A 60,948-nucleotide genomic window follows, 5' to 3' on the forward strand; every position below is an offset into this window, starting at 1 on the left:
TTTCTGTCCACTCCTTCTACAGCTTCCTCTCTCCTGCCTCAGACCTCCCAACATTCAGAGAAGACTTCCCACTACCTAGATAGGTCCACATAGTTAATGGCTCAGTGGGCATGGCTCCCTAGGAATGCTGCCTGGGTCTCTGCTCCCACTCATCCCCGTTCATGGGTAGAAAGAGTTCTACAGGTTCATGGGTAGGACAAGGTGGGAATTGCCGTATGACCCCTCAAGTTACATGAGGTTTGTCCCCAAACCTCAGGGCCACCAAGTTCCGTAGCCATCCTCCCACTCTAGGAAACCTCTGGGGAAGGCGAGTATATGGGGGGACAGGAAGAAGGTGAAGACCAAAGCCGGGGCACAAAGCCATGTGTGAGCGGTTATGCAGGTGGCAGTGGAAACAGGAGAGTAGGCCGTGGTGAAAGGGTCAGGGTCAGGGTCACCGCTGGGTTGCAAGGCGAGGCCTAATCTGAGCTTTGGTTGGCTCAGACGTCTTCTCTGTGCTTGAGCAGTCAGTGGTGGAGATGCTGAAAGAGGTCTTCTTGAGGCTGGATTTTTGAGACAGAGATAACAAGAACAGTGGGAGAAACATCAAAGCGGCTTGTGGGTTCGGGTGCTTTTGCTGAGCTGGCGGAAAAGGAGGAGGAACAGGCTTGGTGCGGGTGGAAGAATCTCGGGCAGAAGGTGGGTGTCTTAGGACTGCTGCTGCTGCAATAAACCACCATGACCAAAGCAACTCGGGGAGGAAAGGGTGTCTTGGATTTATACGTCCACATCACTGATCATCATCGAAGGAAGTCAGGATAGAAACCCAAAGAAGGGCTGGAGGGATGACTCAGAAGTTAAGAGCAGTGGCTGCTCTTTCAGAGGACCCTGGTTCAGTTCCCATCACCCAATGATAGCTCACAATTGTCTATAACTCTAGTTCCATGGGATTGAGCAACCTCACACAGATATATGTGCAGGCAAAACACAAATGCATGTAAAATTAAAACAAATAAATTATTGTTTTAAGAAAGAAACTCAAACAGGGAAGGAATCTGGAGTCAGGAGTTGATGCAGTAGCCATGGAAGGGTGCTACTTATTGACTTGCTCAGCCTGCTTTCTTATAGAACATAGAACCACCAGCTAGGGATGGCACCACCTACCAGGGGCTGGGCCCTCCTCCATCAATCACTAATTAAGGAAATGTCTTCCAGCCTGTTCTTATGGAGGCCTCTTCTCAATGAGGTTCCCTCCCTTCAAGTGACTCCAGCTCGTGTCAGGTTGACCCAAAACTAGCCACAGCAGGCTTCGGTGGGTGGGATTTTGGAATTGATCTTAGCCATAGACACTTCCCCAAATCTGGGGAAAGGTGGGAGGCTTGGGCATGTCTGCACGGTTGGGACATCCTGTCTGTCCCTCAGTCCTGCCTTTCTAGATGACACCAGTCAGGCTCATTGCCTCTTCCCCTTCGGTGCCCTTTGGAGGTCAGAGAAGTGATCATGTCTCAGTGCCAGTGTGCAGCACCGACCACTGAACATGCTGGCAGCACCTGCAGTGCAGCCCTGGGGAGGACTGCTGACCACACAGGGAAGAGTCTCACACGCTGACCGCACACGGAAGAGTCTCACGCTGACCGCACATGGAAGAGTCTCACACGCTGACCGCACACGGAAGAGTCTCACGCTGACCGCACATGGAAGAGTCTCACACGCTGACCGCACACGGAAGAGTCTCACGCTGACCGCACATGGAAGAGTCTCACACGCTGACCGCACAGGGAAGAGTCTCACGCTGACCGCACATGGAAGAGTCTCACATGCTGACCGCACATGGAAGAGTCTCACACGCTGACCGCACACGGAAGAGTCTCACGCTGACCACACATGGAAGAGTCTCACGCTGACCGCACATGGAAGAGTCTCACACGCTGACCGCACATGGAAGAGTCTCACACGCTGACCGCACATGGAAGAGTCTCACACGCTGACCGCACACGGAAGAGTCTTGTGCACTGCTCCTTGCCTCTTTCTCACTGTGAGCCCACTTGAGAAAATGCTCACTGTGAGACCAGTTAGACCACCAGATAATCTGCAGGCACAGCACAGAGAGCCCCTTTGCAGCTACCACCTAACTCCCCTCAAAGCGGCCTCTCCCTGCAGGGTATGGGGGGGGGGTCTATAAGAAGACCGTTTCTGCTGCCATGGCCTAGGAAGTAGGGGATTGATTTGTTCTGACCATGTGCCCTCCAGGGTCCCACTCTGTCCAAGATCAAACCAGGCTTCCATCCAGGCTTCCCGGGCCCTGTGTCATGACCTTGGCCCTCCCTTGCCTGTTGAATACCCATGCTCTGGCAACTGTCCTCTGTGCAGAGTCTCCTGACACTTTCTCAGATTGACATCTTGCACTTTCAGCAGGTCTGAGGCAATGTTCTTGCTCATAGTGTCATATCAGCGGGTACATGACGTCATCAAGCCTTGAACCAGAGATATCATCCTTGATCTCTCAGCGAGGGTGGGGCCAGGCCAGGAGTTGTTGCCATAAGCTTACTTCATAATTATCAAACATTTAGGGGTGACTCTGGGACCCTACTGTGATTCCCCTGCTTATGCTTGTACCCGCTAACATTTCTGGGCACCCCTTCCCTGCAGCTACGAATCTGTAGTCTTCTGGTGGACAGCTTGTTTTCTTCATCCCTTCCATATTTATTAATGGGAGCTTCTCAGTGGGCAAGAGTTAAACGTCAATAATTAAGCCACACACCAGCCAGCAGCGCACGGAGGCAGAGCAAAGGCTGCCCAGTCACTGTTTAACCGTTACCTCTCTCTGCCTGTGACCTGACCCTTGGTTCCCTTTGCCCTTGCTGGCTCTGCCCCATCTCTGCTGCTGAGGTCAGCAGCCTGGCTTAGGTCTTGCAGGACCTTCGGTGCAGCTTCTCCTGAGCAACATCCAATTCCTCTCCTTCTAGGCCTCTCAGCTCTTCATCCTGCCAAAGAGGAACCCTCATCTCAGAATTCCCTTTCCAGCATCAAGGCTCCTGCTGTCCCCCAAAACATACCACAGATTCACACATGCGCACGTACTTGTTTACAGATACACATTCATGCATATATACAAACATGCAGAGATACACATGCATCCATTCATAGCTAGATACACATACATATATATACATACTCACACACATATGTATTTATGCATATATAAGTAGCCATATACAAACTTACACATACATATGCTATAGAAACATGTTGACATATGCACACACATATGGATTCATTCATTGCCACATGCATGTACACATACATGTATGCTTTTAGGTATACATAGACATACATCCACAGACACATACTTACACAGCTGAGTCTCAGATGTTGGCTTCTTGTGTTAAAAGCTGACAGTGACACCCTGGTCCTATGCACTCACTTGGTGCTCAGTGCAGCTGGAAGGACAGGCACTGCTGTTGGCTTGGTCTCCCCTCCTGCTCCCTTAGATGTGCATCCAGGGGGTGGCATGTCTGTCTGGAGCCCTTGGTCTATTCACTGCACTACAAATGCCAAAGGGTTTGTCCTTCCCTCCATCCAGCTGCTGCCTCCTCCAGCGAAGTGAGGCTGCATGTGCCCTAATAGTTTCTGTCTGGCTAAGTTTTAGTGGGATTCTGAGCTGTCTCCAAGACCCATCTGTGCACTTGTAAAATACAGCTTTAGCAAGATGGTCAGTTTACCAAGAACGCCGCCCTCTGTGTCTGTTCGCCCTCAGTAATGTGTTACGTGGTCCTTCCTCCTCCACCTCCAGGTGATGTCTGACAGCCTGGCCAGGCTGTGGCACAGTCAGCACTCCTGAATGGCTGAAGTCTTCTTGTGATTTTCTATCTGCTGAATCTAACTTGTGCCTTCAGAGTGGAGACCAGTGTCTCTTCCCCTTGTGTGTCTCCTGCCCCTTTTGCAGTGTCCTTGTAATAGGCTTGGCAGAAATGAAGATATTCTAAAGAGATACCTGTATCTCTTAATCTGACTATTGAAACAATGGGCTCCCCTAAAATGGGAATTTCCGCCAGAATCTCATATTGGGAGAAGAAAAGGGACCCAGACAGAGGGGACCTTGCCTGCCAGGAAAACGATTTCACAGATAGTTCTTTTCTTATCTTTTCTTTTTTTATTGAGCTCTACATTTTTCTCTGCTCCCCCGCTCCTCTCCCCTCCCCCAAAGTCCCCATGCTCCCAATTTACTCAGGAGATCTTGCCTTTTTCTTCTTCCCATGTAGATTAGATCTATGTAAGTCTCTCTTAGTGTTCTCATTGTTGTCTAAATTCTCTGGGATTGTGGTTTGTAGGCTGGTTTTCTTTGCTTTATGTTTAAAAACCACTTATGAGTGAGTACATGTGATAATTGTCTTTCTGTGTCTCAGTTACCTCACTCAAAATGATGTTTTCTAGCTCCATCCATTTGCCTGCAAAATTCAAGCTGTTGTGATTTTTTTCCTGCTGTGTAGTACTCCACTGTGTAAATGCACCACATTTTCCTTATCCATTCTTCGGTCAAGGGACATCGAGGTTGGTTCCAGGTTCTGGCTATGACAAACAATGCTGCTATGAACATAGTTGAGCACATGTCCTTGTGGCACGATTGAGCATCCTTTGGATCTATACCCAAAAGTAGTATTACTGGGTCTTGAGGAAGGTTGCTTCCTAATTTTCTGAGAAATTGTCATACTGACATCCAAAGGGGCTGTACCAGCTTGCATTCCCACCAGCAATGCAGAAGTGTTCCCTTTTCCCCACAACCTCTCCAGCATAAGTTGTCATCAGTGTTTTTGATCTTGGCCATTCTTGTCATTACCTTACAGGATGAGACCAAAGCCTAGACAGTGATCAGTCAATGGTGGACAGGACCACAGCTGCTTACAAGCGCACATCCTTGGCCCTCTGAACTCTGATCTCACTTCAGGACTTGCAAGGTGAACTAGAGAAGGTTTCTATGCTGATCTGCACTCTCCTTCTAACAGGACCACATTTTTTAAAAAATCACCTTTTCCAGATTTCCACTTTTATTTATGTTTTTGATTTTTTTCCAAGACAGGGTTTCTTTGTGTAGCCTTGACTGTCCTGGAACTCACTTTGTAGATCAGGCTGGCCTTGAACTCACAGAGGTTCACCTGTCTTTGCCTTCCGAGTGCTGGGATTAAAAGTGAGGGCTGCCATCACCACCACCCAGCCTGGTTTCTACTTTTAATTTGGCTCCTTTAATGGGCTTATTGAGGATGAGCAGGAGTATCTGACACGAGGCACAGGTTGTGACCTACTGAAGCTTTCTGATGGTGTCTTGACGGATTAACTGTGTCATTTTCAACACACCACAGACCACGGCATGGCGCTGCTTTTGTGCTGTGGTTCCCAGCTTTAGTATGTGCAAATGCTCAGCGCTCTGCTTCCTGTGTGTTAAGCTTGCGTGCATTTACTTTTATTTTGTGATAAATATTTAAGTCACATTTTAAAACAACATTTGTGTCTGTCCCTGCCTTTATGAGAAGCCTGCAGCTCAGGAGCTGGTGCCCAGCTGTTGGGATGCCAGGCATGACCTTGGAACTTTGATTACATTCTCTTTTGTAGTTTGGATGCTGCACTCCACATCAAAAGCCCACGTTTTAAAGGCTTGGCTCCATCTTGGTGGCGTGATTAGGAGATGGTAGAGACTAAGAGACATAGCCTAGTGGCAAGTCTGAAGGACACTCAGAGAGAGTCCTCAAAGTGAACCAAGGGACCTTGGTCTCTTCCCCTCTTTCGTTTCCTGGCAAAGGTCAAACCCTTTACCCTGTAGCCAGCCTTTGTCATGATGAGCTGTTTTGCAATGAGACCAACTGATCATGACCTGAAACCTCTGAAATCAAGAGCCAAGATAAACCTGTTATCAGTTAACTATCTAGGGTGTATCGGAAGTCAACAGACTCTATGGCCTCATCTGAAGAGACTGAAAACTGTCCATGAAGGCAGATGCCTCCACCAAGCCAGGTGATGGATTCTGTCTCCTCAGCTGATATCAGTATGTTTCAGGTTTTTAAAAAAAATCCTTTTGGTTCAAGGCAATCTACAGATTCAATGCAATGCCCATCAAAATCCCAGCAAAATTCTTCAAAGATCTCAAAAGAACAATACTCAACTTCATATGGGAAAGCAAAAAACACAGGATAGCCAAAACAATCCTGTACAATAAAAGAACTTCTGGAGGCATCACAATCCCTGACTTCAAACTCTACTACAGAGCTACAGTACTGAAAACAGCCTGGTATTGGCATAAGAACCAAATGGAACCGAAGAGAAGACCTGAATATCAATCCACACATCTTCGAACTCCTGATTTTTGACAAGGAGGCAAAATATACCAAATGGAAAAAAGAAAGCATATTTAACAAGTGGTGCTGGCATAACTGGATATCAACATGTAGAAGAATGAAAATAGATCCATATTTATCACCATGCACAAAACTCAAGTCCAAATGAATCAGAGACCTCAACATAAAGCCAGCCACACTGAACCTTATAGAAGAGAAAGTGGGAAGTACACTTGAACACATTGGCACAGGGAACCACTTCCTAAATATAACCCTAACAGCACAGACACTGAGAGAAACAATTAATAAATGGGACCTCCTGAAACTGAAAAGCTTCTGTAAAGCAAAGGACACGGTCAACAAGATAAAATGACAGCCTACAGAATGGAAAAAGATCTTCACTAACCCCTCATCAGACAGAGGTCTTATCTTCAAAATATACAAAGAACTCAAGAAATTGGACACCAGAAGAACACATAATCCAATAAAAAAATGAAGTACAGACCTAAACAGAGAACTCTCAACAGAGGAATCTAAAATGGCAGAAAGACACTTAAGGAAATGTTCAGCATCCTTAGTCATCAGAGAAATGCATATCAAAACAACTCTGAGATTCCATCTTACACCTGAAAGAATAGTCAAGATCAAAAACACTGATGACAACTTATGCTGGAGAGGTTGTGGGGGGAAAAGGGAACACTTCTGCATTGCTGGTGGGAATGCAAGCTGGTACAGTAATACCACTTTTGGGTATATATCCAAAGGATGCTCAATCGTGCCACAAGGACATGTGCTCAACTATGTTCATAGCAGCATTGTTTGTCATAGCCAGAACCTGGAAACAACCTAAATGCCCCTCGACTGAAGAATGGATAAGGAAAACGTGGCACATTTACACAGTGGAGTACTACACAGCAGGAAAAAATCACAACAGCTTGAATTTTGCAGGCAAATGGATGGAGCTAGAAAACATCATTTTGAGTGAGGTAACTGAGACACAGAAAGACAATTATCACACGTACTCACTCATAAGTAGTTTTTAAACATAAAGCAAAGAAAACCAGCCTACAAACCACAATCCCAGAGAATTTAGAAAACAATGAGAACACTAAGAGAGACTTACATAGATCTATTCTACATGGGAAGTAGAAAAAGGCAAGATCTCCTGAGTAAAATGGGATCATGGGGACTTTGGGGGAGGGGAGAGGCAGGGAGGGAGCAGAGAAAAATGTGGAGCTCAATAATTATAATAAAAAAATTCCTTTTGGTTCAACTTTGCTGTATTGAATATGTTCAGAATTTTATCTATTTCTTCTAAATTTTATAATTCATTAGCATACAGTTTTCTAAAAATTGTCACTAATAACCATTGGGATTTCTGTAAAGTCTCCCAACACAGAAAAGTCCAGACTTGGATGATACTATCACTGGATTTCAGAGACAAGTTGATGTGGGATTCCATTGGCTAATAAAGAAACTGGTTTGGCCTGATAGGGTAGATAGGCAGGGAAAACTAAACTGAATGCTGGAGAAAGGAGACAGAGTGGAGATGTCATGGAGCCGCTGCTGGAGACAGACATGCTGAAACTTTGCTGGTAGGCCATGACCTCGTGGTGATGCACAGATTAATGGAGATGGTTTAAATTAATATGTAAGAGTTATCAAATAAGAAGCTAGAGCTAATGGGCCAAGCAGTGATTTAAATAATATGGTTCCTGTGCGATTATTTCAGGAATCTGGGCTGCTGGGAAATGAACAAGTGGCCTCTTTACAACAACAAGCTACCAATAATACTTCTAAAATGATTCTGCAGAGTTAGCCTTTTTTCTACAAGGCTGTATTTTCCCTGTAACCAAACCCTGACAAGGGCATAAAAAACCAAGAAAACTACAGACTTGTATATATGGCACTGCGGACACTGGCCACCCACGTGCTCAAGACTTAAATTGACTCCCTATTTCTCAGCCTAAGCAAACATAAACTCAAAATGGAACAAAGACATTAATATGAGACCCCAGGGTCTAAAACTACCATGGAAAAACAGAGGGGAAAGACATCAAAATATTGGCACAACAACAATTTTTCTGAGAAGGGCTTCAAAAGCACAGAAAACAAAAACGAGAGCTGACAAATCTGATTACGGCAATTAAGCAGCTTCTTCAAGTCTGATGAAATTATCAACAAAAAGACAGTCCATTTAAAGAGAGCAGATCTTTACCAGATACTCATAGGTAGAACATTAATTTCCAGAACCACAAAAAGTCAACATGAACAAAACAGATAAGTCAGTCAAAAATGGGCAAACTGCCAGGCGTGGTGTAATCCCAGCTCAGGAGGGTGGGGCAAGGAGAATGTGAGTGAGTCCTGGGCCAGCCTGAGCTACAGAGTGAAACTGTGTCACGCACATACACACCGACAGAAGCACATACACAGAGAGGGGGTTCTGAAAACATGAAATCCAGGAAGCCAATATATGCAGCATACTCAGTATTACTAGCCATCGGGAAAACACAAATCCAAATTGCAATGGGATTCTAGACCAAGAGGAGTCTTTCCTTACATCGTTGGCAGGCATGTAAATCAGAACATAGTTATTATAGAAAATCATATGTAAAATTCTCAAAAGACTAAAAATAAAGCCATCATATAATTTGGCTCTCCCGCTTCTGGATATTTATCCGGAGGAAATGAAGTCAACACACAAAAGCAATGTCTTCGCATCCATGTGTACTGCCGCTCTACTCACATGGCTAAGATGAGCAAGCAGGACCACCTGCACACAGATGAACAGAAGGGCAAGTGTGGCTTTGTCCTGGGGTTTCTACTGCTGTGAAGTGGCCACGGCAACTCTTATAAAGGAAAACATCTCATTGGGGCTGGTTTGCAGTTTCAGAGGTTTAGTCCATTATCATCACGGTGAGAAGCACGGCAGCATGCAGGCCAGCATGGTGCTGAGGCAGAAGCTGAGAGTTCTGTATCTTGACCTGAAGGCAACAGGAAGTGAACTCAGTTTGCCATACCGGGCACAGCTCGAGATCTCAAAGCCCACCTCCACACTGAGACACTTCCTCCAAGGTCACACCCTCCCCAGCAAGGTCATATCTCCTAATAGTGCTGCTCCCTATGGATCAAGCATTCAAACACAAGAGTCGATGGGGACCATACCTATTCAGACCACCAGAGGTCTATTTAGACAACGGAGTATTGTCCAGTGCTGAGGTCTGAAGATTGTCTTAGTTTGCTTTCTGTGACTGAAAACTGACCCCAAGCAACTCAGAGATGAGCGAGTTTGTTTCACTCCAGTTCAGGCAGCAGTTCATTGAGGACCTTGGGAAATCAAAGCAGGATCCTGAAGGCTTGCTCAACCTGTTTAGCATACCCAGGACCACCTGTCCAGAGATGGTACTGCCCACAGTGGGCTGGACCCTCCCACATCAGTCAGCAATTAAAAAAAAAAAAGCCCCACACCTGCTTGCAGGCATGTCTTCAGGGGGGCATTTTCAGTCCAGATTCTCTCTCTTCCCAGTCAACCTGACAAACAAACAAACCTGATGTGAAATATCAGGACAAATATGATCTCCATAGGATCGTGTGTTAAGCACTTGATTTCCAGCTGGTGGCCCTTTCTTGAGAGGTTGTAAGAACTCTGGGACCTGACTAGAGGAACTGGGCCACTCGAGTATGTCTTGGAAGGTCACACCGCACCTTCCATTCCTTCCTCTGCTTCCTGTCTGCCGTGACTTGGGCTGCTCTGCCACACCTTCCCCTCCACGACGGATAGAAACTCTGCCGCTCTGAGCCCAAAAGAAGCTTTCATCATTAATTTCCTCTCTTTAGCATTATGGCCACTGAGGAGCAACCAGTGCATTCCGCAATAAGAAAAGAATAGCATATTCACGTGTAGGGAAAGCATGGAACTGGAAAGAACATATTAAACAAAATAAGCCAGATACAGAGACAAGTTTGGTGTGTTTCCTCTAGCGTGTGGAAACTTGTTCATGATCAGAATTACTAGGAACCGGGGTGGGGGCCCAGCTGGAGAGGAGGTAGATGAACATGATCAATGTAGGACATTGTATGGGACCATCACAGCAAATCCTTCCCCCGAAGAAGAATAGTCAAGACTATTAAAAGACAACCCAGAGAGTGGGGGAAACACCACAATTCATGTATCTAGCAAGGGGTTATAGAAACATCTTCCATTGGGCCTGGAGAGACGGCTTTGTGGTTAAGATGGCTAAGAACCCATACTGCTCTCAGCGAGGATCTGAGCTTGGCTCCCAACACCCTCACTGGGTGGCTAAATCACTGGCAGGTGATCTGATGGCTCCTCTGGCACCAAATGTGTACAGTGGGCATACATAAACGTAGCCATGCTCATTTAAAAAAAACTGCTGATGTCTACACTTGTAAAAGTAGTTTACACAATAAATGTTATGTTTTTGGCTATTAGGTCAAAATTTGAAGAAACACACGCACACACACCCCAAATGATCAACAACCAGTTGTTTCCAGAACTGATTTCCTACCAACCCTTCATGTAAACATTAACCTTGTTCCCCAAAGCTGATTTCCCAAACCCCAGCACAAAACCAGGCTAAGATTCCAACAGCCCTTGACTCAACAAGGGCAAGTAAGGTGTAGGTAAGAGAGAAGCCCTGTGGAGGTGACCACTCTGACCCCCAGAGACTGCTCACCCAGGCATTTCATGCTGCTATCCTAGGTCCTTTCCGGAATAATCATAGATCCTTCAGGGCAGTGAAAGGCCTGGGCTCCCTCTCCATGTCCTCCTGGCTTCCTCGGGTGTAGGCTCTGGGTTGCACACACAGAAGCCAAAGGAGGCAGGTGGAGGGTGGGTGGGCTCCTCCAGGAGCTTACTTAGGTGCACAGGTGATGGGTGTGGCCATGAACAGGGCACAGGCAAACTGCAGCCCACAGGGACCTTAGGTAAGCACCCCTGGACCCCAGGATGAACTGAGAGCCGCCTGTGCTGGCTGCAAGGTGATTTGGGGTTCACAGTGGATATTGGATATTGGCATTATATGCCATGGTCAAAATTAACTACTTGACATTATTTTCTTCTGTGAACCTCAGTGTTGCTAAAAGTACAGGTCCCAGGCTGAAGAGATGGTTCAGCAGTTAAGAGCAGCCATTTTGGTACTGCTGTGGTAGTTACCTGTTAGAACAAAACCTGAGGGGGTCATTGGTGGTTCTCTATTCCCACACATCCTTCTACAGAGTACAGATGGGTTCTTGGGGAAAGAGGATGATGAACAGGGATGCTGTGTCCTAAGACGCTCACTGAAACATGCCCCTTAGCCCCATACTCCTCCTTCCAGTGGGAGGCAGGGTGGGTTTGTCATCACTTCTTTCAAACTTGGGTGAAGCCTAATAGCCAGAATACAGTGGAAGAACCTGACCCTGTCTGTTAGAGCTGTACTGGGTCACCACTGTGCACGTCTCCCTCAGGTGGCTAGCCACCCTTGGGGTTGGAATGCAGCAACAAGAAGCCATGTTAATCCGTGCTGTGCACCATGTGGTAAGGTCCCATGGAGGTGTCGTGGTCCTCACGCCAGCTGCTGGAAGTGAATGAAGACATGTCTGCTCACAAGGTTCCTATGGTCTTCAGTCTTTCAGGATACTCAGGCACTGATGGGCACATGACTGCCCCTCAGCTGTAGCAGACACGGCCAGCCAGCTTCCTGTGATGTAAGTGGCCCGTTGGGTGTTCTTGAGAGGATCTGATGGGTAGCAGGGGTCACAGAGGCCACCTTTGGTGTACATTTGGGTTGAAGTATAGACTGAGACTGACCACAACACTTCAGAATTTTAGTTAGACTCTTTACAGAGGCCACTGGTAGGGGTTGGAGGGACACCTGATGCCCAGCTTCCTGCCCACTATAGGACCCTCTGACATTGAAGTTCGAGCCCCCAGAACAAAGAGCAGACTGCTGGCAGCTGTCCATGTGCAGCAGCTGCCCAGAAACAAACGCTCAGCTATGGGGAAGCTCCGGCTTTTGACAGCCCCAGCCTCAAGTTTGACCAAGCCTGAAAAGGTTACCCTAGCAACATGAACAGCCAGAAACAGACCCTTTGATGGCTCCTCTCTCCTTGGCCTCATCTTTCACTCTATTTACAAACCTACACTCAGCCAATCAGGGCCCAACTGCTTCTCGATAAATTTGGTCATCCTGAGGATTCAAGCCATTTCTGCCTGGGAACACAAGGGCAAAGGAAGACTTCAGATCCTGCCTCTTGGCTTTGCCAGTCCCCTGCTGGGTTCTGCTTCAGGAGTCTTCAGAGAGGGGTTCACTGCCTTCCTACACCCGAGGCAAGGAACTCACTGGAGCCCGTCTCTGTGATTCCACTAGCAGCTGCAGACAGAGGGACTCATTCCTGTCCTAGGAACCAGAGACTTGCTGGGGACAGGAGACCTACTTCTGCCATGCCTATCAGTGACCTGCTGGTGTGTTCTCTAAGGAATGGCTCGCAGCTGGCACCGTGAAGCCTGCCAAGAACATAGGGGTTTGTAACAACATCCGCACTCTCTCATCTAGGCACCCCAAACCCGCCCCGGGATTGGAGCTGGTACTCTCAGAATCTCAGCAGACATCCTGTTGGTACTGACGGTATTAGAACTTTTACTTTGCTGTCTGCCCACTCCATTCTTGAAGGAAGGGTGGACAATGACCCAGGTAGACATAGGAGGCAGTCTCTACCACTGACTGCTTCACCGTGAAGGTAAAACGCATGCGCCCAATCCTAAACCAGCCTGAAAGTGTTCTTAGAAGAGGGGATAAGGTTGCTCCCAGCTGTGTGTTTCATACATGCCCTGCTCCCCACTATTTGCATCTATTTCTGGTCAGGACTTTATTGCTTCCTTTCCTCAGAGTTCTTTGGATTTCATTTACTTTTCTTTTTCTACTTTCTCGAGGTGAAAGGTGTGAACACTAATTTGAGTACATTTCTCCAGTTCTAGAGTGAGCATTTAATGTTATCAAGTCCCTCTACTAACAAGCCATAAAGTTGAATATGATTTCATTTAGTTGAGTTTAAAAGACTTAAAATTTTTCCTGTTAATGTTTGGTTTGGGCCAGAGAGCTATTGGCAGTGTGTTATGGTAAGAGCACTAGCTTCTCTTGCAGAGGGCTGAGGTTCAGTTTGCAGCACCCACATGGTGATAGGCAAGGGTCCATAACTCAGGGGAATCTGATGCCCTCTTCTGGCCTCTGTGGGCACTGCACACATGTGGAGCGCAGACATACATACAAACACCCATGCACACACAAATTAAACAAAAGGGGGGGAATAAAACGTGTCATTTATTTCTCAAGTGTATGCGAATCTTTCACACACCTTAGAATTTCAGAGTTTTGCATTATCCCTGCCATGGTGAGAAAGCATACTCTCACCATGAAAAAAGTCCTTTTAAACGGACCGGGTGTGATGTCACATGCCTTTAGCCTCAGGACTTGGGAGGCAGAAACAGGTGGATCTGATGCCAGCCTGATCTACAAATAAAGTTCCAATCCTACCACCCAAGTTGAGTCTTTGGGATCCACATGATGGAAGGAGAGAACTCACTCCCATGAGTTCGCTTCCCGCTCCACACATGTACAGGGGCACACTCCCACCCATGCACACTAAAGAAGATAAGAAATGTGGCAAAATGTAGAAGAACGTGGAAGTAAAAAGAAACAAACTTACTGCCGATGACAATGGACTAAGCCCTGAAACTGTAAGGGAGCCAGGCCCAAGTAAACGTTTTCTTTATAAGAGTTGCTGTGGTCATGGTGTCTCTTCACAGCAATAGAAACCCTAACAAAGACACTCCTCTTATGCACAAGCCCAGGGACTCAAACTTAGGAGTTACCAGCTCACACCCTTGGCACCCAAAGAGGCATTGGCTTCTTCAGTTGGGGGAGGAACGTCTAAGACAGTTTTACTGTCCAATGGCACAGCAGAGAGAGGGCTCTCCTCTTAGCTCTCAGGCCCCCCCAAGGTGGGAATATCTTTTAGGCCCACCATTATCTGAAAGAGGAAAGATGACAGTAAAGGGGGGGGTGACAGTCAGCAAGAGAGGGGTGCCATCTCAGGAGCAAAGTCCCCTGCTCCCAACACGCGATGGAGTAGTCAGATGACCAGGCTCCTGTTTCGGAAAATGCAAAGACAACCCAAGGAGCCTTGTAAAGCCACTGCAGCCTCAGCCATGCTTATTTCCCTTATTGCTTGCTCCTGAATAGTAGTGATTTGTACCAAGGCTTTTGGGGTTTGGCTGTTGAGAAGTTAATGGCCTGCGAGTGATCATGGAAAGGCCTACCAGGCAGTCTGGCAGCTTTTCCAGGGACTCGCTTCTTGCAAATGCCCATTTGGGAGGACATTTAGGCTCAGTGGCTACAGAGCACCTACTTTTAATAAAACATGGACAGGGAGGGGTGCTGGACTCAGTGAGGACAGCTGTCTTGCTATACTCCTTGGAGCACAAAGGAGACCTGAAAGACTTTTCAGATAGTTATGGTAGCAGTGAAAGGAGCAGCAGCAGGCTGGTGGTGAAGCCCAGGAGGAGAGTGTCTACCTAATACGTGCTGAGCCCCAGGTCAATCCTTAGTGCCACTAACAAAACCCTGAACCTTTCACCATCTGCCAGGCATCATCCTAGCACCTCCTCTTCATCTTCTTGGTGACCTGTGAGAAATGTCCTAGCATCCTCGGCCCCTTTGGCAAGGCCCTTTTTGTACATCTGTTGATTTTAAGTAGTAGGAATCTGATGCCCCAAGAAAACTCAGAGGAGGGACAGGAAAGAAGAGCAAAAGAAGCAACTGCCTGGTAGAGAAGGCCATGGTCATATTTAGAGACTGGTGTGGGAGAATTGTCTGTATTCTGTCAATCATGTTTTAAATAAATGCTGATTGGCCAGGCAGGAAGTATAGGTATGTAAACCAGACAGGAAGTAAAACAGGAGAGTGCCAGGAAGGAGGAAGCCCAGTCCTCACCAATTCTGCCCAGACCACCAGAGAGGCAAGATGTAAGCTGCCCCACTGAAAAAGGTACTGAACTGTGTGGCTAACATAGATAAAAATAATGGGCTAACATAAGTTATAAGAGCTAATAAGTAGCCTGAGCTAATGGACCAATCAGTTTATAATCTATGGAGTCCTTTGTGTGATTTTCTTTGGGGCTCGCTGGCTTGTTGGGGTACCGGGCGGGACCCCCTTCATGTTACAAGAGACCTTTCTGAGCTAGGTTACACACGTCATGTACCACACGATGTGTTGGCCAACGACAGCCAATGACGATCCCAACAGATTATAGCACCTACTGAGTCGTCAAGGTAACTCCAGTGTGAACATTGAGTGACATTTAGCAGGATACATCCTCATTGTTAAACTGCACACAATTGCTACTCTAGTGCTTAAATTATAAGGGACAAGGCCAGAGAGTGAAGAGCACTGGCTGCTCTCTCAGAGGACTAAGGTTTGGCTCCCAGTACTGATGTGGCAGCTCGCATTTGTGACTCCAGATCTGGGGAATCCTGGCCTCGGCAGGCCCTGCATGCACATGGTGTACATATATACACTCAGTCAAAATACCTGAACACAAAATAAGACCAACCTAATTTTTCTATTAGAAATGACATCATCTGTAGAGTATATGTACATATTACTAAATTACATGTTTTATTGTAATTACATCACTATACATGTTATATATCCTATGATATATTAAAATATTTAAATTTTAGCATATGTGTTACCTTATATTACTTGTATATTATTAATTATATAAGATTTTGTATAAGCTATATTATATATACAAATATAACAACAATATATATTTCATAATATTATTTACATGTATATACCAAGTAGTATATGCCAGTAGGAGACTGACAGCGAAAACCTTCAGTGGTGCCCCCAGAGTAGTTGACTCTTCTCAGGAAGTGTATAGGTGATGGATTCTGCAGGCAACCCTGAATGACACTGTTGCCACATTTAAAACACACTTGAGGGCTGGTGATACGGCTCAGTGGTGCGGGAGAATTATCTGTATTCTGTCAATCATATTTTAATAAAACGCTGATTGGCCAGGCAGGCAGTATAGGCGGGAAAGCCAGACAGGAAGTAGGGGTGGAGCAAAGAGACTGGGAGTATTCTGGAAGCAGAAGCTCTCTCTCAGCCACTCCTGCACAGACCACCGAAGAGGCAACATGTAAGCTATCACACTGAGAAAGGTACTGAGCCCATGTGGCTAAAATAGATAAGGATAATGGGGTAATATATGTTATAAGAGCTAATAAGTAGCCTGACCAAATGGGCCAATCAGTTTATAACCTTATGGAGTCCTGTGTGTAATTTCTCTTTGGGATTTGCCGGCTGTTGGGGTACCGGGCGGGATGGAAACCCCAACAAGCCGGCCCTCATGTTACATAGAGAGTAGTTGGGTGTGGTGGTACACACCTTTAATCCCAATGCCTGGGAGGCAGAGGCATATTGACCTCTGTGACTTCAAGGGGTAGAGGTAGATTGACCTCTGTGACCTCAAGGTGTGGTAGTACACGCCTTTAATCCCAATGCCTGGGAGGCAGAGACAGATCTCTGTGAGTTCAAGGTGTGGTAGCATACATCTTTAATCCCAGCACTGGGGAGGCAGAGACAGGAGGATCTCTGTGAGTTCAAAGACAGCCTGGTCTACAGAGTTATTCCAGGACAAAGATATACAGAGAACCTGTCTCAAAAAGTAAAAGTAAAAATAAAAGAAATAAAAGTTAAAATAAAGATGGAAAATACACAGAGAATCTTGATACCGTATGTTATTATGCTCTCTTTGAATTGTTTGAATGCTGAGGAAGGAGCAACAGCTGCTAAAAGACTTTTGTTTATAAATGCTGCTGAATTAATCCAATATAGATATTTTAAAAATACCTTGGCTTCAAAACTGAAGTCAAAAGGTATGTTACTTTGGAGAAGAGATTTTGTTTTTGTTTCCACAGAAAACGAGAGGCTTTGGATTTATTCTGAGTTAAGAAAAATCCAGTATGATCAAGGAAGGCCACCTGAGAAATCTCCGACAGGAACAGATGGCCCAGATGTCTGAGTTCTTCATCCAGAACAGGTTCAAGACTGCTGCCTGAGATGATCAAGACTCACAGGATACTCCAGTCAGGACTTGATGATAATTCTAAATTTTCTTTAGGTCCCCTTAAGACTATCAGCGCCCCCAACCAGCAGGAAGTAGCCTAAAATACTACGCCCACATTCCCAACAAATGGATTATGGGTATTTTCCTTTGTTTTTAAAAAAAAAAAAGAGGGAAATGGTGCGGGAGAATTATCTGTATTCTGTCAATCATATTTTAATAAAACGCTGATTGGCCAGGCAGGCAATATAGGCGGGAAAGCCAGACAGGAAGTAGGGGTGGAGCAAAGAGACTGGGAGTATTCTGGAAGCAGAAGCTCTCTCTCAGCCACTCCTGCACAGACCACCGAAGAGGCAACATGTAAGCTATCACACTGAGAAAGGTACTGAGCCCATGTGGCTAAAATAGATAAGGATAATGGGGTAATATATGTTATAAGAGCTAATAAGTAGCCTGACCAAATGGGCCAATCAGTTTATAACCTTATGGAGTCCTGTGTGTAATTTCTCTTTGGGATTTGCCGGCTGTTGGGGTACCGGGCGGGATGGAAACCCCAACAAGCCGGCCCTCATGTTACAGCTCAGCAGGTAAGGGTGCTTGCTGCTGAGCCTGGCCACCTGAGTTCAATCCCTGGAACTCACCTGATAGGAGAGAATTGGCTCCCACAAGATGCCCTTCATTCTCCACATGTGCACGGTGTCATGTGTGTGCGCCACCCTGCCCCATATACACACAATAAGGAACAGTAAAAAAAAATAGTAAAACAATTCTAACATAGGAGCAGGAATAGGAACTCAGCTCACATGACTTTGGTGACCATGTGGGACATCCTCGGCCCACAATGTAGTGTGGGGATCGCCAGCCATTCCCCCAGACTTCCAGAAAGGCCCATTAGGTCAGGATGGCCAGGAGGGAAAAGAGAAGGGGCCTTAACATTAACCACATCATCACCCTACCATCCTCTCTTAGGGTGCTTCCAGGCAGGGGGGACCACCCACCATCCCGGTGAGTCAGAGCTGCTCTGTCAAGCATTGGGAGCTCTCTCTCTAGTCATGGCTTCTCTAGTCATGGCCGTCTCAACCACAACGTTGCTGTGGGATACAGGCAGCCTCTTTCTTCTGTCAAAGTGACATGGCTTCGGTAACCAGCACCCCCTGGGGACCTAACAACTCAGCTTTGTGCCTGTATTTTGTGTCATAGGCATTGAGCTGTGTGTCCTGGAGTCTGACTCAAGCCCCCACCTCTCCACTCGGCCCTGGCCATCCGTATCTCCTTCTTCCACTTTTCCCTCTGTGCTAGAGAATGTCTAAGCAGCTTTATTCTTGTCCCTCCCAACTGTCCTCTTCCCTTTCCCCGCCCCCACACAGCACTGTCTGCCTTCTTGCATCCCCCACCTGTCATACACCTCTCTTTTTACCTTGTGCTGGCACTGAGTGTGTCTCTTTGGGGTCTCCCAGGAAGTAGAGCCATTCCTGCCTCATTTTAGATATTATATCGTGTGTGTGTGTGTGTGTGTGTGTGTATACGTACGTACGTGCACGCGCGTGCACATGTGTGCATGCGTGCATGCTCAAGGGTGTTTGATACTGTGGAACTGGAGTTACAGTTGGTTGTGAGCCACAGTGTGTGCTAGGAAGTGAACTCTGATCTCAGAAAAAGCAACAAGTGCTGTTAATTGCTGAGCTATCTCCCCCTTCTAGCCCCTCATCCCTTCCTTATTGAAAGTGGTGAGGTCCAGACACATGCTGGATGTTGCTCACTCTGTGCATTAGAAAGGTCCCATACTGCCATCTCCACTGCGCGTGCATAGCCTCAAGTCCAATAGGACCTGCTCGCACCTGGTTCCTGAATTCAACTCTCCTTTTGACACCTGTGAAGTTCATAGTCACCCCCAGAAGATCTCCCTGCCTGTGCCTTTGATATCCTTAACCAATGTAATATACAGAAAATGAGTTTGTCCCCTCCTCCGCAGGGCCCCAGCATGGTCTTGGCTCTATCCAGGAGCATCTCATAGTGGTACAGGAGGCCTTGCTTTTGTTCACAGCAGGGATTCCTTCATCTGTGGTCTTGCCTCCTCGACCGAGGCGACTTTAGCTTGCGTGGCAAGTTCCTGCTTCTCTGGTTCCAGTTTCCCCTCCTCACAACCCACTGCTCTAGAAGTTCTACCCTTAGCCCCAGATGCCTCAGGGATGCCCCTGAATCACATTTGCAACATCCTGGGAGCCAAGCTCAATCATTGCCTCACAGAGATTATTCTGCAGACTTCTGGGAAGGCGAAGGCTGCTAGCGCTTGTAACCAGGGGGCAGGCAGGACAGGCGGGGCAGGTTGCAACTGTCTATCCAAGCCAGTAAGGGACCCTCATTTCCTAACTGAGAGCACTGGAGCAGAGGCCATGTGGCTACATTCTAGCCAATGGGGCATGCGTAGAAGTAGCAATGCCTGGAAGCTGGACAGGAGCACCAGGCCCCTTCACTTGCTTTCCTCAGCTGAGCCATCTATGATGACACACTCAGAGCACAGAGAAGCTACCGTATTAGCCCACGCAGCTTTGCTTCAGCCTGCGTATATAGTATATATGTGACCGTCTCCTTCGTTTAGGTCACAGAGTCGGAATTTTGCACTTTAGCAGGCTGCCTTGTGTGCTACCTGCTATTAGCAGTGGTCTGATTGTGTGCCTACAGGCAGATACTATCTAGGTAGGTCTCCATGGCTACATTTTGTTTTGTGATTGTTACCAATGAGCTGTGCAATAACTGATCTTGGTTGTTGATTTGATACACCTGGGAAGAAGGAGCCTTAACCGAGGAATTGTCTCTATCATATTGCCCTGTGAGCATGTCTGTCTGGGTCTATGTGTGTATGTTTGGCACGGGGTGGGGGCAGATTTCTTAATTGCTTATTGATGGAGAAGGAATTGCCCAGTCCACTGTGGACAGTACTATCCCTCTTGGATTGTATAGAATGCTAGTTGCAGAAGCAGGCTGCAAGTCAAATAAAGCAGAATGCCTTCACAGTCTCTACTTCAAGCTCCTACCCTGAATTCTCTCAGTGATGAACTGTAGCCTGTGAGAAGAAATAAATCTCTTCTCCCCAGTTTGTCTTTGGTCATGGTGTTTAGTATAGTAACAGAAGCCAAACTAGGGCAAGCGGGTTGGGAACCTTTTGTTCTACGTGGGTAGAAATTATTGAAAAGGAAGCTGGATTTGTTAGTATTCACCTTTTATTCTGGCACTTAGGAGGCTGAGGCAGGAGGATGGCAAGTTTGAAGCCAGTCTGAGTTGCAAAGCAATCTGGGGTGGGGGACTGTAGAAGCCAGAGACTCGGGGTTCCAGGTGCTCAGGCTGGAGTCTCATTGCCTTGCGCTTTAACTCCCAGCTGCCCAGCTCTGGGAAGCTGTCATAACCCTGATGGGGTCAGAGCTTTCAGGCTGGGGCCCTGCTTCCTGAAGCTTCACAGCTTCTTACCTCTCCACTGCTCTGCTTAATCGTCTCTTACAGGTCTGGACTAGCCTTTCATGGGCCTCAGCAGTAAGCGCAGCACAGCCAACTCAAGAAAGGAACTGGAAAGCTAATTTATAGCTCTAGGAAGGGGGTGTGGCAAGGCTGCCGGCACCAATCAGAAGCAGCGCTTCATGCAAATGAGTTGCGATTGCACCAACCACAGCGTAGTCTTTCATTCTGTGCCCACCAGCCTAACTGGTGTGGGTGGACATGGTTACAGGGTCATTAGGAGTTCAGAGAGGCTGGTGAAGAGCAGAAAGTCTCTTGCAAGCTGTTTGAAGCCACTGCGTGGTTGGGATGGTGCCTCAGGAGCCAGCATCATGTTTCTGAAGCCAACAGCTGATCACAGTGCAGTTCCTAAGGTATCCAGGAGGGTTCAAAGCATCCGGGTGCCATGAGGGCAATTGGCAACTGCAGGGCTGGCAGTCCAACACATAAGGCAGCCTGGCATCGGGGAAAAGTGTGACTGCTGTCAACTGGGGAGTCACACCACTCCAACTCCCAGAAACTCAGCTATTTAAAAGAAAAACATTTTTTTTTAAAAAAAGGATTGCTTATCACTAACATTAAAAACAAATTACTAGTATTTCACGGTGCTCTGCTTTTAATCAAAGACCGTGGGGGGGAGATTTGGGTCATTTTACCTGTTTCATAATCTTTCAGATTCCTCCCCTAATGCAAATAATTGCAGGGCCATAGGACTATGTCTCCTTCTACTTTCTTGGCACACAGAACAGACAAAGACTTCTCTTCTGGCCACAGAAATCACAGAAGGGCACACTTTCATCCTCTCCTGGTCCACCTCAGAGGCTTGCACCCCACTTACCAGTGACCTCATAATACCATGGACTTTCTCACCAACATGTTGTGCAAGGTCTGGTTGCAATCTGGAGCATCAGAAACCCACCCAAAAGAGCATCAATGAGAGGTTGCATGAGGGAGACTGCAATGGCCCTCTGCCCTCTGTCTTGCTGTATGCATCACCTCAGCCTCTCCTGCAGTGCAGGGTGAAAATACGGGCTCAGGTGAGGACCCCAGGAGTCCACGCCGACTTATAACCACCACTCCATTCCTCGCCCCAAGACAGCTCACAGCTCAGCTGGCTAGAATAACCCGGCTGTTGGTGATGTACTAGTGTGTGTGTGTGGGGAGGGGGAGAGCATGCCATCCATCCTTGGCCACAGTGTGCATATGGACATGGTTTATCTCCTCAGCATCACCAGCATGACCACAAAATTTGTCCCTCCAATTTCCCTTGTATCTGTGGCTGCATTGATTGTTTAGGATGAAGAGAGGTTACCCTAACACAGCTGGAAATCAATGTCTCATTTCCTCAGGGCCTGTTTGTCCTCAGAAGGTCTATGTGGTCACAGGCAAAGAGCAGAGGTCACAAGCTGGTCAGATGGGATGTCCATCTTCTAGTCAGCTGTATTGGTCGCACTCAAATGCTCAATGACTGCCAGCTTCCACTGGACAGAACAGATTGGCCGGCCTACCCCCAGCCAGCCCTCACATTCTGAGACTGCGCCACCCATATGGTATAGGAATCTCTGTGCTGGAAACCTACCTGCTAGCTGACTCCAGATCTCCGAGGGGCTCCCGGGAAACCCTCGCCCAGTCAGCACCCAGCTATTTTAGTGGAGCCAATAGGAAAAGGGCCACTTGGTTCTCGCCTTACACTGTGCACAGCTGAACCAGGAAGGTCTTCCTACTGTTCACTTTACACCAACTGAGTTGCTGAGGAGGCTAGCCCTCATCAGACCAGGCCAAGACTCCCTGGGGTCAATCTCCACAGAGCCCACAGCTTCCCCGTCATCTGCTCCCGATGATCCTAGAGCCCAGCCTGGAGAGGATGTGCGCCTGGACCCAAACCTGAGAGAAGAACCCTATGACAGAAATCTCAACCATCCCGTGGCCTGCCTGGAGAAGATTCCTAAGATGTCAAAGTCACAGTGCAGGGAGCAAACAGGTCTGCCTCCTTCCTGAGGAGGGCCGATAAAATAGATGATTGCCTCGGCACAAGGCAAATGGCAATAACCAGTGGGCATGAGACACTGCCCACAGGTGGGACCAGACATGGCTTAAGAACGGAAGGTCTACAGAGGGACCTGGGAAGAGCAGAGCCCCAGACGCACTCCCAAGTACCAGGTCAGCAGAGGAAGACAGGACCAAATGGTTGAGTTCTTTTTTTCTCTTTTTATTGGCAAAGTAAATATATTTTTATGAAGGACCAAAGAAAATATACATAATTGTAACATATATACACCGACTTTATAGAATTTTTTAATTTCAAATTTACACAAATGTCAACGTGTTATTAAAAGATATTTTATGTAGATGCGTACCTATGTACAGTTTATTTACATACATTCATAGGATGTGAAATAGACCTGTCAAAACAAACTAGTCCAATTGATACTAATATCTAGACCTGACGAGGAATGCAAATCTAAGTCAGACTGGGAGGCGCTAGCTAGTTGCTTGGCATCCACCAGGCCAGTTCTTGTCTCCTCCCACCACAACCCGGAGGATGCTAATGTCTGGAGGAGGGTGAGACAGGCTGGGTACCGATGGATATGGCTCCATTTGTCTTGCATTTAAGCACATGCATTACGGCCTAGAGCAAGGGTGGCCATTCTCCTGGACCCTCAAAGGCCTCTTGCATATGGTAGTCCTCATGCCATGGTACAGCCCTACACTTTTGACCTACTTCCTTTTTCCCAGCATGGCTCCTTCTGGGAACTATTTCGACACAACCGAAACTTCTTCCCCAGCAATAATGTTGGCTTTGGCCCAGGTAGAGAGCCCAATGGGAGAAGGGCAAGGACCCCCCCCCCCCAGCAATCCTTCCAGCTGGCAGGAAGGCACAAAGGCACAAGGGTGCAGGCCTGCCTGGGCCACCTGGGCCACCGGGGAACCAGCCCCGGGGACCTTGGGGACTCTAGGTCCTCCCCGGAAAGGCAGCCATGGCGGTTCTGGGTCACACCTCCTAAGATTCAGAAGGGGGCTGGTAACATTGTCACATCCTTCTGAAGGAGGCAATAAGTTATTGCATCTAAAAACAAAGCGTGGGGCTGGGGGAGGGTGGGGTGGCCACTGCACTCAGTTGATGGCACGGACGGCCCGACTGCTCCGTGGGAAACGATGCACCTTGATGTGTTTGGAGAGGTGGTCACTCCGCGCAAACTTCTTCTCACACACGGGACACTGGTACGGCTTCACACCCGAGTGAGATCGCCGGTGCCGTGATAACTCATCTGAGCGGGAAAACCTGTGGAACACGGCGGTCAGCCAGGCCAGCGTGGGCACTGCCACTGCAAGTGACCTCAAAGCCAGTGCCACAGCCTCCCCAGCACCAGGTGGAGGTGCAGGTGGGGGTAGGTACAGTGGGCTAGGCTAAGCCAGGCTAGAAAAAGTGATTAGACCACCTCTGTAGCTGCCCAATGAGATCCTGGCAAGCCCCAGTGCCCCTGAGACCTCCCAGAGGGCAAGAGTAAGGACAACGAGGCACAGGTTTTTTTCTCCTGGCCAGGGCCTGCTTCCCACGGCAGCTGGCTATTGCTCTGCATAGGGAAAGGTACCTAAGGCTGCTAGCCACCTGGGACTCTGAACTGGATCACTCCTATATTGTCAACAGCAGGTCAGCAGTATTTGGTCCCACATAGATACGCCTGAAGGGCCTGGGAAGACCTGGCAGAGCTGACAGACCCAACAAAGGAACCAGACTCCTCAGACCATGGGAGCGCCTGGCCGCTCTGCTTCTGCTGCAACAGGGCAGAAGGACCTGGCATTCTGCAGATCTGGACACGGGATCTTCTGAGATGCCTCCAAACATGCCTTCACAGTAGGTCTAAGCATTTAAATGGCTTCCTGGAACATGCCTCTCGGTCACTGCAAGTCTGAGAACAGAGATCCATGGAACAGGCAGGAACCAGAGCTAGGCCACAATGCCCAGGCTGTTTGGAATAACTCCAGAAACCTAAGACTCTCCATTTGGCTTTTTCTCTAGCAACAGGACCCCAGGGCCTCTCTACCCCACTATTCAGACTCTTTTTCTATCCTTGTGACAAGACACTTGCGCACTCTCCCCTCTCCTCTCTGCCCTTATCCACTCATTCCTCAGTCTAGCCCCAATGTCACTGCACACCATCTTATTATCTCTTTTGTGCGTGCTGGGGAAGCAAAGCTTGGACACACAAGAGCTCTGCCACCAAGCACCACCTCCAGTCCCAGACTAGTTTCAACATCTTGATTAGGCTCAGCTGTGCCTAGACAGTGTAAGCTCCAGGAAGGAGCGCACACTCCCTGTTCTCTGTGCCCAGGAGGTGCATTTAAATGTGTGTGTGTGTGTGTGTGTGTGTGTGTGTGTGTGTGTGTGTGCGTGTGCACGCACTCAGCAGGCACCCTGGGATGAGAAAAGATTGTCACACACTGATCACTGCACATACACACAGGAGTCCCAGGCCTGGCACCCCATTTCTAGATAGGTGCCACTAGGTGTGGCAGATGTGGCAACAGCAGAGACGTCACACTCAGTTGCTAGAGCTACGGTCACCTTAGCTCAGATTCTGCAGTAGACCACCCTGACCTCAGCCTGGGGAACAAGAATAATAGTGACATCGACAACAGGCAGGGCTCATGACACCAAGGGCCTCAAAATCCTGTGCTTCGAGCAGCGCAGGACCTGCTCAAGGCCGGCAGAGCCAGTGTGGAAGCTGCTGCCTTGCAGCCATGTCCCGGGGACCCGGCACAGGGACTTCCCTTAGAGGACCACCCAACTGGATGGAACGAAGCCTCTCCCCTGACCTGTCTGCTCCGGCCTCTCAGCTTTCTCTTCCTGGCCTGGTAGTGCTGTTACCTGGACTCTGTCATAGCCATGTGCCCTCAGCAGGCATTGGGCACAGAGCCTCACAAGGAAGAACAGGCTTGACAGTCCCCATTTCACTGGTCCTGAGCATCTGGGGTCTCCGTTTCCTCCCTCGCTTCCTGCATGCCTTCTAAGGGACAGGTTATAAGACACCCTGAGAGGGACGGGCAGCTGAGGGGCAGCCATGCCAGAGAACAAGGTGTCCCCATTCCAGAGCCTCCCCCTGCTGCCACAGCCTTTTGGTACCTGGCAGGAATGTCCTGGTAACTGAGTTGAAGATGACCCCTGACTTACTGGGTCACATTCTCTGCTAACAGTCAAAAGAGAAGCCGGAGGCAGCAACAGAGCAAGAGATACAAGATCTGAGTTGGGTAGGACACAGCCTTGGGATTGGTCTGGGCAGGTTGCCAGGTCCTGCTAAACCCTGGTATCCCTACCTTGGGACAGTAACAGTGATAGACTTATCTCAGGGGACCATTACAGACAATGGGGCTTCAGATGTGGCAACTGTTTGAGAATTGTGAGCTCTTATTGAACACAAGGAGTAGAGCACAGGACTTTCCCAGTACATGGCAAAGGCCTGGCACCTGGCGCCTGTGGGGCAGGTTCATAACTCTCGTCGTTGGGTCATAGGGCAGAAGACGCACAGGGGCCATCAGGAATGCCAGCATAAGAACTGTGTGAGACACAAGCTGCCATCTTCCAGAAAGTCACTGTCAGCAGTCAGATCTCAGAAGCTGCAGCCCCTAAGGCTGCACGTGCCGTGTGCAACCTGCAGATCGTATGTGGGGCATCTGCCAGCCACAAGGCCAGAGGACATGCCCCTGCATATGGGCAGCGGTGATGAAGGCTAAGAGAGCCGGCTTGAAACCAGACCACTAAGTCCGAATCCGGTCCCCACTTCCACCAACCCTCGGTGGCTTTGGACTCTACTGTCCCCCTCTGGGCCTCCTGTGTCCAGCATGGAAGCCGGTAGTACATGACACACTGCGGCTGACAGCTATTAATACTCACTTTAGCTATGGCCCAGCGAGATTCTTTCTGGAAGGAGCGGCTTGGCCACTCTGGAACAGGATGTTCCACTGCAGGGAACAAAGGAGGCCTGTGTCTGCAAGTGGGGAGAGGAAACTTCTAGGAAGGCGGCAAACAGCCACTTCCCAGATGGTTACACCAGAATAGGCAGGCTGGCTTGAGTCCCTCCTGCATGCAAAACCATGTCCTAACAGGGAGAGAGACAGGGAATCCTGGCCGCACAAAAGCAGAATGCAATGGGTTTTGGACTGGGGCAGGTGCCACCTCGGCTGTGGGGCAGTCCCCTGGGCTGTGGAGGAATGGGGGCAGTGGCAGGGGCTTGGGCAGATTTAGGAACTCAGGGCCCAGTGCCAGCACCAGAGCCGGATGGGAAGTATAGAACACGTTGGACCAGCCAGGCCCAGCTGCAGGTGGAGGAGGGGCCTCTCCCCTGGGAGGTGAGCAAGAGTGTGGAAAGGAAAGGAAGCAAAAGTGTGGAGAAGCACTCTGAGCCTAGGGTGGGTGAGGGAGCAAACAGCTGTTAAATTCCTGACTCTGCCACTTTTTTTTTCCTCTTTTTTTCCCTGAGACAGGGTTTCTCTGTGTGACCCTGGCTGTCCTGGAACTTACTCTGTAGACCAGGTTGGCCTTGAACTCAGAGATCATCCTGTCTCTGCCTCCTGAGCGCTGGGCAACTCTGCAGCTTAGAAGTTGTATGACCACAGAGAAAGTGCTTACCAGCTCTGTGGCTCTATTTCCTCCGTGAGGCATACCTCATAGGAACTGACATGAGTATGCTCAGATCAGTGCCTTGTCAGAGCAGTTACCACTGTGCCTGCTGCTCTCTCCTTTCCCACAGCTCAGTAGAAGAAGAACAGCCTAGGGGCTGAAGATGTGGCCCAGTTGGTAAAGTGCTTGCTGAGCAAACATGAGGACCCAAGATCAGATCCCTTCACACTTACATAAAAACTGGACACAGTAGGGTGTGCCTGTGCTATCAGTGCTGATAGGGTAGAGATCGGCTGGAGCTCACTGGCCAGCCAGCTTAGACAATCCATGAGCTCCAGGCTGTGAGAGACCCAGTCTCAAAAAATAATGTGGCGAACTACTAAGGAAGACACATGATAAGCACCTTGGGCCTTCATGTGCATGTGTACCTGACCTGAACACAGGAGTACACAGTACACACACACACACACACACACACACACACACACACACACACACACACCACAGCATATACTATGGCCACTGCCAAATCTGGCTGTACTGCTGGAGAATCAAGCGGGTGTGGCACCCATGGGGATGTACCCCAACCCCAAAACCACACATACTAGCTACATCCTTCTGACAGATGATCATTCTGTACCTTGATTTCCCTCTGTAGAATGTGGGTTACTGCATATGCTTGTAGAGTTGTTGTGAGGACTCAATAAGCTAATGTGTGTATTGGGGGTTCACAGCAAAGGCTGGGCCACCACAAGCATCCCGGGCCCGTGACGATGGTGAGGAAAACAGAGGGGAGGGTGGCGCGACTGATCTTGCTAGAGAAGGGATAAAGGCCAGAGAGCACACTGGGAAAGCAGGGGGCCACAGCAAGAAGACTGGACTGGAATTTAAACTCCAAAGTGTTCTGCATTTGAAGGCCACATCAACTTCAGGGAGTTATGAGCTCCTGCAGAAGGGCATACACAAGCGAAGGGGTTGGTGGGGACGCTCCAAAGCTTGTAATCATCCCTAAAGTGACATGCTACCACCACCATCAACATGGTCATCACAGTCCATCCTGCCTAAATCCAGAGAGTGTGAGGGATCCACCCTCCCACCTAACTGCAGCAAGGAATTGCTGCCCACTACAGTGCTTCTGAGTGGAAGACTGACCACATGCAGGGAGCTTGCAAACTTTCTAGGCACAACCCCTAGGCTTCTAATCCCAAGAATATCCTGGAAATCTCAGACACTCAAACTTCCAGCTCTTTCCTGAGGCAGATGCTGCACGGGGACCTTGACATGGACACCATGTTCCAAGTCTTGCTGAGTGGGCTCTGCCTGGGTAGTGAGGCCAGTCCAAGGCTCAGGATCAGAGCCAAGGCCCTTCCTTGGATCTCATGCTTCCTGGAGCAACACTGTGGTGGGCGATGACCTGCCTTCCAGCCCTCATCCTTGACCACGTCTAACAGCCTGTAACCCCGGCCTGGCCTCTTTCCTTCTGGAGATGTCACTCAAGCAGCAGCATCAGTCATAGTGAGCAAGCAGTCCTTCCTGGGGCAAGCAAGCCCATGGAGTGAGCACTGCTGGGCGAAGGCTATTCAGGGACCCGCCCATGAGCAGCCCCTGTGGGTGCAAACACCTGCCAGTGTCCCAGGCAGGACACCTCTGAGATTCCTCTCCATAGTCTGACTGTGGGAAAATGACCGTTAGCCTCATGAAAAGAGGGCACAGTGAGACCCCCACATTAGCTCTGAGCTCCAGAGAACAAAAAGAGATAGATAGGAGATTGCAAGTTGATAGCAACCCCAGTGGGGGGGTGGTCAGAGCCCCCTATCCAAACAGGGTCCATTGCTCCCTCTGTCCTCAGTCAACACCCCTGCCAGGTCTCTCTCTAGGCTCCTCTTGCCCTACAATTTGTCCACTCACTCACCACCCCACAGTCCTGCTCTGGGTCCACTCCTGAAAACACAGCTCAGAGAGGCGACAGCAGACCTAGGGAGTCCAGCATCTGAACAGGTACTAGAAGACAGTGACACCTCTCAGGAACCTCAGCGACGCAAAATACTAACTGAGAAAGTTCCTTTTCTGGTCAGTTTGGTGCTGGAAGGGAAATGCAGCCACTGCTACGCGCCATCCCCCATGCTCAATCTCAGCAGGCCAGCACCTGCCCTGAGGCTAGCACCACTAACTCAGAACCAAAGGCTGGCTCAGAACTCCCCCTCTGGGACTATTCCTGTGTGCCACCCTACATCAGGTACAAGATGTGCCCATACGCTGCAGACACTGATTCAGGAGGTCTAACTCTATCACGCCTGTGCATACAGATGAGCCTCACCTGACACACACACACATGACAGACAAGACGGGATGGTGCTGCTGCCACACATGCTATCCACCAAGGCCAGAGCATACTCCACCTGGCTGTAGCACCCTGAGCGGCACCCAGGGCCAAGGACAGGGCGACACCAGGACTCCATGGTCCCTGCCATCACATCTGGGCAGTCTGGATGAGGCTCCTTGCCCTGAAGGGCTGGACACCCTGTTTTGTGGAACGTCTAAAGGATCCTGCCACCTTTGGCTCCATATGATAGCCAATCTGTCCTTCCTTTTGGCTGTTCTCTATGGCTTCCCAAACACACCTCCAGGTCACCAGGGAAGAAACAAGGCAAAGGTCAGTCCAAACTTGTGAGCAATGCTCATCTCCTGGCTGGAGGGAAGTATAATTTTCTAGTTCGAGTCTCAGGGCTCACATGCCACTCACACAGTACTGTGGCATGGATGGTTCTTGACCAGACAGAGTCTCCATGTACCTGACCAGAAATGTCATCGGTGTGACGGGAGTACTTACCCCAAGGATGCTGAGAGGCCTGCACGGGTCTCTGGCCCATGGCCTGTATGCCACCGGACTCAAGCAGTTCCCTAGCTGAGCTTCCTTCTGCTTCAGCCCAGCCTGAGGGACCACAGATAGCATGAGCCCAAGCAAGACTTACCTGGTCTTTAAAGAAACCGGAGACCAGGTGGCTACCGGCTTCAGTCACCAAGAGGGACAAGGAAGTCTCCAGCAACTGTGCCAGCTCTGCACACCCCTTGCTCCTTTCCTAATCTACCTTATCTAATGGAGAAAGGGGCCTTGGGAACACACCCCAGTGAGCAGCGATGTGCCTCCTAGCTGGCTGCCCAGCCTGTCCATGCATACTGACCTCCAGCCGCAGCCCGGCCAGGTGCAGGCAAAGGGCTTCTCGCCTGTGTGCCGGCGCAGGTGGGCCTTGAGGTGGCTACTCTTGGTGTACATCTTGCTGCAGCCGGGGAAAGTGCATTTGTGCATTTTGAGAAGTTCTGCTGCTGGGTTCTTGGGGAACTTCTGACCCACAAGGAGGCCGGCAGGGCCGGGACCTAGGGATCCCGAACCAATAGGTTTGGCAGCGATGGGCACAGGCGCGATGCGCACAAACTTGGAGGGCAGGTTCAAGTTGGAGGATGGTACCACTTGAGGCAGGAGTGCAAAGGTCTGCCCCTGGATGTTAACCAGGAGCTGGGCGACCTTGACACTCTCTGGGGCCTGCCCTGGGGAGGCTGGCCCTGAACCTGCTTCCTGCTTCACAGCAACAGGCTGGATCTGCAGCAGCACGGGCATGGGGCCATCACGCGCAGGCCCCTCACCAGCACTTTGGGCACCACCCTCACCGGTGCCACCTGGTGGTGGGGTACAGCGCTCTCTCCCACCAGACTCTGGATGGAGGTGGTTCCGGTGTGACCCAGCGGAGAGCTGGCCGCAGGCTTCCAGGTCCCTGCTGCTGCTCTCTGGGGCCTCCTTGACCTCAGCCTCCATGTTCTCTTCCAAGAATTCTTCAATCTCCTCCAGGGTAGGCTGGAAGGGTCTGGAGACGTCTTCAGGGTCTCCTGACAGGAATTCGGGGAAGCAGAAATGCTCCCCTTTCACGGGCACAGAGGCTCTCCTCCATGAACCCCAGGTCACAGGGCCATTGCCATCTCCGACACCTCCACCGCCACCACCACTGCCCAGTGTGGCCTGAGACAGAAGGAAATCCAAGATGCTGTCCTGGGCCTCAGGGCCTGGAGCTGAGCCGTAGCAGGAACAGAAGGCTTGCGAGTCAGGGCTGGCACAAGAGCAGGGGCTGGAGACATCGCTGTCATCCTCAGAGATGGGAGAGGGCAACATGTGGTATGGACGCCGGCTGGCCAGCCTATCACCCAGGTACCCCACTGAGCATTTTGGTGACGAGAAAGTCTCGTCCACTGGAAGCAAGTGGTCCACCATGCTGGCTTGGCCGAGCCTGTGGTGGCTGCAGAGGGAACAAGGGAGGTCTGGTTAGAAGGACTGCATGCTCACTGGTGCCTCGCAGCCCCCACCCTCGGTTGCCTGCCCAAGGCCTCTTGTGGCCAAATGTCCAGACCCTGCTTCCATCCCAAGGGACAATGGGGCCGACGAGTGTGTTTTCAGAAATTGCATCACCCTGTTTGCAAAAGAGCCCTCTCCAGGCCCCGTTGCACAACCCAGGGCACTTCTGGTTTCAAACATTTTCCAGAATGATTCTGGAAAGGAATAAAACAAGGAATGCTCTTCTCTGTGAACAGCTGAGTCCAAGGGGGAAAGGAGGCCAGGAGGAGGAGGCCCTGCAAGTGGCAGGACCTAAACTCTGCCCTCTACCTGGAGCTAGAGAGGGGGTGAGAAGGAAGGTGGCCATTTGCACTCTGAGCCCAGGCTTCGGAGGCTTCTGAGCAAATAAAAGCACAGGCTGCTTGTTAGATGTTCACTTCAGATTTCAAAAATGAACTTCTGTGAATCCAAGCACAGTGTTCCCAGAATTGAATGGGACATGCGTGTGTCTGAGCTGCCTGTACTTTAGCCTGGTAGCTATAATGTGGAGGGGAAAAAAGGTTAGAGGCCATTAAGTGCCTGCCTGCCTTCACAGTGTTTCCCTACAAACTTCCAGCCGAGTTCCAGAACTACCTTTCTCCTCTACAACTAGGAGAGAAGACACACAGCTGAGCAAAGTGCTCCCTCCATGGCGCCTAACACTTTCCCGCCATGATGGACAAGGTCCAGCCCCTGGTGGCCATGAGGCTCCAGAAGGTCTGAGAGCCCAGTCCGTGGGTAACTTCCTGGGACCTCACAACCTTCAGGCAGGTTGAAGGGGTGACATTTGCCCTTGGCCGATGTGTGGGAGCAGAGCCTCCTGTCCTCCCCCTGCCCCACCTCTCCTGTCTGGGACACTCACCGACTTGGGGAAGCTCAGCAGATGCCCGTGTCCCCTCTTGGCAGCACACTCTGCCGTATCCCCAGCTCTCAGCACCACACAGGTACCCAAGAAGGGCTCAGAGAATGTGGACAGAAAGGAGAGGGAAAGCTGTGTCCTCCAAAGCCAAATTTCATGCTAGGTCTGGCGGCCAAGGAGAGTCAACAGTATCTGGCTGGGATGGGGCCACCTCTCTGGACCTTTGTCCCCGCCCAGTGACCACGGCTGGCTGTGTGATTATCAAGACTGGAGACGGGGAATGCGCAGAACTGTTGAGTCCATAGTCTCTGCACCCACATCCTGTCCATCATCTCCACAGGTCCACTCCACAGCCTGGCACCTGGCACTGCCCAGCAGCCAAGAGGCCAGAGTCATTTTGCTCCCCTGGGTCTCAATTTCCCCAACTTTTCTATGCCTCAGTGCTCTCTAAGTTTCTCTCTTGCTCCAGGGAATAGAAGCAAGATCTGAGCCTGAGGGTAATCCTGCCAGGAGGCCATCTGGGTTTAAACACTCAGCTGAGGATCTAAAAGCGGGAGTGTGCTTCAAAATACACGCTCTTCACTAAGGCAGGTGCTGAGCAGGAATCAAGTGCCAGACAACGCGAAGGGCAAAGGTGCGGGGCGCACACCTTGTCTGCAGCTATCAGCTGTGTGACCTCAGGCAAATGGCACAACTTCTCTGTGCACACATCTGGGTGCGGCCAGTGTGACCCGGCTCTGAGGCCGCATGTACACCCAAAGAGCTCATGTATACCGGAACACTTATTAAGATTTGGACCGTCAGGCAAACGCAGGGCCCATGGTATCCCAGGACCTGGAACAGAGCCACCTAAGATCTCCTGCAATGACATGATCACAGCTGGACACCCCACAACACCGGGCGATGACACTGTTTTCAAATGTGATGGTGGTCTCCAGTCTCCATTGTTAAAAGGATAGAAACCAGTCTGCTGTAAGTACAAACAGCGGTGCTGGTGGGCAGAGCGGCTCATACTCGGAATCTCAGCACTCAGGAGACAGCCAGGAGATCATGAGTTCAAGGGCAGCTGTGTGAGATCCTACTGAGACATGGAAGCCGGGCAGGAACAAGGTAGCGAAAGCAGGTACAAAAGGATGACCGCAAAGTGGAACTGCACAGAAGAATCTCCCTCCTGCCATAAAAATGTTTCCGATTCCTCCAGGGCCCAGGGCACCAAGCACCCTGCCCACACACGCTGCCCCTCCAGCTGCTTCAGGTCTGGCTCATCTGCACTAATAGAGCCTTGGCCATGGCACCAATAACTCATCTGTGGAAGTCCTGACTCTCTCCAAGCGTTCCAGGTGGGAGCTCATTATGTAGATATTTCAACTCAGAAGTCACTTTCCCTTGGACAAATCACCCGGGATTATATCCTTCACAGCAGGCACCACTGTGAGACCTGTCTATGCTCTGCTTCCCCACCAGAATACAAGCAGTTCTGACTCTTCCATACAGGCCAAGATCTAGAGTCAGGAAACAGTCCTTGACTGAATCCAGGAGTGGAAAGGCCCCAGTCAGTCAACAGGATCTTAAAACAGAACTGAGCAAGCAACCCCGGGACACTGAGGCATTGAAGACCCAGGGCTGAAAGTCTGAGTGTCAGCGCTCAAACCGGTCCCTGAAAAACAGCAGCACGTGGCGCAGCCAGAGGCGCAGGGGGAGGGGGCACCCGGTTCTGGGCACGGTCCCTGGCCGGCCGCTGGACTCCGCCCCCTCTCCTAGCCGGCCAGGCCTGCTGTTTATCCTCCCGGGGACACAGCGGCTGTAGGAACAACATGTAATTGATAACAAGCCGAGAGTCGGCCAAGGGCTAGCCATTGGGTCAGCGTGCAAATCACGGGGGTGGCGAATGGGGGCCGCTCTTCAAAATAAGAGTCTCCTTCTTGAGCAGTCTCTAAGGCCCCCAAAGTTACTGTCATTCTCGCACCTGTAGGGCGGTGAGGGCTCCCCACGGTCGGGGGGCGGGGGAAGCATCTGAAGGACTCAATCAAACATCTGGGATTTCACCTTTGCATACCGTAAGAGAAAACAGCCCTTGTACCCTGCTGGCGAGAGGGTTTCCAAGAAGGGTGGCCTGCCCTGCTCCGCGGCTGCTACCCTCAGCCATCTCATCGGTAATGTTTGGTCAAAGAGGCCTGGGGACTCTGCCTGGGGAATGGAGCAGAAGCGCAGGAACGCTGCGGGTGCGCGCAAATGGGTGTGAGTTTGTGTCGTGTGACTGCGTGTGCGGGGCGCAGTGCAGCCGTGCGGGTGTCCGCCAGGTGCCCGCGCGTGGGTGTCCACCCGTGGGTGTGAAGTACGCGGGGAAGGAGGTGGGCCAGATTCCTGCGCACGGCTTCGGAGAGTACCTTACCCTCTGCTCGGTGCCCCCCTCCGCGTCCCCTCTTAGGCCACCGCAGCTATGACCGACAGTAACCTCTCCGCCCCTCGGTCGCCAGGCCCCGCCGGGCGCCGCCATATGGGAGCGCAGATCCAGGAGTGCCACGGACGCGCGTGGGCTCCGCGGGCAGGAGCTGCGCACACGGGGTTAGCCCTCCGTGGGCCCCGTGCTCTCACATTGGGGGTTCCCCCATTCCCCGGACCCCGGCACGCAGCTCGAACAGCGCGCGCCACGGGACGGCCCGCGATCCCCCGGACGGACCCACGCGGCCGCGGTACCCCGCGCGTCTCCCACCTGGACTCGGCGTTGCCTGGCGCGGCCTCGCGCGTGCGGCCCGGCTCCGTATGCGGCCGCGCGTCCAGCGCTCCTGGCCGCAGCCCGCGCTCCCTGCGGCCGAGCTGGGCGCTCGCCGCTCGCCGCTCTCCGCGCTCTCCGGCCGCTCACGTGACGCCGCGGGCGCCGCGAAGGCTCGCAGGAGGCTCGGCCTCGGGCGCGCGCCCCATTGGCTAAGGCCGCGCGTCACGCGCCCCGCCCCGCCCCGGCCGCGCCCTCCGGCAGCCCACGCGCTCCCGGGCCTCTGCGTGGATTCTCACTTGGTCCTCCGGTGCGCACGGGAGTCGGGCCTAAGGACCTACGGAAAGCCCACACAAACCTGAAGTGCAGGCCACGTGGGGCCTCCTGAGCGGAATCGTCCCGCAGCCCCCTCTGCATCTCGATCAAGGCCGGATCTAGTAGGGACCGTGTCTAAAGGAACCATTTGTAAAAATATATCTGCTCTTTTCTCCAGCGGTCACGGTTACCCACGGGAATTCGCGCTCGTTGCGCTGCCCTAGGCCACTGCGACTGACTGTCCGCAGAGGCTTGTGACAGTGCAGGCGCCTCCCCCAAAGACTGCAGGGTGCTCCCGATCTGCAGAGGGAGTTCCAGACTTCAGTCCCAAGCCATCATGGGCCGCTCTTGCACCGACTTAATGAGGAAAGTGAAGCCCTAGAAAACACGTGAGCAGAGAGAGCTGGATACCCTGCTGTGCCCATTAACCTACACTATACCTGGTTCCTCAGCCAGCATGAAGAAACCCGCTGAGAGAGAGCACGGGCCTTCCTAGCCACACATAGAGGACCAGGCAAAGTCAGGTGTGTCTGCCTAGGGGGTTTCTTACAAACACCTAGGACATTTGGACAGACATTCTTCGTGGCATTTCTTACCTGGTACTGATAGGTGGCCAACCGTTCACCCTGTTCTCCCAGCGGTCCGTGCTGGAGACAGAATTTGTAGCGTCAGCGGGTCTGGACCCCCTTAATTAAGGATCTGGGGGCCCTCCAGGTCAGTGCGAACGACCCACCAGTTAAACTGAGTCTTAGCCAGAGCACTCGAGGCAGCCTGTGCTCATCACAAGCCGCTGGTCATCAACTTTCTGATCTTAGACAAGGTACCCCCTAAGGCTGGGGCATTCCGCAGCCAGGGCTAGCTAGCAAAGCAGGTGGCATTGGCTAGTCTGTAAAGTTGACTGATCCCAGCTCGTCCGCTCCGGGCAGGGTCAGGCTGGGCCCGCGCACTTCTAGCACTACCTACGCTGGGCTCAGCCTTCCTCTCACTCTGTCCAATGTCTCGCACCCCCTAGGGAGAAGTGCAGCCAAAGGTCAAAGGCTCAACAGCAAAGGTGTAGCTGAGCAGCCTTGGCCCACGGGGAAGATGCCCCAGCTGTCCAGAAACCCATGACCAGCTTAGGGCATTCTGCCTAACCCTGAGTCAGATTAGGCCCGCTTGCTTCAGAACCTTCTGGAAGCTCACTCACAGATAGTATATATAACCCAAGCTTTCTCAGTCTCTCTTGGGTCCCTTTCATTCCCCTGACCCCGTCTTCTTGCTCATGTTACTCCAGCCACATGGTCACCAACTTACCAGGCACACCTTCAGGACCTTTGCATATGCCGTTCCCTCTGCCTGGGTATGCTCTGACCCCAACACTCAACGTGGCTCTCTCCTCCAGGGTTTATAAGTGATACCTTCGAGGTGAGCCTGCATTTGCACTACCTCTTCCTTCCCCTCTTTTCCCATCCAGTTTAACAGTTCTGGATACTTATCTTCTAATTTATTAAAAAGTTTCATTTTATTCTGTGTGCTCTTGTTTCCTGCAAAGAATATAAGCTGCACAGATGAGATTTCTAGATATTCAGAAGCAGTTTGCAAGGCCAACACCATATAGAAGCCTGTAATTTTAGGACGCGGGAGCAAAGGCAGGATCCCGCGAGCAAGCTGGCTGCTGGACTGGTTGGAATTGGTGAGCTCCAGGTTCGGTCAGAGACCCTGCCTCAATGAACAAAGTGAGGAGGAGTAGAGAAAGACACCAGATGTCAGCTTCAGGCCTCTACATGCACACATAGATATGCGATGTGTGCCCGCCCCCAACATGCATACTCACACCACACACACACACACAAAAGAAATTAAACAGGGCTCCAGGAATTTACCCTAAACAGGGGACAGTTGGTCCTTGGGGAAATCAGAACAATTTTCTTGTAAGAGACCAAAACAAACAAACATGTAAACAAAAAACCTCAAGCAGAACCTTCCAGAGTGTGCCTTCATGTCTGCTGTGCTCCCTACCTTCTTCCTTCCCCAGCAGGGCCTGGCAATTCATTCCTTCTCCCGCAGCAGTCAAGTCCCATGCCAGCTTTAGCTCCCACAGCCTAGATACCTCTCCACGGGCATCACAGTGCATGGCCTGGATCGGAGTCTGAATGCAAGGCATTCCTATTGACGAGGGAATGATACCCAGGGATTCTGATCATCCAAAGGCCTCTGGGAGCTGCTGTACCCTCTTTTCCCACAATCTAGAAAGAAAAGCTCCTATATACAGAAGGAAGGACTTATTTGCTTATTTTCAGAGTTGGAGCTAGATGCTAGGGTCTCGGGCTTGCTAGGCCAGCTCTCCCTGACGCTCCATTTCCACACTCACTAGAGAGAAGGAAGAGACAACCAGGCAATAGGAACTCTCCACGAGGGACCTGGGTGGGGCAGAGCTCTCACAGCAGCAGAAACATCCCATGCACCATCGTTCAAAGAAATGTCTCATAGAAAAGGCCAGGGAGCGGGTGGTGGCGGCACACACCTTTAATCCCAGCACTGGGGAGACAGAGGCAGGCAGAACTCTGTGAGTTCAAGGCCAGCCTGGTCTACAAAGCAAGTTCCAGGACAGCCAGGACTATTACATAGAGAAACGATGTCTCAAACAATTAAAAAAAAAAGAAAAAGAAAGAAGAGGCCAGAGAGGGTGCAGAACTCCTAGTCTCTGAGAGTCTTTTAAACTTCAAGAACTATATTTTGGCAGTGGAATGACTTTTATTTCTTCAGATTTGCAGGGTTTTTGTTTTTTGTTTGTTTTTGTTTGAACCAAGGTATTGATATAGATCCCAGGCTCTCTTGGTATCCTGCTAGCTCAGCCTCATTTTTGAAAGCTTAATTAAAAAGAGGTTTACTTATATTTTCCATGTGTGAATGTTCTGTATGTGCACCACATGTACGCAGTGCCCACAGAGGCCAGAAGAGGATGAAAGATCCCTGGAACTGAAGTTACAGACAGTTGTGAACTACCATGTGGGTGCTGGGAATCAAATCCAGGTCCTCTGCGAGAATAGCCTATCCTTTTAAATTCTGGGCCATCTCCCTAGCATCATGTATTTTAATTTTAAATACCCCTTTAATAGAAAAACTTGCATTGCTTTTAAAAGGAAATAAATGGATATAAAATATGTTCTTTGAGCCAGGTGGTGGTGGCGCATACCTTTGATCCCAGTACCCGGGAGGCAGAGGCAGGCGGATCTCTGTGAGTTCAAGGCCAGCCTGGTCTACAAGAGTTAGTTCCAGGACAGGCACCAAAGCTACAGAGAAGCCTTGCCTTAAAAAACAAACAAAAAACAAAAACAAACAAAATATGTTATTGAGTATCATATGGCTTTGCCTGTAAAACCGCCTGGTCCTGAGTCCTTTGGGGGTGTTGATATTTTCCTGTTTTCTCACAAATTTTATCAAGATATGTTTGATTTTAGAGTCCTTTTTTTACTTTCTCTTTTTAATTGTTGCTTTAGAATTGCTATACTTTCCTCCCCTTAATAGTTGCTATTTAATCTGGTGCATAATGCATTTAAGGTAAGTGCTCTATCACGGAGCCCCAGACTCAGAGGTATATCCTTTTAACAGGAAAATAGAAGTCGTTTCCCTTGTCAGGCACATATTCTTCTATTGTTTCCTTCTTTCCTGAGGTATCTTTATGACCAGATCCCTCCTGTTCAGACCTCTGCTCAAATGTCACATGAGCCCATGGCTTTCTTGGTCGCCTGGTCTGAAAGAGTGTCTGCCCTGCTCTCTGCTCTCTGGCCTTGGTTCATTTCATTTCATGGTTCTGGTTTTCTAGGTTTTACTTATGTGTCATTGCCTGTCTTTCCCACAAGTCAACAAGCTCTTTAAGGTCATAGATTTGGACTGGAAATAGAGTTCTTGCCTGACTTGTGGGGCCCAGGTTTGATCTCCCGGCACAGCACACACGTGCAAGCACACCTACTCACAGACAATAAAATAAAGGACGTGTATCTTGAATTGACCTTCTCCTGGTTAGCTTAAGCTTCATTCCTTCTCCTATGCACATGTCCCCAGATCCAGCTGCACCCCCAAATCTGCAGCCCTCCCACTGACAGCTGCTGACAATGGGGACCTCATCCTACTGGCTTCTTCCTGCAGAGGCAGACCTCTGAAGCAAAGCAGGTGGGCTCAGCAAGAGTCCCGTGGGATACTGGCCAGGGCTTGTCTTGCGTGGGATGCCTGCTTCCCTGGCAGCTCACTTCGTTACAGCATGAGCAAGCATGAAACTGCAAGTCCAGGACGAGGTGTCACAGGGAAGGTTTCCCAAGACCTTCCTCCTTGGCTTGGAGACATAGCCCTCTTCTCGTCCAGTTCCTGTATGGTCTTCCCTGTGTTTGTCTGTGTCCTGATCTCTTCTCCTAAGGATTCTATCCCAGTGGCTTATTTTTAATTTAATTCCATCTTTGAAGGTCCTGTCTCCAGAACACAGGCTTTCTGAAGGACTGGAGTTAGCATCATGACATAAGCATTGGGAGAGACATTCAGCTCTTGACCCTTGAGTCCCTTGGGTAAACAGCTCTCCTAAAGCTGCCTCACCTGCAGCCATTTAAGTAACCCCAGTCCAGTTACCCAACAGAGGTTGAGGCCACACTGCACACTGCCTGCCCCCACCCTGACAGGGGTTGGCAGCCCAAGGGTCCTGCTGGCTGGGAGTTCTCAGCCAACAGCCACAAAACAAGCCCCTGTCCAAGTTACCTATTCAGTTACATCCATGTCAACAGGCCTCTTGCCCCACCTCAGGGAGGAAGTTGATATGGGTAGCAAAGCAAGGATCTGGGTGTTCCGCCTCATTTCAAGCCCTGCTCCTGAGCCTTGGGTGTACGTTTCCAGGCAAGTCGCAACCCTTCCATTCCTGTCTGAAAATGAGAATGGCCCTTAGGTGTCTGGACCACAGAGGAAACTCATTCAGAGCCCCTGTGCAGAGGCCTATGGGAATATTGTCTATCAGAGCCTGAGGAGACGCACCTTTGGAACCCACACGGTCTCTCCTAGCGTCCCAGCTGGGAACAGAACTTGGGTGCTGCCTGGCTGTTCCCGCTGGGTGCAGGGATCCCACACGCCTGATGGAACTGTGATGCTGGGGCTCCTTGCCCAGTACTCTCCAGGCCACGCTACCGTTGGAGGCTTCCTGTCTATCAGCCCTGCATCCTGGCTGGTGCTGTTCTGCTAGTTAACTCCTCTTTCCTGAGTCTCCCAGACATTGCCCCTATAGATCCCCACAGGTCCTTCCCCTGGGCATCTGCTTCTCCGAGGACAGAACAAATGCAGGGAGCCATTCTGTGGCTTGCTCAGGAATTGAGAGAATTACATACCAAACCTTAGAAAAGCGCCTGGAACCAAGTAGAAGTTTTTGAGTTGGGGCCACAGCTCCTTCCTGTAAGCCAGTCTCAGGGACTATGACTACTCTGGATATAGAGGTCTGATAAACAGTAAGTGTCTGAGGTCATACATCACTCATCTGCATGTACCTGCTGACATCCCCTTGTACTTGATAAAAGCATAATTACTACATTGCAAATAATAATAAACTATGTACTTTAAGAGTCGGTCTACAACTAGGTTAACGAATCTACTCTATAGGCAACTAGACTAATTTATTGCCAAGGTTTATTTTTATTTTACACGTATGGGTGTTTGCCTGTAGTATGACTATGCACCATGCGTAGGCAGTACCCATGGAGGCTGGAAGTGGGTGTCCAATCCCCTGGAACTGGAGTTTACAGATGGTTGTGAGCCTCCATGTGGGTGCTGGGAACTGAACCAAAGACCTCTCTGCAAAGGCTTCTTAGGGCCTGGAGTGTGCTCCACTTCTGCTGACCACAGGCCCTTTGCACCACTGCTTCCTTTACCCAGTTGCCTCTACATTCCTTAGGTCAGAGCTGACATTTTCCCGACCTCCTTTATAGCTAGTAACTCTTTTTCTAAGCATTTTTCTAGGTTTTAATGGTCCATTAATTACTATGTTCGTTAATTAATCCTTGTCTCTCATGGTAGCATTGCCAATATTGCTCAGTCTCCTGTTCTTAGAACTTCTAGTTCTCAACAGAATGACCCCAAAGAAAGACTGTGTCTCTGGATGCCCCTGTGGCTGGCAGAAGTGAGGCTGGGTTAGCCTACTCATGCTTCTCCAAAGGTAGGAACCTGGAGAACTCTCTGGGGCTAAGCAGACAAGGCCATCGCCCGGGAGGAGATGCCAGCTCCTGCAGGGCATCTGCTTCACCAGGCGGGCTCTCAGGAGAGTGACAGAGACATGACGCGTTAAGCTGACGTTGCTTTGAGTCTTTGTTGCAAATGGTTAATGGCTACCGGTAGTCTCCGAAGCGTAAAGATCTGACTTAGGGTTCTTGCCTTGGGATGGCTTGAGTGGCACCTAGTAGAGCTCTGACTATGGACCTTTCCCCGGCTACTGAACTGCAGTCTGGTGCTCCCTTGGTACTGGGCAGCAGCACTGAGCACACTCCCAGTCAGCTGCCTGACAGAGGCTGTGAATGCAGGTGCAGGGGTTGTATACAGGGTGATTTATGCGAGGCACTGTATGCCAAGTACTATGTGCCGGGCTATTTATGCAAGACACTGAATGCAGGGTGCTATGTGAGGGTACAGGAACTGTGTTTAAGGTATCTTGGTACAGATGCTGTGGGGTGTTATGTAGAGTGTTGTGTGCAAGGTTCTGGATATAGGCACTGTGTACAGTGTGCCGTGCTATATTGCTGAGTGAGGCGGCTCCATATGTTAGGTGTATTCAATGCGTTTTCTACTTTGGGGAGTTTGTCAGGAGGGGATCCTGTTGTGTCTGAGGAGGGTCTGCCCATGAGGGACCAAGTCTGTTTCCTGGTCATCTCCCAGCCAGCCTGGTGGGACGGGCTGCGCATTGCAGAGCAGCAGTACAGTCAAATGCAGTAACGGCCTCTTTATCTTCCACTCTGGAGAAGCTAGAGCATGGGGCTGTGGGACTCAATGAGCTGAGCTGGCAGCGGCAGGCAGGAGGTAGTAGGCAGGAAATGCAACCCCAGGTCATTGACAGAGCCTCCGAGTTCTTTCTGAGAAGCTTGAATGAATCCCCAGTTGATACAGTAAGTCACTTTCCTGAGTGCCCAGCATGCCAGGCACAGGGCCAAGAGCCAACAGAGGTGTGTCCTATATGCCAGCTCGGTCCCAATGCTTGACAAATTCTGCCTCACTTGTACAACCCAGTGTCTCTAGGACGTTGGTACTGTCCTATAGGCATGGGCATAAGAGTCCATAGGAGGAGCTGGCACCATTAGGACAGGAGTGAATTGCTGTCTGCGTTAAGTGTGATGGTACCATGAAAACTCAGCCCAAAGCCTGACTGGCAGGTTCTGCCTGAAGACTCACATGGCCATGACATGTGGTGACAGAAGAATCCTGAGCCCAGACCTGCTTGACCAACTGGGAAGGAGCTGAAGTCTTGATCAGAACCGAAGATGCATCCAAATGCCACTCCTAGGCCCCAGCATGCCCTCCCGAGCCATATAGCATGGGCCTCACCTGGTGACAGTGAATCTCCCCTCCCTGAAGGAGGGGACTGAAGGGAGACTTAACATAGATCTGTCATGCCAACCTCAGGCTGAAGCTCCCACCAACCTTGTCTAGGCCACCTGCTCTGTAAGCCCAGCAGTGCCAAAGTCCTGCCATCCTCATCAAATCAGCCGTCCAGCTGCCAAAAGATCACCACAGCTGGGCTTGTTGACTCTTGATGCTGCCTCATGGAGGGAGGGCGGGGAGGGTCATGGGACCCTAGCCAGAGTAGCCAGTCCCACCTCCCAGCTAGTTATAAGCAATTCTGCCCTAATTGGCAAGCAGCCTGAGAAGGGCTGGAGTATCTAGGTGGGAAAGGGCCTCCATCTACACAGCCATTGGAGAATCATCATCCTTGATGGCTGTGGACCTTTAAAATGAAATACACCTAATAGATACCTTTAAAGTGTGGCTGCTCCTGCCCGTAACCCCTCACCCATACTCTGTAGGTTCCCCAGAGTGAACTTTGGTGCCCTCACTCCTCTGTTTGCTGTAGGACCTTAAGAAGTGCAGTAGGTGTTTCTGTCTCTGGGGAAAGAACTTTTGTAACACCAGTTCTCAAGGGACCGAGGGGTGTCCTGGAGTTGTTGAGGAGGGAACCCTGGAGATCTGGAGATGGCAACTCCCCTCCCAGCCGTACACTAGTCATCTCTCAGCTACTAGGGAGAGTTCCAGTGCTAGTTCAGGCAGAGGAGGGGCGGGGTATGCAGGTTGCTTCTTGCTCAGGGCGACTTTAACCTCGCTTCTGGATGAAGAAAGACAAAGCCAGACTCTTCCTCTAACTCCCTCTTTTAAAATGACGACACTGAAGCCGGGTTAAACCGGCGTCTCCACAGCCCACCAATGCTCTGCACGTAGCTGCCACATGTCTCCAATCAGAAGCCAACTTGAAGACATGACCAGGTGTTCTGTCAGTTTTCCAGCAAGCATGTTTTTCCTGCCATTTGAGAAATATTAGAAGCTCATCAAAAAACAAGACAAACAACAACAAACCCTCTCATCGGCTGTGGCCCGTGTGTGCAGTAGACTTGCTTGTCACCTCAGACAGACGTTTTGTTTGTTTTAAAGCACCAGGGTTGGAACTCAGGGCCTCACCTCCAACCTTTATGTGTCAACTTGATTCAAAATTTAAAAAGATCCTTTTACAAAGCTTAAAGTGAAAAAAATATGTGAGCCTGTCCTGGGTGCTCATGCCAGTAATCTCAGCAATTGGGAGGCTGAGGCAGGAGGATTGCTATGAGCTCAAGGCCAGCCAGGGCTGCTAATAAGATCTTGTCTCAAAAGAGAAAGAGAGAGAGGGAGGGGAACGAAAGAAAAGAAGGAAAAACGGTGACACAAACTCTATGCAGCTCTACCAAAAGAAAAAAAAAAACAACAACAGAAAACAGAACAGAACGAGAGGTTCAGCAACTTGTACCAGTGACGTGAACCAATATTTACACTGAGATCTCGGCGTGAGTCATCTCTCCAGCGCCTCCACTCACATTTCTGCATATTTCTACAATGGGCATGCCTTACTTAAAAATAGAACCAATAAGATAGTTTTACTGTTTTTTTAATCATATAAGAGTTATTTATATGTTATTTTTAAATAGTCCTTTTTTTTTATGAGTGTAGCAGTAATATTGTCCTGCCTGGTGCCATATGCCAGAAATCATGTACTCTGGAGGCAGATCAGTGAGAGGCCAGCCTAGGCTTTGTCAAGAAATTTGTCTTAAACACACACACACACACACACACTTTCTTATTGTTCAAAATGTCAGGAAATACAAGCACGTATGAAAAGAAAAGGAAATGCAGATGGTCAACACCATTGTTAAGTTTTCTTACTGCATAACAAAAGAGGCACATTTTGAAGGTAGAGCTCAGCTTTGGAGACATTTTAAAAATCATAATCAAAGACATAGGGCAGGGCTAGAGAGATGGCTCAGCTGTAAAGTACTGGCTGCTGGCTGCTGGCTGCTCCTGTATCGGCGAATCAATCCCACACCAGTTATGCTTTAAGGGGTTATTTATTTTGGAGGGTAAAACTTACATACACCATAAACCGTCAGGAAGGGAACCTAGTCGCTGGAGCAGGAGCCAGGAGCAGGAGCCGGGACCAAGCCGGCACCAAGAGAGCCTGATCCGGGATCTGTGTCTCTTTTTAAAAGAGAAATATACCACGCCCCAGTGGGCTGGTATTTCAGCGGCTATTGGCTGACTGAGCAGAAGGCGCTCCCCTCCGCACTGTGGGCTCGTGCTTCAGCGACTATTGGCTGAGGCAGCAGAAGATACTCCCACAACACTCCTGTACAGGACCTGGGTTCAGTTCCCAGCGCCCACATGGAGGCTTACAACCACCTGCAGCTCTGGTTCCAGGGAACCCAATGCCTATTTCCGGCCTCTGAAGGCACGGCATGTACCTGGTGCATAGATATACATGCAGGCAAAACACCCCTACGTGTAAAATAAAAATAAATCTTGACAATAAATAATAGTCTAGTTGCTGATAGAAGTAGATTCATTCACTTAGCTATAGACCTTTTGTTTGTTTTTTTCCAAGACAGGGTTTCTCTGTAGCTTTGGAGCCTGTCCTAGATACTCTTTATAGAGCAGGCTTGCTTCACACTCACAGAGATTCACCTGCTTCTGCCTCCTGAGTGCTGAGATTAAAGGCGTGCGCCACCACCACCCAGCTTGTAGACCTATTTTTAAGTAGATATTTCCTTCTTCTTTGCTATGTGGTAATTATGTGATGTCAGCAGGTGTGTGCAGATGAGTGAGATATGGCCTCAGCACCTACTGTCTCTCTAGGCTGGGGGCATTCAAAATCCTCACAATGCGCTACTGGAGGTTAAAAGTGATTCCTCAAGTTCAATTTAGAAAATTTGATTTTACTGTCACATATAAAATTGCAATAAAAAGCCAGACCTGCAGGCATAGGCTTGTCATCCCAGTTATGTGGAGACTGAGGCCTGGTCTACAAAGTGAGTTCAGGGTCACTTTAGGTGACGTAGTGAGACCCTGTCTCAAAGTGAAAAGTACAGAAAGGGCCGAGGCTGAGGTTGAGAGTCAAGGCTGCTGCTGTGCAGGCGTGAACCCAGTGTCCAGTGCCCAGAACAGCAAATGCAACATCAATTGCAATAAGTATTTTTGGTGCATATGTTTTTGTATATTTATCTTACTTTGGGATCGGGGGGGGGGGTGTACTGGGGACGGAAGCCAGGGCCACCTTACTTTAAGCATATGTTCTGAGTTCCACCCTAATGCCTTTCTGACCCTCCCTCCCTCCCTCCCTCCCTCCCTCCCTCCCTCTTTCCTGCCTTCCATTCAGAGTCTATCTCCCCACCCACCCACTCATTTCTCTTGAGATAGTGTCTTTTGTAGCTCAGCCTGGCCTTTTCTTCTCATGGTGTGGTTGAGGCTGACCTTGTATGACCTCTACCACCTCAGTGCTAGGATTACAGGCATGAGCCATCACGCCCAGTCTATACAGTGCTGGGCTAGAACCCAAGGCTTTCCGTATAACAGGCAGGTAAACGCTCTGAATCACATTCCCAGCCTCTATCCTGTTTCTTAAAGCGGAATTTGAAGACCAGGACAGTGAACCAAGGGTTTTTCATTGTTCGTGTCTCGATTGCTCTCTAGGATCTCCAGTCCTGCAAGCCCCTGCCCCAGTGGGCTCCAGGCTTCCTTCTCCGGGTCCATGTCAGCTCTCAGGGCCATCGTTTGGTAAAAACGTGACAGCTGATGCTGATCTTACGAGTGGAAGCATGTCCCCGTGTTGCTCTACAGTCCTGTAATTGCTAGATGCACATTCCCAGGTGCTCATTTGCCCTTCACTAACATCGGGAGTCCCTAGGGAGGGTCTGTGTGCAGCCCCTTGCAGATCTGGTATCCAGACTTTTCTCTTACCCAAAGCTATGAATTAGTTGTGTGGAAAAGATACTTAAACCCAGTCTTATCTGTGCCCAACATGCTTTTGAAATAGCAGAATTTGTTTACATTCCTAAAGCCAAATACAGCCATGGATTCTGCCTTTGGCATCTGCTGAGAAAAAAAAAAATCCCTCTACATCAAAGTCCTGCGTGTGTTTTGTCCCATTGTCCTCCCACAAGGTATGAGCCTACCTCACCCCCGAGGTGATGAAACCTCTTCCGAGTAGTTGGAATTTTTTATCCTACCCCAGGCCAAAGTCAGAATCGCACCTGTACAGACTGGACACGCCTGGCTTACTTGCCTCCCCTCTGATCTCGCCTTAGGATGCGTGGGACCTCTAAGTAGTCCCCACCTGCATGAACAGAGGAGCCTGCTGCTGATTCACCACACAGCCTGAGCCAGAGGCACAGAGGACTCTGTCCCAGGCCAGCATGAGACTGGGGTTGTATAATTCTCCACAGTCAGGGCAGCGAGCACTGACCTCCCCAGAAAGAGGCTTTTTCCTCATGCGCTCAGGCTGTGCCAGGTGCTACAGGGCAGGTGTGTCACACCTCAGGTCTCAGACAAGGAACTGGGAGTCTAAAGAGCACACAGAGAAGCAGGGACCCAGTCTAGACTGCAGAGTGTGACACGCTCCTTCTGCTTCCGGGACGGAATTGTCACCTGGGGACAGTGACACCCAGCTGCAGCTGTCAGGTTGAAAGAGTCCTATGGAACCTTGCAAGATGATGCGGAAGACTGTTGAGGCTGGGGACAGGAATCAGCACTCCAGAGATGAGGACAGCCCAAAGGGAGGGGTCCTTGGGTTGGCGCCCCACTGCTCAGTCTCTGGGCCTGGGGATTGGGGTGATGGTGCAAGAGACAGGTGTTTGATAGAGCAACAGGTAAGGCCCTGCCCCAAAATCTGGAGAGAGGACAGCCTAGCAAGCCTGCGCAGCTCTCTGAAGCCCTCGCATATGCTTAGCCCTGTCTGTCAGGGTGGACATGGTTGTGATATAGACAGGCAGACAGGACAGGACAGAACGTGACAGGTGTTTCCGAGAATGGACTTTGTGTAGAGATCTAAGGGATTCAAGTGCCTAGCCAGGCAGAGGGTCCAGCAAGAAGAGTCCTGGCTAGGAGCCTAGGGTGCACAAAGGTCCCTAGGCAAGGCTGGCTCAAAGGCCAAAGCCTGCGCCAGTGTGGGTGGAGCCTGAGGAGGACACCAGGGAGCAGCAGTGGCTCACTGTGGGCACCAGAGGACCCGCCAGTGTTCCAGCTGCCAGGATGGTGACACATGAGCTGGCTTCCAGAGCAGGAGTGGTTATATGAGGCTCAGAGTCACTCAGTCAATCATGAGAGGGTACACAAGAAAAGCCCATCTTCTCTGCTTCTACTGCCAAGGCTACCACAGGGGCCGTTCTCTAGAGATGCTGGCCTGAATAGTGTGTCCATTAAAAAAAATTTACCGTTGCCAGGTGGTGGTGGGGGCAAGGCTTTAATCGCAGCACTGGGACAGAGGCAGGCAGATCTCTGAGTTTAAGACCAGCCTGGTCTACAGAGCAAATTCCAAGTCAGCCAAGGCTATGCAGAGAAAATCACAAACAAATGTACTGTGATTGTTAAGGGGGAGGGTGCACATGCATGCCATGGTGTACATGTGGAGCTAGCTCTGCTTCTACCTCCACGTGGATTCCAGGACTCAAACATGTATTTCCAGACCTGCATAGGCTAACCAATCTCCCCAGACCCAAAGCGTGTTCATTTTAAGATCCAGTGATTGTGACATGTCTTGCTTGTCCCCATTAACGAGACTATATCCTGCATGGGTATTTAGGCAATCCTGGGTAGCTGCGTTGTGGGAGGACCCACACGTGCCTCACCAGCGCCTCCTGCTGGTGTTGCCTTCGCTGCTGCAAACAGGCAGTGAGTGCCCCATCAGAGACCACACACATCAAGCTTTTGAAGCACCTGACAGGAGGGAAAGAGAGCGAAGACCAGGTCAGAGGGCTCATATCTGTAATTCTAGAGCTCAGGAGGCTGCAGCAACAGAGTCTCTGTGAACTGGAGGCCAGCCTTGTCTACAATATGGAACCCTGTCTCAAAAAAAATATTAAAAATTTAAAAAAAGCCCCATTGATTCACAAGTCTTGATGTGAGGGTCCCTGAGACAGAAGTGGGTTAAATGGCTCCTTCCTTTTCCGCTTGAGTAGTACCAGAATGCACCAGGGCCCTGGCCAACTCTCATTCCTCTTACAGTCCTGGCAATCACTAGCAGTCCTGGCACAATGCAGGGCTGACCCCCTCCACCCCGCAACTCTTCGAGGAGTATCTAACTGCAAGCCTCCTTGGCCACCCTCAGCCATTCTCTCTAGAACCCAGATGTCTGCACCCACCTGGAAATGGCCCTTTACTTGGTCTTCTCCTGACTGGGGCTCTCTTCCATGCCTCTGGCTGATTCAAGGTGTTTCTTACACAGCCTTGGGTATCTGGTTGTAAACATCTGGAGTCTTGAGCACAAAGAGCTCTAAAGAAAGTCAGTGACCTTCCGTGTCTGTGCCGGGGCATGTGTCTGTAGGGAAGCATCTAGGGTGCAGATCCCAACTCACCCCCGCTGTCTGTCGTATGTGGTCCTGTTTCAGATCCAGCCCCAAGGTGGGCAGTTGAGTGGTACTCAGCCCCACCCCAGAGACATCTACATCCCTAGGTGATAGTATATGGCATCCCCAGTTCAGTCTCTGCCATGCCACAGGCTGTGGGGGCATCAGCCCCACCAGAGAAAGTAGCAGGCAAGCATGTTTACCCTTGAGAGAGTTACACAAGAAGGTAAGAAGCAGGACTACTTCTGTGCATTCCAGACAGCCAGGGACATGTGATGTCAGACAGGATGGAAGCAACAAGACAAGAGAAAGAATGATGGTGGTGGGGAACCGGGAGATTGTTTAGCCAGCAGGTGGCAGAAGTCTTGAAGGGGAGGTTAGGAAGGAGGCTATCGTCAGAGCAATGGTCCTGGGGCAGTGATTAAGAAGCAGAGGGGAGGCTAGTGTGACCTTGAGCAACCAAAGGACAGTCATAACAGGGCAAACATTGCACTTTGTGTGCTCCAGGGAGGATGTGACTCAAGGTGAGCAGAGACTTCTGGGTAATGACGTGGTCTAGCCCAGGTATCCTGAAAATCTCTCAAGCTGACTCACCAGGAGAAGAACATGGAGGAGGTGGGTAGATCCAAGGTGGGGGTGTCTATCATATGCTAAGGATATTTGAGGGAGGGCAGCCTCAAGGTGGCTCCTCAGCAGGATCCTTAGCAGGATCATTGCTCACCCCAGTGACTCTGCTCTGAGTGCCTGAGTAGTGTCAAGTCATATAGCCCGGTAAAGAACTGTTTTAATCTATTACAGAGATCACACAGAAAGGTTAATTAACTCATCCTAAGCCACACAGATAGATAGACCACAGAGTCAAGATTTGAACCCACATTGTTGGAAACCAGAACCCAGGTTCTTAAAAGGAAGATCATAATGCCTCCCCTATAAGAAACTATTTATAAAGGCAATAAAACCCTGGGCCTCTATCAGGAAGGTGAGCCTATGGAAGATGGGTGGAGGTCAGTCTGACTGTGAGCTGCCCCATCAATCCGCCAGGGAAGAATGAGTTCGAGTGGGCCTGGGAAGTCCTCCCCTCCATCTCCATTTTATCTTCTGGGAATGTGGGAAAGGCAGGATTAGCCACCCAATGAAACACTGGCTTGGGGAACCTGGAAGAATGAGCAAGGTGACTCTGGAAATGAACCGGTCACAGGCAGGAGAGGTCAGTGGAGGGGACCTTGGAGAAGGGAAGTGGAGCTGTGTTACAGGTTCCTAAGGCACTGGGCATTTGGGATGCAGGGCAATTTAGGAACATGCCTCCATTCACACTGACTGCTAGGAGACTGGTTACTAGTGTAGAATTAACGTTTGGCCTCTCTGGACCTCAGCTTCTTCACTCTGGTCCTATCAGAAAGCATCCTGATCAAGGTCATGGCACTGAGACCTGACAAGCTGAACTAGGATGAAACCCTACCATGGTGGACAACGGGTCCATCACTTGGACCACTGAAACCATGTCTAGATCCACAAGGACCCTTCCACGGTAAAGTGGACTCCTGTACTCCTGTCAGGAACCAGCACGCCTGGGGATACAAGGACCCCACAGCGACTGATCAGAGAGAGCCACGCTCTTTTGCTTGCTCTGTGAAAACCCACCAGTCTCTCTCCATTCCTTCGTATAGGTCAGAGATGTCCCTGCTGACAGGAGGCCCCTGCTCTTGCAGAACCCTGTCTCCCAGGCTCGCCTGACCATTCATTGAAAACAACCCCCAGCCCATCCCTCCCCCATAGGCGGCAGCTTCTCTGCAGGACCCATTCTGGCCTGGCCAGCTGCCACTAGCCCACACTGGCCCTGGGCCTCCCTCCGTGAGAAAGTCCCTCCGGGAGGATTTGCCATCTTTTGTTCTTGGCTACACTTGCTGTCGTGAGCTGAGTGCTGAAGCAGACTTGTCCAGTGCAGACCGAGGCTAAGCCAGCCTGCTCAGTCTGGGACCCATGGGGTCAGAGACGGACGGGCTGCAGTGCTGCCCTTAGGGACTGGGGTGTCCCTAACCCCCTTGAGGGCCCCCTCACACAGCTGACAATAGTGGCTGCACAACTGCTTTGCTGAGGTCTCCAGGCTGCCTGTGTTCTAGAGACTGGAGTCCCTGATTTAGTGCTGAGCCCTGACCATGAGGTCCCAGGACTGTTGCTCCTCAGAGAGTTCCTCAAACATTTGAGAAACCCCTGCTTTGCTCCTGGCCCAGAGGGAAAGTGTTTCCTTGCTGTTAACCTCTGGGGCAGACCAATTCCACATGGGCATGGCTCAGGTATGAGCAGGCCATAGCACAAAGGTACTTCAGGCCGGTGCTATTATGTCCCTGTCACCCTCGTGTCATTAGCCGTGTCCTCCTTGTTCAGCCAAGCTTCCAGAGGTGTAAACCCACGAGAGTGCCCACCTTTCAGGCAACCAAATGGCCAGTGAAGATGAGTTCAGTGTCCAGCTAAGTGTCCAGATGTCAGGACACTTGGAGATGTGAGGCTTACTCATTCTTAAATATATTACATCAACTGCTCATGGGGCAAGGCAAGTGCTCGACCACTGGGCTGCACTCCCAGCCTGAGATTATAGACGTACTGAAGTACATAAGAACACGCTGGCCTTTTTCGGTGCTGGGAAGACCCAGCCACGGGTGTTTCCCTGGGTCTACTCAGACAGTGGGTGGTGTGGAGATGGCCATCCTAGCCACGTTCACTGCTTAACAAACATCCCAACAGTGGCAGCATCTGCTGTGTTCTCAGGTATCCTGCTCAGCTAGGGTTTGTGTGAGGGGAGCCACTTATGCCACACAGCATCATCGGGGATGATGGGAAATATGGAGGCTGGAGTTAAATGAGAGATCGCTTTCACCTCCCTGCGCATCAATGCTGATTCCCAGGGAACTGAGCTCTTAGCTGCGACACCCACACATGGGTCCTCTACACAGCTACACCGCCCCACTCTCTGGAGGCTGTTTTCCAAGCAGCCCAGGAGAGCACTGGAAAGAGGCTGTGCCAGCTTTTATGATCCAGTCTTGACAATCAGGCCATATCCTATTGATTCAGGCAGCGGGACCAGAAACAAACAGCCCCTGTGTCCTGACACAGAGCAGCAAGATCCCAGGAAAGCATATGAGTGGATATACTGCTTTAACTAATTTATTCCTTTACGTGTGTGTGTGTGTGTGTGTGTGTGTGTGTGTGTGTAGGCCAGACACTGACACCAAGCGTCTTTCTCAATAATTATCCAAATAATAATAATTGCTATTGTTATCATTATTGGTTTTTCCGAGACAGGGTTTCTCTGTGTAACTGCTCTGGATACTATGGAACTCTGTAGATCAAGTTGACCTCGAACTCATAGATCTGCCTGCCTCTGCCTCACCAGTGCTGGGATTAAAGGTGTGCACCACTACTGCCCAGCTTAACTTTTTTTTTTTTTTTTTTTTGAAACAGAGTTTCTCACTGAACCTGGTTCAGTGATTCGGTTATGCTGGCCAGCCAGCAGACTCCAAGAACCCAGCTCTCTTCACCTCCCCAGTGCCTGGCTTATGTGGGTGCTGGAGAGTCAGACCCAGGGCTTTACACTGGCACAGCGAACACTTTGGCAAACAAGCCATCTCTGTCCCAGATGGCAGACTTTTAAATAGATGATTGTGTGGCAGTTGAGTATCTAGATAGAGGGGACAGAAAATTAAATTCCCACCTTGATGTGTGCAAAGCTGCTTTCCAGGTGGGGTAAGACAAAAGCATGAGGGATGCATCTGCAAAGGTTCAGGGTAATGAAGGCACCTGGCAAAGAACAGATATCCACAAGGCATGGACTGCGGATGACAGGGGCAGACAGAGGAAGGCATGCAGGAAGGATGCCCAGTGACATGTCGCAGAAGAAAGCTGAGAGCCAACCAGCACTTGAGGAGCTATCAGTCCCTCACTGTCCATGGTGGTAAGCAAGTTAAAGCCACACTATAGCCATGGTGTTGGGGGTGGCACAGAGCAGCATCAGAGACACAAGGGAGGCAGAGAGAAGCAGGAGGAGCAGGGTCTCAAGGCCACCCTCAGCTATGTAATAAATTCCAGGCCAGCCTGGGCTAAATGAGACGCTGTCTCAAAAAACTCATACCAAAGTATGATTATACTTAAGTCTAGCTCAGTGAACCAACGGGTTTATTTGGCTTATTTACAAGAGCATGGGTGAGGGGTTTCTACCAGGAGTATTGGTGACCACCCCAAACAGCTGCATCATGGGAAAGTCCCATTTCAGCGTGGGTGAGGACTTCCTAATCACTGCCTACATGGAGTCCCCGCATCAGTTAACCTTCTGCCTTCATGCACTCGGTCTGCCCAGCGTCCCAAATACCATGAGCATCAGGTGACTCGTGACAACCTCCCCACTATCTCTCTCTCTCTTTTTTTATAGGGAAAGTCAACAGGCCCGATACTGAGGGCCTCTTGCCAGCAGCCACAGCTGCTCCGAAGATGGTAACTACTATCCTGCTTGGAGGACTGTGTTCCAGAGCAGCAAGGAAAGGCCCCAAAGGAACCTTAATTCACCCGCTGGGGAGTGGAGTCGGCACAATGGCTTGGGAAAGCAGCGTGACATGATCTAGTGACATAAACTCATGTCCATGCCATGAGCAGCCACTGCAGCAGTGAGCATGCGCAAACAGCAGCTTTCTGTGAGTCGAGACGTGTGCTGCTTGTGAGAGGGAAAGTGACACAGAATAAATGTTCTCGGTGGTAAAATGGACAAATACCCCGTGCTGGCTTTCTACAGAGGGACGCTCCCAGTAGCAATAAAGCCACACAAGCCACATGCTCCCACCGTGGCCGTGGTTCACAATGTAGTTCACGCCAGCAAACAAAGTGGCCCCCAAATGGCAAAGGATCCAAAGGTTAAGTTCAGCCTTGGGTGAAACCAAACAAGGTACTGGCGAGGAATAGTCAGTACCCCTGTGGCTGTGTCATGGTGGGATACAGGGTTCTTACTTTTCTGTAGTGCTCGGATGGAACCCAGGGCCCTGCTTTCACGCTAGATGAGTGCTCCCCCGCTGAGGCACACCCTAGCCGAAGCTAAGACATGAAAATTATTTTGAGTCTTAACCGAGGTACTTGTTCTTTAAAAAAATAATAATAATAATTTCTGGCCCTGGAGAGGTGGTCCAGTGGGTGGGAGTATTGGCCACATGAATGTGAGGACCCTAATCATGTCCAGTACCCATGGTAAAAGCTGGTGTGTGGCTGCCTGCTTTTGTAATCCCTGCGCTCTCAGGGTTGGAGGCAGGAGTGTCACTGGGGCTCATTAGCCATTGGCCCAGCTCCAGGGTCAGTGGAAGACCCCGTGTCAAGGCAGAGAGTGAGAGAAAAGGACACCCACTGAGCCTCTGTCCTTGAGTGCACAAGCATACACATGTGCACACACACCACACAATTAAGTTCCTATCCTTTGAAATGTATGTGTGTATATTTATATATCCTATAGATTTGTATATTTCATAATAAAAATGGGAGAGAACCCTGAAAGAAAACGTGGCAAGGGGGACGTTTAACTTCAAGAAAAGCAAAAGGAACTTTTCCAAGGACATTCCAGAAGATACCATGGCTGCTGAGGTGGTCAAGGCTGCACTTTGGATGTGCTGGTAGGCGGATGAGTGGGGACAGGGATGATCAGAAGAGCTTTACCCTTGCCTCCAGAGGTAGGAGCTAAACCAGCTAACCTCAGGAACCAAGTCTAAGTACCCTCCTTTGCAAAATGAGGAAATACTCCAACCAAAAGAAAACTAGGCTTGGTGACCCATACCCAGTATCGCAGCTATCAGGAAGCTGAACCAGGAGGATGGCTGTGAGTTTGAGGCCAGCCTGAGCTCCAGGATGTGGAGAAGAGTGTGTTCTAGAAGTCACAAGAGACTAAGCTCAGGGACAGAACAGTCACCTCACAGACGATGGCAGTGAGGAAGCCACCTGTGGGATTGTGTCTACCCTCTGCTCAGGAGTGGGTTCTCAGACTCAGGGGAGCAGAAGTGGCAGCTGCTGAAGCGGGTGGCCACTGTACCATGATCATTTCTCTATCACTGGCACTTTTTACACCGTCACACAAAACCCAGCCCTCACCTCATAGGAAGTAGTTTATTCTGGAGCCAAACATGAGTGGCGTGGCCATGGCCCAGGAATCCAGACTCAGGTTCCCCAAGCATCACACTCCTGTGCAGTAAGAGTCTCGTTGAGTTTATAGTAACAGAACAGAGGAAGGTGTAAGTCAAGGCACTTTCCAAACACTTTGGGGACAGAAACACTAGGTAGGTGGGTTAAAGCCAAGGACTGCTCGGAGACCCAGAGGCTGAGTGATAGTGTTCTTTTGGGTCATTGGAAGCTAGCACGGTTTGTTAATATATCCAAAAAGATTTGACACGTTAGTCACAAGGATATTAGGTTAGGAAGTGGGAGAGGAATAATTACTAAAGAGCATAAAGACAGCCTTAGATAATTTGGCTCTGGACCTGCAACGTTCCAACCTTCCATATCTATGCAATTCTAGACAGCCAATCAGCTTTTCAGGATCGTAACCTAGAGATGTCTGAGTGTAAATGTGAGACTGGATGGGATCTAGAATAAGCTGGCGTCTGCTGATGCCAGGAGTGGCTGGGCTGGGCTGGTGCTGGCTTCTTAGTTTAGAATTCCCTGAAAGTTTCGAATCAGGCAGGGTAGAAGAGGGTAGTGTGTGTGTGTGTGTGTGTGTGTTTGTGTTGTGTGTGTGTGTGTTTGCGTGCGCACGTGCGCGCGCATGTGTAGGGAGGGAGTAGTTCTGAGTCTCTCAACCTTGCCACATCTCTGCAGATTTTCACAGCTAACCAAAGAAGGTTCAGTCTGGACACTGGCCTGGGAACTTTGCTACTGGCCCCACCTGAACTTCCCCCAGGGACTTGAGGGTGAGCAGAGCAAGGTCAATGCACGCTGTTTGCATGGTCTCCCCTGACGTGGGTCTCCAGTTTCAGTCTCTGCAACTTGTTTACAAGTCTGCGTCACTGGGAAACCTTTCACCTGGTGGGTACAAAAGGTTCCTTTTTTTTTTTTTTTTTTTTTTTTGTAAATCCTTTTGGGACAGGAATTTACACACACCGGGGCCCAGGACTCTAGTTAGCACAGGGCGACACCTGGTGGTGAGTGTAGACATTGCTCCATCTGTAGGTCTATTCTGAAGCCATCATTCTGCACACCAACATGTATGCTCCACCTCCCCACACAAGATGCCGCACAACTATCCGTTACACAAGATAGATCCACGCACAGAGCCACCTACCCACCTTTCCATATTTGGTTCATCCATCCACCTACCTACTAGTATGTAACTCTTCATGCCCACTCATCCATTTATCCCTCTGCCTCTCAGTAAATATTTATCTCCCTAGGGACTACTAGGGAAGGGGGAGGGGAGGAGGGCTGACAAGAAAGGTCAGTAAGGAGGAAGCCGACATGTACACAGCCGGACATGGTGGTCCACGGCTTCAATTCTAGACTGAGGCAGGAGGATTACAAGATTATCGGCCTTATCTACCCGAAAAGTTCCAGACCAGCCTGAGCTACATAGTAAAACTCTATTTGAAAAGAATCAGATATGTAAATATTCAGTAATCCTCAGAAGCTTTGGCCATCTGAGAGTCATTCGGCCTGCAGCGTCCATGTCACGGGTTCCACACCGAGGCACATAGGAGGCACATTGCTACCTGGTGACTCCTGTCTTCATGAGAATCACCACAGAGGCCCTGGTGGAGGGTGACCGCTGCTTTGGGCTTATACCAAGAAAGTATCAGCCTGGACTCAGGGGTCAGGAATGCCAGACTGAGCCACTGATGTCTTAGGCTGGGAAGGAGCAAGGACTGGAGGGCTTGGTGGGCTGGACAAAACCTCACACTGGGTAGGCTCAGAGCCAGAGTGTGATGGGGTTGAGGGTAGACAACCCAGACTCTTGAGACTTCCTCAGTCCCTACTTGGGGCTTGGGCATCCCTGGGCAATGGGTCACTGAGGGACTGCTGCTACTTGCTTATTTTATGACAGAATGCATTTCTACAGCTCCACCGTAAGAAACAATGGGGAGATAACGGCTATGATCCCGTGCAAAAATCCTCTTCTGGGGTTTGCACATGTGCAGGATGAGTCCTCCACCGGCCCAAGGCACAGACTGCGCTATGCTACTCTGGGCCACTGTTGGGGTGAGCCTCGAACAAGACCCCTGGCCCAGAGCTCACAGATCTGTGTCTACTATGTAGGAGACATGGTGCAGCTGACCAAATCTCCAACCTTCTTCTCCCCACGAACTCATGTGTGCAGACCCTCACCAGCATCCCCAGGGTCAGGGGTCCTCACCAGCATCCCCAGGGTCAGGGGTCCTCACCAGCATCCCCAGGGTCAGGAACCCTCACCAGCATCCCCAGGGTCAGGAACCCTCACCAGCATCCCCAGGGTCAGGGGTCCTCACCAGCATCCCCAGGGTCAGGAACCCTCACCAGCATCCCCAGGGTCAGAGGTCCTCACCAGCATCCCCAGGGTCAGGTGCCCTCATTAGCAGCACACTTCCACCAGTTCCCCTAGGGCAGCATGTCCAGCCCAGGTGCCATGCCTTCCCTGCCCACAGCTCACCTGTCCTTCCAGCTCCCTCCCCCTCCCAATTGCCCCACCGTCATCTAAGTCACTAGTGTTTCTTGCTTAGCAGTGGCCATTGCTTCCTGACATCTTCTCCACCCTTGTCTTGCTCTCTTCTCCAATCTATCCTTTTTCTGAAGCCGAAGGTGGTATTGCATCTGGCAGTGGCCTTGTCAACCGATGCTCTGTGGAGAGCAGGGAAAGCCCACCTTCTGGTTGCCTCTGGACCGCAACCACTGTGACCTAGTAGGCACCCACCTCTGCATGCCCACTGCCCTCAGCACATGTCTTAGTTAGGGTTTCTATTGCTGTGAAGAGACACCACAGCCAGGGCCGCTCCTATAAAAGCAAACATTTAATTGGAGTTGACTTACAGGTTCAGAGGTGGGAAGCATGGTGGCATGCAGCCAGACATGGTGCTGGAGAAAGAACCAAGAGTTCTATATCTGGATCTGCAGGCAGCAGGAAGAGAGAATCACACTGGGCCTGGCTTGGGCTTCTGAAGCCCCAAGGCCACCTTTAGTGACCCACAAAGTCACAATTCCTCCCACAAGGCCACACCTTCTCCCACAAGGCCACACCTCCTAATAGTGCCATTCCTTGTGAGCCTAAAGCAGGTCATTTCCATTCAAACCACCACATTCCCCCACAGGCATCCAGCCCTCCCTAGGCAGCTCTGTTGCTTGGGGTATGGATGGCAAAGCTCACAGATGTTTCCCAGAGTCCAACTGAATGATCTCTCTGAACTGGCAGGAGAGCAACTCCATCTGTAAGCTGTCTTGAGATGGAAAGCGAGCAGGGTGTATACCGTAGGTCATTACAGCTCTGGAGTAAGGACAGGAGCTGGAGGTGGAGGGGGTGAAGTGTCTTCCGGCTCCTCTGAAATAGAGAGGTGTGTGTGAGGTCTTCAGCAGAGTGCAGATGGCTCAGGTGGCAGCCACGCTTCTCACGGGGAGCCCCAGATTGCCACAAAGTACAACGTTACTCCAGAGCACACAACCTCTGAGCAGGAAGAGATTCCATGCAAGTACTCTGGGACTTGACATTTGACCTAGGAAGGTGGCACTCCAACCCTGAAGTTGGGAAAGGCTGAGAATGTCCTATTCTGTTGCATTAAGCTTCCCGACATCTAGGAGGTAGGCTGAGAACAGCATACCTGGGGCTAGAGTCGCCTGGGTCCACAGGCCAGACCTCTAAGGCTGACCACCATAGGCAGGACAAGGAGGAAAGCTATCTGAGAATGAACAGGTTCATCTTCTACTCGAAGTCTCAAGGCTTTCTCCCCAGCAGCTGCAGAACCCGCCTCTCAGGCTTGGGGAAGAGGCAAAGTCCCTGGATAACAGGCTGGGCTAGAGTCTCAGTCTGCCCCCTTTCAGCTGTGTAGCCTTGAACAAAAGACTTCAATGTCTCAGATTCTTAGCTTCCTCATTAAAATAACTGCAGCTAAGCTGGGATGCTCTGCAGGTCAGTGTATGCAGCAGGCTTACACAGGGACCTCATTTAGCCAGACACAGCCCTCAGACCATGGCATCACATTATACTGGCAGATAAGTTTTTACTTGAGGTCCTGTTAGATGACATCTTTTTGCTAACCACATAGCCTTTATACTATTCCCATTTTAGAGATGAGAAAACTGAGCCATCGTTTATCCCAAGCTGCACAGTCATGTAGAACAACTCAGAATCAGCCCCGATGAATGCCACGGTCTCCTCTTAGGGCCACCAAGCTATCCCTCCTCCATCCAATGGGTGTTGAGAAACCAGCCCTCTAGGAAGTTCAACACAGGGTGTCACTTTCACACTGGAGGGCAGCAGTGGCTGGGCTGTGGGAGACTCAGAGCAGCTGAGGCTGGAGGCGGCAGAGAAGTCACAAGGTAGGAGTGAAGGGACAGGGCTGGCTCTCCTTCCCCTACCCACTTGACTTAGCAGGTCACCAACAGGCAGGGAGGCTGAGGAAATGTCTGATAGATGGAGGCAGATAAGGATGGGCCAGAGCAAGGTATTGGCCTCTATCACCTCTATCACCTGAAGTGAATTGGTCACTTCAAGTGCGAGCCAAGGGAAATGGCTTGCTTCTTTGGGGAACTCCCAAGTGACTCCTGAGAAACAGGTAGGAACTTGCCAGCAGAATAAAGGACATTCCCCGACCACACCCCATCATCCCATAGGAAGTTGCCAAGACATGCAATATCAGATATGTCTGCTGTGACAAAACCAGAACCATAGAGATGATGTAAAATCTGGCCCCCTTGGAGGTGTCTGCCATCTTCATAGATCTGTGACACCTTTTCCATGTGGAGATGTCCTGCGTCACCTCCTTCTCCAAGACAAACCTCCATCATGGAAGCCAGAGACTTTGGGGGAAGGTGTTGGCATACAGAAAACACAGAGGCACCTGTGGCCCTGACAGAATACATTTGGGCTCTCTCCTGATTCCCTCAT

General features: G+C 50.3%; 1 protein-coding gene across 3 annotated transcripts; it reads right to left on the minus strand.

Moving 5' to 3' along the window:
- Window positions 1-23,118: 23,118 nt before the first annotated feature.
- Window positions 23,119-36,688, minus strand: Klf15 (KLF transcription factor 15). Of its 3 annotated transcripts, none has more exons than XM_048416424.3 (3): window positions 36,393-36,688; window positions 30,732-31,835; window positions 23,119-24,213 (listed from the first exon to the last, which is right to left on the minus strand). In XM_048416424.3, exons 2-3 carry the CDS (start codon window positions 31,808-31,810, stop codon window positions 24,045-24,047), a joined length of 1,248 nt encoding a protein of 415 aa, XP_048272381.2. In that variant the 5' UTR covers window positions 31,811-31,835; window positions 36,393-36,688; the 3' UTR covers window positions 23,119-24,044. The 3 variants fall into 3 exon arrangements, with proteins under 3 accessions (XP_048272381.2, XP_085546711.1, XP_048272380.2); XM_085690585.2 differs by lacking the exon at window positions 36,393-36,688 and adding an exon at window positions 35,482-35,636; XM_048416423.3 differs by lacking the exon at window positions 36,393-36,688 and adding an exon at window positions 32,772-33,219.
- Between the last annotated feature and the right edge of the window lie 24,260 nt (window positions 36,689-60,948).

The sequence above is a fragment of the Myodes glareolus genome, chromosome 6, assembly GCF_982192425.1.
Source record: "Myodes glareolus chromosome 6, mMyoGla1.1, whole genome shotgun sequence".
NCBI classification, from domain to species: Eukaryota; Metazoa; Chordata; class Mammalia; order Rodentia; family Cricetidae; genus Myodes; species Myodes glareolus.

What these genes read in the sequence shown, in the direction of transcription:
- Klf15 (XM_048416424.3), bottom strand. Translation starts at nt 31,810, where the DNA reads ATGGTGGACCACTTGCTTCCAGTGGACGAGACTTTCTCGTCACCAAAA. An exon ending in TGGCCGGGCTGCGGCTGGAG is followed by an intron (nt 24,214 to 30,731) that starts GTCAGTATGCAT and finishes CGTGTTCCACAG; the next exon opens with GTTTTCCCGCTCAGATGAGT.